A 72,089-nucleotide genomic window follows, 5' to 3' on the forward strand; every position below is an offset into this window, starting at 1 on the left:
ATATAAAAGGGTGGCACATCACTATTAGGAGACTCTCCATTCGATGTTGGTCCAAAAATCATTTCAGGCTGATCATCTTCTACATTTACCATGTCGGACATTGGGTCCAAATTCAACATCTTAGATATTTTTCCTCTATAACTGTTGTTCTTCATTATTTCAGTCAAGGGGATGGATACTTTTAATTTGGAAATCTCATTCTCTAAATTAAAAGCGGGAATCTTTTCTACCTCTTTGACTGGGATCTCTTTCTTTTCTTTTTCTTTTGATGCAACTTGCTGCTGTGATTGTTTTGCTATTTTTTGATTTGCTACTTTCCAGACCAACCACCTCCTTTCCTTTTCTTTGTGTAGCTGATGAATCATTCTTTGTTGTTTCAACCTCCTTTTTCTGAATTTGTTTGGCCGACACATCTCTGTTTCTAAGTGAATATCGTTAATGTTATGTGGACAGAGCGTTCATATACCCCCTTTGATATTCCTTTGATTCTTCTTTTAAAACAGTGTCACTAGCCATAATGAAATATGTGTCTCTGTGTGCAGCTGAACTCACCGCACACTCCTCTTCTTCGGTAATGTAAGTAGGCATATCATCTGGAGTAAAGAGGTGGTTTCCTTCACCTATTACATTCCCGTCCTCATCTGACTCCGGTCCATGCATAAAATTCTGTTGCAAAGGTGTCTGTACTGGCTGTTGTGCTGCCTGCTCTTAGGTTCGCTGATCTCTTTGTCTTATTCTATATTGTGGCTGCTGCTGGCCATGGAAGTTAGGATTCCTAACTTGTGGCTCAGGCTTATCGAGCTTCACCCTTTTAAGCATCTGCTCTACCTTTTTGAGTAATTGATCCATTGAAGAAGATTCTTCCTTAACCGTGACTTTCTTTTCTGCTTTCGCTCTAGCCCTCTTGGATAGCGGATTTGCTTCAACGCTGACCGAAATTTTTTGCATGTCTTCCATTGTGGTTGGTTCTCTCTCTCTTAATTGGTAGGCCATATTAGCGTCAAAACCATCCGAAAATTTCATCATAGCTAGTCCCACAGGTGGCTTTAGATGATCTAGAATCTCATTATAAACTGTATTGAATCTAACACAATAATTTTGGACCGACTCACCAGCGTTTCGTTTGATTTGTTCATATTTAGCCAGAATTTGAAGGGGATTCTTTTTCACTTCCCATCGATTTAAAAATTGTCTTTGTAGTTCGGCCAAGGTAGTGATACTTGCTACTGGCAAACCTCTGAACCATTTCCTCACATCACCTGCAAATGTATGTACAAAGAGTCTCATTGCCACGTTCTCCGCATCGATCCCATGAAGTTCATAGAAGTCTGCCATTTTGTCCACATGTTGCTGGGCAGTAATGCTGTTAGAAGTGCCATCAAAAAACAGGATTTTACTTTGATAATCTGCTGGCATATCATCTAGAACTTGGGGCAGAACAAGGGGTGCAAAATGGGTAGCCATCACTCTCGGTGGATTTGGCCTTGGAGGTGTTGGAGGAGTGTGCACAGTTTGTAAGGGGCTGGCAATTGGAGTTTGGGGCTGTGTTGCAATATAATTATCAATTAACCGATTAGCTCTTTCTGTTTCGAGGTCTACAAGAAATTGAGGATTGGGGATAGTATAGTCAACAACCCTTTCAGATTTAGACTCAAACAATGATATTTCAAACTGCTCGTCAAACTCAAGCTCTTCAAGATACTCGAAAATGTCAGGACATGAATGGGATTTGAACACGGGAGTTATGGTGCTTTCTTGACGAAGGAGTCTCAGAATCAAATTGGGGTTTTCGTAAATATGAGGAGGATTTGGGTCGGGATTGGCTCTGGTATATCGTCTCGAAGCCAACGTTCTATTTAGAAAAATCACAGGACACAACCAACTTACTCATCCTATCGAATCCTAAGCTCATCATCCAGAAGCTTAGAATTATTATGAAACAAGGGGATTTGATTTCAGTTTTTTCCCCAGCAGAGTCGCCACTCTGTTAGCACCTAAATCTACCCTAGGCTAAAGGAAGGCAAAATTCAGGGTAACCACAAACCATGCTCAATCTGGTAGCTAGCCCTACCAGAACAGGAGATGGCTCTCTCCTAGTCATGCTCAGTGAATAGGTAAGCAAAAAATGGTCTGAGATGACTTATAATGAAATATTGATCTTAGGCTAGTAAGTGAATATGGATACAAGAAACAATTTTTATGAATGACCGAGCTTTCGGGATGGTATGGGACCAACGATCAGCAAAGAACAGAGAATTAATACAAAGGCACAAATTACTTTGTGAGGCAGGGCAGCTGGAAAGTGTAGAAATTTAGTTTGGAATAATGCGGGACGGAGAGATTGCTGAGGAGTGTGAAAAGGGCATAGGAACGTGAATCCTTTTCAACAGAAGAAGAACACTGAACATGAAATTTTCCCACAGGCAGAGCAATAAAAGTGAATTCTACCTAATCTCACTCAGAAAATTTCACTGGAAATGAACATGAATTGAATTATGAAACATAACGAAACACATAAGAAAACATAAGAGACACATTTGCTACACTCACAACCACAAGAATCTCATGAAACAGAGCTGTTGTCTTTCATTAATTCTCTGTAAAAAATACACAGTGAAGGAACATAGTTTCTTTCCCACAGTCTCCCAGAAGTTACAAACTAACCAACCCTTTGCAAATAGCTTACATACAATATATAGAATGTGCCATGAAGATATATAATCCCCAAGGGTTGGGGAGTTACTCGAATCATTACAAAATAGAGATGAAGAGCCAACCATCAGCGACAGGTGCAGTGCTACAAACATGGCATTTGGCTTGGGTGACCGTTTTCCTTCCTTCGCCACTTGGATAGAAGTCCATCTGGAAAGAAAATGCTTTAAATGTTGCCTTTGGTGCCGAAAAACATAAGTGTAGATGAGCAGGCCCACTTGGAGAAGTCACGATTCGAAATTTTGCGAAATGGAAGCAAATTTGACAATTTTTCCTCTGTGGGCCGCGCCATTTTCTCTGTGCTGCGCTACTTTGGGGCCTATTTTGTGGCACTTTTAGGTGTCCAAAATGAACCCAAGTGGGCTTGTTGGAAATCCTATCCTGCCTACTTTCTAATCCAACTAGAATTTCTGAATTTGGTGCTCATTTGCCCCTCCAAATCTCGATTCTCCCAAGACTGCTTCCTCTGTGTCAAAAAAGGGGCAGAGAGGCCATTTTTTGGGTTTTCTTGACCTCCTGGAGACTCAGATCTTGCCCAAATTTCTTGTCCAGGCACCAATATTTTTTCCATGCTAAACTCGAAAATGCAAACCATTCCTCATTTGGAGCTCTAGATTTTTAGCGTCGCGCCACAGGGAGAAAAACCTTGTGTTTTTCCCCAAAATTTGTCATGTGACCAAAAATTCCCCAAATTTCTTGAAATTTGGGCTAGAGGTTCTCTATGGGGTGTTATGATGGGCCAAGGAAGCCTCAACCAAGATTCGAAGCCGATCTTGCTCTTTTGCCTCTTTTTCCTTTCTTGTTGCTTTCCTCAATTTCACATTCAAACTCCTTATCCAGGCCCTTGCACTCATATTTTGTGTCCTGTAACAATAAGCCATGTGTCTCAGCAAGGCAAGGTCCTGATCAACCATGTCCAGTAGCCTCTCCAAGTGCATTTTAATGCTCTCGAGATGGGCCTCTCGATCCTCATTGATTCCTTGCTCCAATGATGCGAGCTCAACTCTTCTCCTTTGAGCAGCTTGGTGATGCTCACGAATGTTTTGAAGCTCCATAATCGCCTACCAATCCTATAGCTATTTGTTTCTCTGCTCCAGGTACTTCATGTTCCACTTGGCCCTCTCTAAGTCAACGGATAAGGCCTCAATCACTGATTTCTGCTCCTGGATGATCTTTGTAAGCTCAACATTTGTTAGTTATGTATCTGTCTCATCATCATGGAGGAGAACGAATTCAGTCTCTCGTTCACCTGATGGACCTTCCTCCTGCACTGGCTCCTTACCCTTTCCCTTCTCCTATGATGCTGATGTCGGAAGCGAGGCCCCTTCCACCCCAGGAGGAGATAACACTCGCTTTGCTACTGCAAACAAATGTCTACTACCTCTCTGATAGGTGATGAATACTGGCATAGCAGCAGTCTCGTGGTGCTCATACTGATGTGAAGGACCACCTATCTCATGCTCTGCCTCTGATACTACCTGTGGAGTGCTGAAGAAGTCACGGGAGATGAAGTCCTCCCAAGAAATTCCCTGCCATCCTAACTGATGATCCACCAAAATCTGGATAAGAGCAAAGTGATAAGCACTGTTGAACTGCTGCTGAGGGGTCTTACACTGCATGAAATTTTTCATCCTCTCTATGTTCCTGCAAATGAAAAATGGGAGGTTCATCATCCACACCCTGGTAAAGTGCATGAGCAACCTAATGTTATAGGTATAAAGGCGAGAAAACCTCCCCTCACAACTGAAGTACTTCATGATCAATTTCATGAGTGGAGCATACTCATCTCTCAAAAATATGAATGGGAAAACTCTCGTGACCTGACTCAAACAGTTGGCCTTAATGTAAGGCTTATAATGATGCCTCTCCACCTTCTTCTTCTTATGTCACTGTTCTACAACATTTGGTATGCCTGTTGCCACTGATATGGTTTCGGGTGTCAATGTGAAAGTGACCCCAGCCAAGATAGACTGACCTCCATGTCGGTGAAGTGCAAAAAGACGGGCCAACTCATGATGAACTCTGAAATTTGCCACCCTTTGACAAAATTCAAAACATGCTAGGTGTTGGAAACATGACATAGCAAGAGGGCATGACTGCAACTCAGTGAGGGTGTTTGGCTCATCTCTAACATGTTTGCCACTCCTGTGATGTCTCCTGGGGGCCTGTTCTCCTGAAGTTGTATCACTGTGGGTCTCCACCTCATACTCTAATGAAACCTTGGATGCCATGAATGCTATTTATAAACTGAATTTAGGCTGCCCTTTTGATGATGGTGAAAGCTAGGTTGTTTTGATAATCTTGTATTTAGAGTGTCTTCACAAAAAATTTGGGTGAGTTTGGCAATTTCTGGGCACTTTGTCTCTGTGCGCCGCACTCCGGGTGTGCACCATGCTAGTTGTAATTTAACACTGCAGGTGGGCTCTGTGTGCACCGCGCCTTGTGTGTGTGCCACGCCCCTGCGTTTATGCACCGCGCACCCTGAAACCTCCTCAAACTGCTCCAAATCGCGCGATTTCTCACTCAAACAGTTTGAACTGTTCTCCCAAGCACTTGTTTGCACAATGACTTGGATTCATGATGGAATTTGTGTATATAGGCTTGGAGGTCATGTTTTAAATTTTCTTTTTTAAAAAACCCACTTTCTAATGTCCTGTTTGGCACCCTTTTCACTGATTTTAATATAACCCTGATTTTCAATTTTTCTCTGAATTTTGGGCTGAAACAATGAAATTTTTGACACTTTTTGCAGGGATTGTATGACAGAGCATTTGGCCATGAAAACCATGACTGCACCTGAAGAAATCATCTATAGACCCCTTTTGAAAATTTTGTCACCAATAAAACTATTTGACTTTTCTTCAAAACAAAGTTTTGAAGAACAATCGAAGTTTATCAATATGATGATGAAACTCTGCGGATCATTACTTTGCAAGAGCATCACTCTGGCCTGCATGGCTTTACTGGACATATTTAAAGATCAAATTGATCAACCCCTAGACCTAATGACCAAAAATGACTTTGGTCCATTAAAGGACCAGACCTTGACTGTCATGGACTTTTTGATTATTTGACGCAAAGACCCAAGCCACCAGGAAGCAGACATGATGGGAAATGACTATCATGACCTTCTCCGTCAGATTATGGCATGCCCCTATCAGAATACAACTAAGTGAATGGAGCAGGACACCTAAAAATGAAATGCATAAAGAGTTTTGATCTCTGACGGAGGACTGACCAGACCGAATCTAACAGAATGCTACAACTTTCTCTCGCTCTCTAGCTTCTACTAGAAGGGAGCTACAAACCCCTAGATCTTGTACTAGCCGATCCGTTTACTAGTACGTAGGAATCAGCCTATAGAAGGCTCCAACCTTCAGCCATTTTCAAGATGCTACTAGAAGGGAGCTCCAACCCCCTTACTCTTGTGATAGCTCATCCATTTACTAGTACGTAGGTGTCGGCTTGCAGAAGGCTCCAACCTTCACTCATTTTGCAACTACTATTGAAAGGGAGCTCCAACCCCCTAGCTCTTGTACTATATGATATGTTTACCAGTATGTAGGTGCCGACCTATAGAAGGCTACGGCCTACAGAAGGCTACGACCTTCTCTTTTCCTCTAGGGGCCACGTTTCATAAATTTTGAGACTGGATACTCCTAGAACACAACATCAAAATCTGTAGGCCATGTTTCATCAAATTTTCATGCTAGACCCATCAGTAACATTGAAGCTCAAAATTAAGCACCATTGTAATACAACCAATCATTGAAAATCCATCATCATCACTAAAGAAAATCAGAATCCATCAATTTGAACATTCAGAACACTGTCACCAGAACAAAGAGAAGAACCCAGAACTCTACAAAAACAACCAGATTCAACTGCAACTTCAAATATCATATTTCATAATATATATAGTACTTGGATGTGACTAACTAACATGTATACGCACTTTTACGAAAGTGAACTAGTGTATAAATCTGTAAATACTAACATAAAACTTTACAGCTATTCTATACTTCAATCATACTGAGACCATAATAGTTACAGAATAAGACATGCGCAAGCAATCAGATCTATCCCAATCAACATCAGATCATGCAATGATAAGTCATTTTCATTCTTATGAACCTGATCTAACATTGTATCCAAGGTGCACAAAATATTTCAGATCATCTCATAATCATAGCCCCTACAACATAAGGTATACTTAAGATAGAAGTATTCCTCAGAAACCCTTCCACTTGAACATGTTGCCCTTATGATCTTCTTCTCCTTATATAGTTTTTGGTCATTCTCAATACCTTAGACCATAATAAATTAGGACTCGTGGTATTCTTGGACGGGATCAAATAGTCATTACTTCGCTTAATATTGTGGGTAATACCATGGTATTGACCACTGATATTCTTTTCTCTTGAATTTCCTTGTTTTTCCAACCTGTACGTGCCTTTCCTCTTGTGAGAGTGCATGTATATGTATATGATATTTTTGTTCTATGTACCTATGTGTTATAGACATATTTAGGCACTACAACCCCAATCTTATATGTCGATAAACTAAGGCTCTTTAATCCCTAAAATTGTTGTTTCATACCCTAAAGGATCATGGTCAACTCATTACATCACTCCCAAAAAGTTCCACCTAAAAAATCATCCAGAACTAGTCAAAATAGGACCATATTGACTGCTCCACTTTCAGGGTGTGATGCATACTGACTCCTACACTAGCTAGGTGTGATGCATACTGATGAGGCCTTCTGTAGGGTGCGATGAGCGAGGATGGACAAATGTTTGAGACATTTTGCTAAGTGGATGCTCATGGAATCTTCTAGAAACTTCTCTTATGACACTTGCCTCTCTGAATTTGCGCAGGGATAAGTAAGATATCCAAGAAATCTCCAAGTGGAACCAAAAACAACAAGTGGAATGACACTAATCAAAACCCCAAAGATGACTCACACCCTTGCACACATCTATAAATGGATCCCTCATCTGAGAGATCTAGAGGCTGGAATTTTGTAAATTGCAAGGAAGTGTTGATAGTTTGTGGTTGAGAAAGATCATTGTATTGTTGGTGTGATCTTTCTTTCATGAGGTGAAGAGGGCTTTGATGCTAGGAGGATGATGCTGGATCAGACAGTTGGGTTGTAATTCTTTCTTATATTTAATAAAGTTCTTTGAGTCTTCTCCATACAGCTGTACAATTGTGAATGTTATTATTTGTGAATGCCATTATATGTTCATTGTATTTTTGATTCTGCAATGCTTATGATATAATAGATCAAGATGTTTTGACGGTGTTTAGTTACTTTTTTTCTACATGTATTCTCTAAGCGAGATAAGTAGGAGAGGAGTTGCGAGCTCTATCAAGGGGGAGAGAGATCAAGCAAGGAGTTAAGCGGAAGATCCACGTTGGTTCCTTTGCCTCTCTTTTATCTATCATACATAAAAGAAATCCCAAATTACTTTGATTGTTTGTTTCTAGGATAGCTGCCAATCCTAGAGGGCTAGTTAATCGAAAAGACACTAGTTTTCCCAGGAAAGAAAATGGAGATTCCATTGGGGATGAGCGAATAGATGTTTGTTTGTTATTGTTGTTTTCTTTATAAACTATAGACGGAACCTGAAGTTAGCCAGACGGCCTTCGAACTGCTCTTGTTCTGCAATTGAATAGTAGATGAATGATGTTTCAGTCAATCTCTGGTTTAGTTTATGAATTGAGCATTTGACTTACAAGCATTCTAGATGCCCTTTTGGTAGCTCAGTAAACTCCCAAGATCATTCCTCTATACTTTTCTCTTTACTGTTCATCATAGCTCACCTTAAACCACTGAAATCAGCTGTAAATTTGAGGCAAAACCCACCTCAGTTGCGCTCCCTGGCCCATCACACTATTTGTCACTATCAACCAGTATGCATCGCACCTCACAAGCCTGAAACATGTGATTCATCCCTGTTTCTGTGAAGCCCAGGAGCGATGACTGACTGAGCCTATTTCCCTTCTTGAAATTTGGGGTTTTTGTCCTTGTTTTCAGTTGTATTTAGTTGATTTGATGCTTATGAACAGTGCCTCATTATTGAAGCCTGCTTGCATTACATAGATAAACCTCCATTGATTAGGATTAGTAAAAAAAATTATGTATTTGTCCATCATTTACAATCCTTTTTCGAAAAGTTGCTTAAATTGATCTGTCGTTTTCGTACAAAAAATGTCGTAACAATCATTTTGTGTCAAAAAAGAGAAGTGTCATGGAATCTTCTTTCTCTGAATAGTCGATTGAAATTTTTGTCATGTATTTGATTTGATTTTCTGTTATTCGAAGCGTCGAAAATATTTTCTATTCGAAATTGAAAAGTGTCGTTTAGTCATCCTTTCTATTTTGAAAAAGAAATTGTCGAAATGTCGCGTTGAATGAAATATTTCAGATCTTTGCTATACTTAGTTTTCCTCTCTGGAATTTTTCACATTGAGGGGAACGAAAAACAAATACATGCATTTGCATTTGCATTTAGCTTGTGTTGGAAAAATGATTTAGGAAAGTGCATTTAGTTTGTGCTCTTTGCTCTTTGTTTGAAAGTTTCTTTCCTTAATAGCTAGGATTTTCATTGATCAAAATAAACAATGATTGCTTATCATTGTAGATTGCATTTTTAGGAATTTCAAATCAACATCACATGGTGAACCATTGAAAGGCAAACTTTTAAACAATATCAACTCTAAAATAAATCTCAATGAACCTAACAATGCTTTGGAACCTAATGCAACACATCTAGAGGTCTACACTAGAGACGTGTTTCGGCGTCGTAAAAATCTAGTAACTATCATTTTCATCGAAGGATGGGTGATTCCTCCTCGTTGATACGACAAGTGCTAGCATGAACATAGAATATGATTACATCCTTTATCCATAGGAAGACGTGCCTGCCGCCCTATCGATCGCAATGCACTGAACACAACATTCGTGAAGATTGACTGTCATACATAAGTTCTTGGTAATTTCTATTCAATTTATCACCAAGGTGTATATTGCAGTTTTGCGATTGGTTTGGTAATCCCTTTGTCTAGATTTATAGAGTAGTCACTTTCTTTCCTTTTCGACTCTTTAAAAGAAAAGGTCAATCTGAGCACTCTTCACTTTAGGTTCATTAAAAATCGAAGGGGACTAGAGTCACCTTTAGCTTTTTCACAACTCTTAAAATTTGAAAAAGCAAAGTTGCGTCAAAGCGTCATTAAAATTTATTTAATTCAGAATAACATCCATGTTCCTTTGTTGATCTTAGGTTGAGATAATGGAGTCCACCAATCAGGGAATCCCTTTTGAGGGGAATCCTAGTCTATTTTCTTCTTGGGGAAATATTGGTGCTCCGTATATGGCCACATTTTCCCTTCCGGGAATCACAATTGGCCTGCCAGTCTGGCTTTTCTCAACCTCTGTCGTTCAAAATATCGTAATTCCTCAGCAATCGAATCAGTATTAAGTTGATACTAAATTTGACCCTTCACCTTCTTCTTCATTTTTTTTCTCCCTCCCCTTCTTAAGTAATGCTAGTAACCAAGTGTCTGAGAAGAAGAAGAAAGGGAAGGAGAAGAAGAAGAAGAAGTCAATTTAGCAAGAGGGCAACCATGCAACATCTAGTGAAAATCTGTACACTAAGCTTTCCAAACCCAGATCTCCATGCATAATTTGTAGAGGAGACCATTTTCATCGAGAATGTTCGTGCATTCCTCAGATCTTGTTCACACCAACTGGTGTCATCAACCTCTGGTGATCATGTTGATAGCACACCATCAACTAGTAATAATGGACAGAAAGGAAAGGACAAAATTCCATGGAGGTTATGTGAAGGGGACCATACCCTTTCCCATTGTCTTTTTTGGATGAAGCCAATAGAGTCTTGCATAGCCATCCTGCTTCACCGCAGCAACTTCCATCTAAATACAGGAAACTCTCCCAAAGTCCTTTACTAGTTGAAAATCCAATTGACATAACTCAACCATCAGTTGAAACACCTATCATTGAAAGTGAATCTTCTGAGTCCATACCAGACCAAAGTCAACAGGTCAAGATGATAGTCAACCCAGGTTTACCCTCAGAAGATCATACCCTTCACAAAGAGGGTGAGAATGATACCATTCAAATTCTTTTTATGACTTTAGAGTCCAATGAACTTGGGGGTAATCCACCTATTCCTTCACAATAGGAAGAGAGTCCCCTAGTTCCCACTACTCAAGGGGTTAATTCAACTGTTTATTCGGTACCCCCTCCAAGTAGTCTGGTCACTTCCTTTGATTGGAATCGACTAGCAAGATCAAGTGTTCCTTCTAATGTACCATTCTGGGTCATAGTACAAGTTTACAAAATGATCATGTCTAGCACTATCATAGATGAAGGTGCATCAGTGAGTATCATTTCCTCAACTACTTGGAAAGCACTTGGTTCGCCATCGCTTCTTCCTGTCATACAGAATTTGTCATGCTTCAACAAGGGGACCAGTCGACCGTTAGGGATCCTTCCTAAGTTACCAATAACTTTGGGAAGGAAAACCATTCACATGAACGTGATGGTAGTCCTGGCACCATTAGATTACTATCTACTCCTTATACGTGACTATTTTTACAACATGGAAGCTATTGTTTCAACACTCTTTCGAGTGATGTGTTTCCTGCATGAAGGCAAAATTGTCACTATTGACCAGCTTTCATTCCCCAGTTCAAGTATAGCTCCAAGTCGATCATCATCCCTAAAAGGTCCTTTTGCATCAAGAGTGTCTCTTCAACCTTCATTCCATCCACCTGATTGCCGGGAGTAGTCCAGTGAATCTAACGAACCTTAGGGCGCATGCACCCTTGTCTGCTTTAGTGGACTAACCCAGCTAAAAAGATAGGTTTCCTTGTAGGTTATGTGATTGGTTTGAAACACCACTCACTTTTGTTTGCGCTGCAAACAAAGCCAAGGAAGTGTTTTTTCTACTTTGTGGATGAAACCATCCTACCATATGAATTTCCCTATAAGTTAAGTGATTAGCCTGACACACCATTCACCTTTGTCTATTTGGCGGAAAAAGCCAAGGAAGTGTTTTTCCTAACTGCTGACAAGAACCATCTTGCTTAACCCCAGTGATTTCCACATGGTTACAAGAGACTCTCCTTTTCATCATGTTGGGGGCATGCAAACCTTCTTCAATTTCATTTTTTAGCCTTTTTAGTTCTTTCAGCTTTTTAGCTCTTTTAGTTTTTTAGCTATTTAGCTTCTTAGGTTAGGTGATTGGTCTGACACACCATTCACCTTCATCCGCGCTACGGGACGAAGCAAAGGAAGTGTTTTATCTGTTCCATAGTTGAAACCATCCTACCTAACCTTAGCTTTTTAGTTTTTCTAGCTTTTTAGTTTTGTCAATTCTAGCTTGCATAAAAAGAAAAACTAAAAATTGAGCATATGTTATCACATGGTTTAAGCTTGTTAGAAAATAAACCTACCTTTGAGCATATGTTGTCGCATGGTTCAAGCTCATTAAGAAATAAACCTACCACTGAGCATATGTTATTGCATGGTTCAAGCTCGTTAAAAAGTAAACCTACCACTAAGCATAGTTCCCCATGGTTCAAGCTCGTTAAAAAATGAACCCACCTTCGGTAAATAACCTTTGTGATTGTCATGCTATCAACGTTTTGAGCCTTGGTTGTGTTCTTGCCATCACCTCCATCATTTTGGCTGATCATACGCTTCCACTTGATTGTTTACGCTTTTGAGGAACAGCTGCGACGAGTGGTCCTGTTAGGCAACCTCTTCACATCACCATGTTTTCAGAAGTTCCAAGCTTACCCGGAGCTAGTTGCTACCCTAAACGCCACTCGTTCCTAAAAAACGAGTCTCCTTTAAACTCTTTTGAGACTCGTTAAATATGAAAAGATTGTCGAGCTATTGGCCTTTCCAGCTTGCTAAAGTGATTGGAAGTGCCATCCCTCCTATTTATTTTAATCATTTTCGGACCTGAGGGATTATCTCATGGAAAAGTTCGAGCGCTTGTCTTTTCGGCTTGCTAAAGTGATCGAAAAGTCATCTCTTTTGTATTATTTTATCCTTTTTCAGACTTAAAGGATTATGCTACGAAAAAGAACTGCTGGAGTTTCCTTTTCATCCCTTTTCAAACTCTCTAAACATGAAAAGGACTGAGTGGTCATTGTCGTTAAACTCGTTAAAACCATAGCGACAAACTTGTCCACATAGACAAGAATGAATTTCACTGTCACTAGACTTGCTAAAATATAGTGAAGGGTTTGCTTGAAGGGAAAATTATAGAATAGGCATATGTTATCCTCCTCAATCTTGAAAAAAATAAAGAGGTACTGGTCAGCAATGACTGCGGAAAAAGGGAAGAAAACTTGAAGAATTTTATGGTAGCAGGTTGCTCTTGAACATGACACTTTCACTCTGTCACCTTGATTGAGTCGGGTTGGGTTATTCCGTTCACCGGTAATTTCACCATTGGTATTTCACACCATCCATCTGTTGGGGTTAATGCTACCAATCTATCTTAGTGTCGCGGATATGTTCAGGAGAAGTCATTCAATTCAGAAACCAAAATCCAATTAATGCCTGATCCACTGCAACACCTTCACTGTTAGGCCCCTATACTACTAGTGTAACCCCTTATTGTTATTAGTAAAACCCACTTATTATATTGATGTACCCATGCAGTGCCCATATTGTTACTATTGTGCCATATAGAAGCCCACTATTGTTATTATTGTGCCCTTACATTATTATTGTTATGTCGGCTCTGATTATGTTATGACCCCTTAGACTCCTATATATAGAAAGGAGGTCTTTTCATTTGTATCATCCAAGAATTGTTCATTTATGTAATGTAAAGGAGGTTTCCCCCTCGAAGAGGCTGAATTCTAAGGCGTTGATCTATATTTTCTATCTTTTCTTGAGCTGGTTTCATAACATTTGGTATCAGAGCTTTGGATTCTAGGGTTTCGCTGCTCCAAACAAGTCATCGTGGAATTTTCACTATAACTTTTTTTTCTGTGACGTTTCAGAAGTCACAAAAAAAACCCATTTGAGAAGAAATCGCTCTGAACCTTGGGTCCAAATTTAAGAGCTTTTCACGTGATATTTTTGGAGATATGATCTGAGGAAGTTGGTCTTTTTGCAGACTCCTGAATTACATTCAAAATAGGTGACCTGGGGAAAATCATCATAACTTTCTTTTTGAGCATCGGATTGAAATTTCGTAAGAAGGTACCAAAAGAGGACGGACTTTAGTTTTTTTCTATATATCTTTCAGAGTCAAAGGTCGAAACAGTGACACGTGGCACTTCATACAAGTTCGCTCTACTGAACTAGTCTATAATCAAGTCACTGCGGGAGATTGTGCATAACTCGTTCTTGGAGAATCCAATTTGGATCAGACTGGTGGCATTGGAAAGAGGACATAGAGGGCTACTACAGGTAGCAATTTTAGAACTTAAATATCTGCAAGTACAGAGTTACAGTCATTTCAAGATCGAGGTCCTAAAATCAAGAAAAAGCAAGATGAGGAAGTTTGATGGCAAGGATCTGGTAAATTGGATACTTCAGATGGAGCAATATTTTGATCTACATGGTGTACCACTGTTACAAAAGGTATGTATTTCATATTCATATTTAGAACCGGATCAATTTTTATGGTATAAAGGGCTTTGTTCTCGTAAAAAACTTGTTACGTGGTCAATTCTCACGGAGGAAATGACAGCACATTATGAGGATACAAAGAGGAACACCTTCTTTAGAGCAACACCACAACAATTGGAAAGAGTAAAAGGGATTTGTAACATATTTGAAAGTAGAATTATGGCAACAAGGAAGTCTACCCCTCACAACTTTAAAGATGGACGTGTTGTTTCTCCTAGCCTTCCACAACCTACAAGGGTTACACCACAATAATTGAAAGAAAAAAGAGAAAAAGGGCTTTGTTACAATTGTGACAGCAAATGCACTAAAGGTCATAAGTGTGCTGAGAAGAAATTATTTTACATAGTATATGAAGAGGAGGAAGAAAAGGATCAAGAAACATCAAAAGAAGAATATATACACCAAGACCCCACCCCAAAGAAAGAAGAAATGAATCAGACCATATCTTGTAAGGCATTGGCAAGAATTACCAATCCTCAAACTCTCAAGATAGAAGGACATATCAAGAAGAAAAAGGTGCAAGAAGTGAAAGATCACATTGAGAAAGAAGAAATGAACCCAACCATATCTTGTAATTCATTGGTCGAAATTACCACACCTCAAACTATCAAGATAGAAGGACATATCAAGAAGAAAAAGGTGAAAGAAGTGAAAGATAACATCGAGAAAGAAGAAATGGATCCAACCATATCTTGCGACCATGTCTTGTAAAGGATTGGAAGAAATTACCACTCCTCAAAATCTAGAGATAGAAGGATATATCAAGAAGAAAAAGGTTCAAGCAGAGAAAGATCACATCGAGCATCAACAACAAGTTCTCCAACTTTTAAAGGATAATGCCACTTCAGTGCAAAATCAAATGAAACAACAGGTAGATCAACATCGTAGTGAAAAATGTTTTGATGTAGGTGATTGGGTATTTTTACTACTACATCTCAAGCAAGCTATTTATGAGAAGGAAATGTTGGCAATACTACATGCACTTAAAAAATGGCGACCTTACCGAATGGGAAGAGTCTTCAAGGATGAGGATGTGGGAGCATTATTTTGTGCTATTTCTATTATCCAACTAGATTCGATAAACAAAGCAAGGGATGAATGGAAGAAGGACGAAGAAGTATGGCCATTTATTCAAAAGTTACAAAAGATCCCAATTCAAACAATATTGCCAGAAATTGAAGAAGAAGGAAAAATCATATTGGAACTTGGAGCAGTCATAGAAACAAGAACCCGACAGCAATGAAATCGATCAATTTCGGAGTATCTCATCAAGTGGAAGAACTTACCCACTGAAGATTCCACATGGGAGGACGAGAATTTTATATAGAAGCGTCAAGAACTACTCAAGCGTTGAGGACAACGCTTTTTGAAGGAGAGGGGCATGTTAGGCCCCTATACTACTAGTGTAACCCCTTATTGTTATTAGTACAACCCACTTATTATATTTATGTACCCATGTAGTGCCCATATTGTTACTATTGTGCCATATAGAAGCCCACTATTGTTATTATTGTGCCCTTACATTATTATTGTTATGTCGGCTCTGATTATGTTATGACCCCTTAGACTCCTATATATAGAAAGGAGGTCTTTTCATTTGTATCATCCAAGAATTGTTCATTTATGTAATGTAAAGGAGGTTGCCCCCTCGAAGAGGCTAAATTCTAAGGCGTTGATCTATATTTTCTATCTTTTCTTGAGCTGGTTTCATAACATTCACCCTCCATTTTTTATGACCGCCATTTCTAAACCTTGTGTCGTCAGATCGTTTTCACCTCCAGAAAATCATTTGCTTCGTTTTTTGTCGTAGATGTGGGATACATTAAGGCCCTCCTACAATGGGTCACTTCTTCTCGACATCAGCTCATTATCCAAGAAGTTGACTTAGAAACACCCCTTTCAGTACTTTGAAGCTTGCATGTCTCAATGGCAAGTTTCTCACTTCTGGCGACAGGTTGAAATCAATGGCCTTTAACTGAAATATTTTGCATGGTGTTTGACATTAGATCATATATTCACACCACATGAATTGTACTGTAGTACCTTGAGGGTCATTGTCACTACCATTTATTCCTCTCATGTCTCTTAACAACTCACATTATTGGCTGGTAATCAGGCGATGTCTTTCCATGTTCGACTTCAGAACATCTCTTCACATGGATCAACTTGTACATGGAGTGAAGATTGGACGAGATTGAAGACCCCGGATCTAGTTTCATCCATCTAGGCTGCGATATATTCAGGCATATAAACACATCAAATGTACACAGAAGCTACACAAATGGTAATCCAAGCCAGGGATGATGAATCTACATTTGAAGAATCACCAGTCTGCATATGCAGATGACTATCTCTTCTATGTACATGAAACGAATTTATAAAGTTGAGAATGGGAATGCCCGCCTCAACTAGATCATGAAAATTATATTATGATGATGTATTGTATTGTATCTTATACAGGTCACCTTCCAGTTTCGAAAACGTTGGATCTTCATGATAAAACATTTCATATGATATCAAAGATTTACGACTTCATGCTTTAGGGGGAAATTGCTATAGACATATTTGGACACTGCAACCCCAATCTTATATGTCAATAAACTAGGGATTTTTAATCCCTAAAAGTGTTGTTTCATACCCTAAAGGATCATGGTCAATTGACTACATCATTCCCCAAAAGTTCCACCTGAAAAATCATCCAGCACTGGCCAAAACAGGACCATACTAATTGCTCCATTATCAGGGTGGGATGCATACTTACTCCTACACTAGCCAGGTGTGATGCATACTGATGAGGCCTTCTGTAAGGTGTGATGAGCGAGGATGGACAAATGTCCGAGACAGTTTTCTAAATGGATGCTCATGGAATCTTATATTTCTATATTATTTTATTTACTTTCAATAACTTTATTTAATTTCTACATTTTCCTCTAGAAACGTTGTATAAAAGTATCTCTAAAGCCGACCTTTCATATTTTGTTTTTAAGCACTGTGAGCATCCATACTACGAACGTACTAAAATTTTTTGTGTTGTAATTCAAGAAATATTCACTATTCTTCAAAAAGAGATATTAGCTCGGCTGCCAGTGGAATTTGTGTATAGGTATCGTACCATCTGCAAGCAATGGAAGTACTTTCTTTCATCAAGCTACTTTCTAACAAAGTGGGATGACGCGCCTCTCAATGGGAAGCAACCATGACTACTTTTGTTCGGCAAAAATCCCACAAGGTCATCTGCATCTTTCTGTTTTGCCACCCGCACCTGGATTAAATCCTTCACGTTTTCTTTCCTAGAGGACTGGATACGGAATCCCTATCATCCTATAAGTCTAGACATGTATTGCCGAGGGTCTGTGGGAGGACTCATTTTGGTCCAGGGAGTTGATTGCCACAACAAATGGTCTCTTAGGCTCTGCAATACTTATACACGTGCATTCGTTGATATTCCTATGCTAGAAATAGGGATCGACCACGCTGAGTGCATTGTTCTTGACGAGAATAATAATCAGAAATCTGACTGTGCTTATAAAGTTGTGTCTTTTGGGTACTATCGGCCTGAAGCAAATCTTGTTCTTGAAAGCCAGGAGGTGGCAATTTATGAATCTTCCCAAAAGAAATGGAAGATGGTTTGTTACTTTCCTGAGGATATAATGCTGGGCCCATATTCCCAGCTTGTTTTCCACAACGGATTGTTTTGGACTCCTTCTCAGATGGCAGTGGAGAAAACGAAGGGCATCGTGTGTTTCACCATCCAAGTTGAGCAAAATGGTTCAGAAGCAGCAACCAAGGCCATTCAGTTGAATTTTGTTCCATTCCCTGAAAAAGTGCAGGATCGTAATGACTGTTCTTCGCCATGGATGGTCACTTGCCGTTCACGTCTATTACTAGTGGAAGCCAAATATAGGAGCGTGCGATCACCACAACCAAGAATGCGAAGGTCACAGAAATTCAAGTTGACTATTACTCTGTGGGAATTCATTAATGAAGAGATCAACCTGTCAAACTCACCTTCATGGAAATGGGTGGAGATTGCGCAGATGTCTTCTTTACTTTGCGACGAATGGATGAATTCTCTTTCGCCACTTGAAGAGATGATATTTCCAAGGGAATGCTGCATTGGAGTGGGAGATTACATGTGTTTCATACCAGCAATTTCAGAACATCCAGTGGAAGTGGTTTGCTATAATGTAGTTGATAACAGCTGGAATAGACTTCCCACCTGTGATAACTCTTTTGATGGGGGATTTTACACAACTATAGAATTTTTACCAAGCCCTCATAGGAATGTCGAGTAATACAGTTTGCCGTGGTTTAGTTATAATAGTAGTGTTTGCTAAAGGAATCATTGTTATATAGATTTTAATATTAAGTTAAAATTCTATATTTATTGAGAATTTCTTTTCTAGTTTGAGTTTGATATTAAGTTAAATCTCTTTATTTAATTTTAATTTCTTTTCTAGTTTGAGTCATGGTAGGTAAGTAAAAATTTAATGTATAAATATTATTATGTTAGTGAATTTTAAATCTGGTAGGAATATTATTATACCAGAGAATTTTAAATCTGAAATAAATTATAATAATTTGGATGTTAGTTTGATTTATATTGCATATAATTGAGGGTGTAGGACACCATGAAAAACACACTCATGTAGGATTCATTTACAATTATTTTTTATTTGATTTTGAAAAGAATTCAGATCTATCAATTTTGTCATGAGAATTTAATGATTAAGTTTAATTGACTCTGTACCGAAAAAAATAGAATTCAACTCAATTTTACATACAATGGAATTATTGCTTGACGATTTTTTGAGAATTGATATAGATCCATATATATTCATTAAATACACTTCACCATCAATAATGAATGTCACATTCATCAATTCAAGAAACCCAACACTAAGGAATTAGAGCAACAACTTCAAGAGTTGTAAGCACGAAATGATTTGGATCTCTGTGTATATAGATCACACATTGCTACATCGAGCCTTCACCATTACATAGAAAAACAATCACAGGAGATTTCCATGATGTGGCACAGAAGAAGAATTCTGCAGATAATAGATTTTATATTATTGGAAATAATCGTTGGATGTAGAATCATAGACAAATCAATGCACATACAAATCTAGGGAGGTAATAAATATGTGGTAGGAAGAGACCATTATATCCTCAAATAGATCTACACACACAACTTATTCCATTCATGCATGAAAACATTAGTTGGAAAAACTAGTACAGTTTATTCCTATTGTTGTTTACATTTGTGTTACTCATCTCACACTTAGCCATTTCCTGAGCAACCTAGCCTCAACCAGCTTCCTGGAACTATGCCCTTTTCTTCTCCAAGCCCAAAGCTTTCTCCCTTGCTTGCTAGAAGTGCACAGGGTACAGAGACTCTAGTCTCCCTTCACATCCAAAAATGTGCAGTGGTTTCCCCCAGTGTCCTTCCCTTAGACAAAACTGTGTAGACATGAGGAACAGGCCTCTGCCTCCTGTCAATTCATTATCCCTAGAAATTGCATAGTTTTTCTAGATAGTTCCCTTCATGGCCTTGTATGCTTTCCTGCTAAAAACTACACAATTCTTATTGATAGTCTGCATGCTGCCCGACACTCCACCTAGCCCGAAAACTACACAGTCATTTCCTTCCTTGAATATCTCCCAGAACTATGCAGTTCTTACCTACAGCTCCCGCAACGTCATCTTGACCTCCTACGTAAAAGCACATAGTTTTCACTGCCAGTGCTTCCTACTGCCCGCACAGCCTCCTCAGAAAATCTGCACAATTCTTCCTCCTAGCTGAGCCCTTTCCTCTGGATGCTATTGTTGTCCTGGACTACTCAAATCAGCCTCGTAGTGACCTCTGTGCACTTTCTCCCTAATTTGCCCTGTAGCCTAGCATCTCGACTTGAGCTATGCTTTGCATAGTCTCAGTACCTTGTCCTCCCTCTTGGTCACCTGGACCAATCACGGAAAACAATGCATCATGGTACATTAGGATATTTCTGTATTTTATGTCATCTCGTCATGGGTGATTGCAAAAGGAGGTACATGAATGGAACATGACGCGATGATAGACGAAATGAAGAAGGAGCGCATGATAGAAAACTTTCTTGCGGTTGGACGAACACGCAAAGCATACGAAGTAGCAAGAAAAGGAGATACATACACATGCATGAACCATCAAGCTAATACCAAGACTATCAAATACCCTGAAGATATGATACACCCAGAGAATACTCATCACCCAAAAACATAACAACTCGATACAGACACCACAGTCAACATGTTCATGTGAGAAATTTCATATTGAGTTGTGTCATGAGTCATCTTCGCCACATCATTAGTTTGGGCAACACTTGTTGTAATCAACGTAATGTAATGTGGATGTCCAAGAGAGCCATAGATGAAGTTGAAGAGTCATGTATGTCGAACAGTCATGAGGAAAGTCGAAGAGTCACAAAGGTCAGTTTCACCCTTGGCTATATATACCTACTAATTTGTACATGTAAAGGAATTTTCACCTTGGCTCCTCCCACACAGTCTTGAGAGTGTATAATAATTTCTCTTAGGAGCAAGCAATGCCTCCAACGCTCCACTAATGAGGCTAGTGATGTAAGGTGTGTGGTTGTGTCTTGGAACTTTTGCTTAATTGAGAATCCTGTCAGAGGTCAACACATTTTCATGCATTCATTGTATTCATTTGTAAGACTATTCTTTAAATAATTGCAATGCATATTTTCTTAAATTGTACCAAAATAGTTGAACTAATTCGGTTATTCTAGTGCATATGTTGTTGAAGATGTGGTGTAATGGTTGCTATTGCTATGTGATCAAATACTCGGTTGTGGTGATGATATACCGCGCATCCGTCTTCTTTCTTGCAGGCTGTATCGGTCCTAAGAAATCAATTGCCCATTTTTTGAATGGCTTCAACGACACCTACAGATTCAAAGGCATCTCATCCCTTCGTGATGTCCTTCCGGTTCTCTAACATGCATCGTATGCCCTACAATATGCTTTGGAATCCTTATGCAATTTTGGCAACCACAATCTAACGCATAAAATTTTTTGTTTTGTTTCTTTTCCTGCATAATGGCCTCTTGCAGCTCCTCCATGAGCCTCAACAATCACATTAATTTTCTCAAACTCAGGAACATAGCGTCGTAGTATTTTGTCTGATCCCATATTATACAAATGGCCTATAATAATAGAAAAGTCTACCATGTGCACCACCAATTCCTTCTTTTGTTAACTAGTGTATCCTGCTGGAGTCGTTCTTGTAGTTAGGAATTGGATAATGTCTGCAAAATGATTGTCTGCAATGGGCACCACAAAGTGTCACATGTGAAGTAGCCCCTCCTCTAAATTGGTATGCTCCTCTCTTGTTTTAATGTGCGACAGATGATATGACCCTACATTCAATCACCCTATCTTTACAATTACTTTGAAATCATATTCCTAAAATAGCAGTAGCCATCTACATATTCCCCCCCAACACATGCTTGCTGACTAGGTAATTTAATGCAGAATTGTTTGCATACATCTTAAAGTGTCTTCCTAGTAGGTAATGTCTGAATTTCTGCAGCGCGTACACCATAGACATTCCTTTTTGCTCTGTTGTTGAATAATTCTATTTACCCTTGGACAACTCCCCGCTTGCAAACCCTATAGGGTGGTCCATCTCTCCTTTACCGGCCTATCTCAGTACTATTCCTAGTGCAATACATGATGCATATACATGCACATGAAATTCCTTCTTCCAATCCGGGAAGACTAGTATCAGGGCGACAACCATTTCTTCCTTTCATATATCCAGACCCCACTCACATTCTTCATGCCCACATAATGTAGCATCCTTCTTGAGCATCTTTTCCATCGGCGCAGTAATCTAAGCATAAATTTTGATGAACTTTCGATAGTCTCCAGTATGACCCTATGTTACACACAATTGTTTAATGCTCCTTGGCACTTCCAAATTAAGTATACCCATGATCTTAACAGGGTCCACAATTAAGCCTTGTCTACATACCACATGATCCAGCAGGATTTCGAAAGGGAGGTAAAACAAACATTTCTTCAAGTTAATTGCAATCTGATACCTTCGGCATGCACCCAGCATCAACCACAAACTAGCTTCATGGCGCTTTACTAGTCCAAACACTGTCCAATCATCAAAGTACACTTCAAAAACTTGTGAATGAACTCTTTAAATGCCATGATGACTACGTGCGAGAAAATTTCCAACGCATTCTTAAGTCCAAAAGGCATTACAATACACTGAAAACATCCCCACTCAGTCCTGAAGGTTGTCTTACTCCTGTGTTCTGGCACAATCTTAATCTGATGGTACCCAGAGAACACATCAGTGAATGAATATGCTTCTTTTCCTCCTACATTGTCCAGTACTTTATCTGTGAATGGTGTCAGAAAAGGATCATGAACTTAAGAATCATTAAGCTTCATGAGATCGATGCATATCCTTATTTCATCCTTCTCCCTCTTTTCCTAAACTAACATTTGGCTCACCCAGACGGATTCCACTACCGATTCAATAATACCTGCTGCAAGCATCTTATCCAGCTACAAGAGGATCTTTTCTTTATACTTTTGATTAAGGCAATAGGGTATTTGCTTAATTAGCTTCGCGTCCGGCTTGAAGGTAATTTTCATTACACCCAAGTATCTTATTATTCCATTCAGGTCTGAAAACTTCGTAGGGAACAAATCATAATACTCGTGGAGCAACACAGTGACCTTATCTACTGTGGCATCATCCTAGTAGTCTTGAATCTTTCCAAACTTCGGTTCTACTTCCATGCCAATATTTACTTGTATAGTCCTAAGTGGCGTGATGATATCTAGATTCTCTATTTGTGGTCCCTCCACTTCGCGGTCACCTTCTACCTCTGGGATATTAATGTTCCTTAGATCCTTGTCTTCCTCTTTAGCAGTCACATTGTATCACTCTAGTGCATGGCGTAGCTAGGTGGTCCAATCTGGTTGAATTAAATCCAAGGGATCCTATGGTATTCTGAATATTGCTCTCTTTTCCTCCTGCAATGCCTCATCAATGCATTCAAATCCGTCCTCAAAGTTGAATGTCATGAAGTATCCCTGTCTCAAAATGTCCCATTCTTCAATGTCATGGTAGAGCTCTATTTCCAAGTACCAATTCATTGGTATCACATCCAAAGTATGATAGAATAAATGCACCCACTCCAATTGTGGCTCTGCTCCATAGACAATAGACCACTTTTCCAAATGAGCTCGCGAATCATTCCTTCCATCTTATTCCTCTGTTAGCCGAAATTTTGGGTGACCAAACCTCAATCTCATCATTTTTCTATGCTTGCACCATCCATCAAAATTGTCTTTATGCGTACCCCACCATCTTGTGGGCGTAGCGCACAGCACCAAATCCAAGGCTTCAAAGTGTTGCTTCTCTGGCACTTCCCTTTCAAATGCATCCAAAAATTTATCTATGTCAGTTAAACCATCATAATAAGGCAAACTTGTTACCTCCAACGGCACACATCACAACGATTTATTCGTCATGTTACAACAGAGTGTAGATACTTCATGCAACCTATTCTATCAGTGTTCCAACTCCTCATCTGAATCAAATGTATAGGAACTTTCGCAGTCCTAGGAAATACATCCATCAGCTGTCAGATTCACGCAATATTGATCTCGTGCTGTTATTTTGTAGATCTGATCCAAATCATCATTGCTTTCATAATCGTGGACTGAATCAATATAGCACGGTCCTTTTGCAGGTTCCAAAGGTACTACTATGTGGAGCGATTTCATTTCAAATGACATCATCCACTTCTTTAAATTGATCACCACATTCATGTCAATAGCCAAATCGATCCCAAGGAATGCAAGGTAGGGATTATTGTCATCCACAATCTCTATTACTTCAAAATTGGCCAACACGCTTGCGCCTTCGATATCTACTATTACTCGTTGTAATCTTCCCATGGGTATAATCTTATGTTGATTTGTCATCCCCAATTGAATCAGAGACCACTACAGTGCAGGTCTCCCCATTCTTTCCCATGTTTTTTTAGGCAATATGTTCGCATCCAACCCCAAATCCATAAGAACTTGATCCATTTCATACTCTCCTATCTGCACATTGAGCCTCATCTCACACCGTATTCTTGCCTTATGCTTACCAATCTTTTTGACTATGCGAGGTCCTTGAGGAGAATTTTATTTTCCGGCACATTTATTTATCAACTCTTGTAATCCTTTCACAACCTTTCTATCATGTAGCAGCTTCATGCGAGTTTCCAAAAAGGTATTAAGCATGGAGGGATCCATTTCTTCAGATAGCTTATCTTGACTTCGTGAGGTCGAGGCCTCAACAAACCTTTTCTTTGCTTCCATGAATGTTTCCTTCATGCACTCCAGATCAAATCCAACCACCTTTTCTAGAGATTTGCGGACCTACTAACTTTCTTCAGGCTTCTTTCCTTTATCTCTGCCAGTCATCATTCCACTTCATAGCATGATGTTAACATTAGGATCCTCTTCGCAGGGCTCGACCCTCATCATATGCAGGTTCTAGGTAGGTTGTTGAGGCTACACCCTCTTCTCATGTATCTTAGCTATTAATACATGGAAATCTTCTATCACGTGACCAAAATGAGTATAGTATTGGCATGATAGGTGCATTGATCTCATACAGTCTTGCATGTAGTTTCCTAGCACACTAAAATTGTAACAAATAACCTGCCCCAACCTCAACCAGGTTCTCTTCCTTCTCCTCAGCCTCGTCCGCACCTTGATATACTTTGCACGCTCCCCCAATGCCTTCATCAGGAGGCTGAGATACTATATGCATTCAATATGTAGGCGTTCTTTCCATCATCAGCTCATAGCTATGATAATTACGCTCATCGTGGCCCACCAATTACAGAAGTTGTAGAAGAGTTGTTTTGGTACCTGTACCAATTTCTATAGCAAGTGGCAGTTGTCTCTTACATCTTTTTCGACTACCTGACATATAGCGCACCATAGCATGGGCCCGACACTTGGCCCTACTTGAGCTTCCAACCTCAGAGGCATTGACCCTCCTCCCACAACATAATTCGCGATTATAGGGAAGTGATATTTATCATGCCCCTGGCTCTTGCATTTCAAGCACCAAACTTGTTCGCACACCTCTGGCCAAGCAACTCTATCATTCTTGAGACTTTGAAACTATATGCAAATATTCTGCAACTCCACTTGAATCTACTAAACTCCCAAAGGAGCATCTTGAATTAGTGTCTCATGCAATGTCATCGCAATTTCGAGGGCTTCCACCTGGGTCCCAATCTTTTGTTGTGATAAGGAGACCCTTAGGTGAGGTAAGAGCAAAGCTACAAACCATTCGTGGTGTTGCCAATCCATAAGATTCATGTTAGCTTTGCGGATCTGGCATTTTAAACTTTGATGCAGATCCTAAGGTGATTCACTAGGCCTCACCATGATTTCCTTGAGTCCAATGATTGGTTGTGATTCAAACTTGGGCCTACTAAATTCCTTATTCATTGCAGTCTGAATGTGTACTAATGGAGCTGTTGGGTTATCGATAGAGTACTCAATGTACCACGTTAGCACATGATCCTGTAGAGTTGTAACTAATTTTTCTTTCTTCACGTAATCATCTGTAATATTTTGGGCTGTCCATACATCCTTAGCAACAAATCAAAATTGGTCTATGTTCTCATTTTCCAAGCCCTTGAAAACTGGAAATTTCATTATATTCGACATATCGAATGGTGATAGAGGTGGTGGTGGTGTGGACGAAGGTGTATGTTATCGAAGTGAAGGCAGAGGTGGTGTTGATGGATGAGGTATTCGTAGAAACCCTTGCCTTATCAACTGGACAACGCTTTTTGTTGAAACCTGTGCTTCTCCCTCATCGTCACTCAGAGGAGGCTCAATCAGTGGGCTATGTTCAAGGCCTGTTCTCCCTCTATCCCTCATGAATTTTCCACCTCGCAAAGCTCCAAACATCAAGGTAATGTCATAACCCACTTTTTTCACAAGAACATCTTAATCTAAGTATTCAAAGATCTTAAATACTTACCTTGCGGTCCCTTGAAGAAGTTTCGCTCTGCTTCACTGTAGTTGACCGAGGTATCGACCGCGAATTCTGTCACAAATCCTCCTATGACATGATCAAGCTAGTGATCAATAGCACATGTGATCTTATCTTCAGAGGCTTCCAATCTCTGCACTAACTCTGAGGTCCACACTATTGTCTCATCAAGCCTCCACCTTCCTTGGTCGTCTTCCAATTTTGCGATCCACTTGTAGAGTTTGATCGAGAAGGAACATAACAAAATTTCATGTATCTCTATGTAGAGATATCTATCCAACCAATGTTCTTTTGTCAATTGCAGATTTATATTTTCTTACACCGCGAATTCATGGATATTTCTCTCCAACCACTCCTCAATTTCATTCTTAGTTGGATTCCAGTGATGTGACATCACACATCTCTTTATGCAGATCCTGGTCCCGGAAACAAAACCATTTGTTGGCTTAGTGGGTCTTGACCCAGGTTCAGAGTTAGTTTGCCAAACAAATCCCTGCACTACTGGCCCTTTCAGCATCAATCTGCAAAGCACGGGCTAAAGTCTCACCCAAAGCAGTATGGGGGAATGCTCAAACCAAGTTTCCACACCCAAAGATTAGTGTAATGTTGTTTTATGTGCTAAACCTACCCTCACGCAAATCGATAAGCCTTTAAGTCTTATCAATATAACTTCCTATAACAAACCTCTAGACCTTTGCGAAGGTCTTTGACTATCTTTCACGAAACCTAAATAGGTGAGTCAACCACTTATGCACCTATGCGATTACTCCTAAGTTCGTATTTACCCAGATCGGCTTAAGTGTTTTATAACTTTAACATGCAACAAGATATTCTTTACGTAAACAATTACTATTAATTGCATTCGTATAACAATATAAATAATGTAAAATCGCGCATCAATACAGTGTTAATTCATAAACCCATCATTCATCATAACATAATAACACATTCATTCATAATAGAAGTAAATAGATAAAGATGGAAATTTCTTGAATAATCTCTTTATTAGTACTTTAGTTCTTCTTATAAACTCAAGGCTTCCCTGCACACTTAATTACAGGGGTCCATGCACTTAGCTACGGACACTACTCTAGGCCTCTACGCACATAGTTGTAGAGCATCTCTTTTACTTTAAGACTTCTTTTCTTTTCCTTCTATTGACCCATTACATTCATCTTCATCATCATCTCATATTATGCCTTAGACTCTCTAAGACTCTCCTACTTATACAATCCCATGGTCTGCATACCTTGGGTAGATCTACTAAAGTCAACACAATTTACATAAAATAAAGGTAAAACCCTTTATAACACTTTACTATCTACACGCTCCGTGACCACAATTTGTGGAGACTTTACACTTTGCAAAACAAAAACTTGGGATTTTTTCCCCAAAATATGGGCTTTTGTCCCCAAATTGACCCTAGGGGACCCTATTCATCATTTCTACCGCCTGGGTCCACATTCCTCTATTGGGTCAATATAAGGTTACCATGCCCCTTCCCCTTGCTCACACGTTGGGCCATGGAATGGAATGAGGGCTAGATGTTGATGCAGCTGAAAAGAAATATAAAAGCATATATGATGACATTCAACAAGAAAATGTACCGCAAAGTGCAAAAGATGTCTTGGACAAATACATTTAAAACGTGGGAAAAATTCAATGCATGTGCTCTACCCCATCATCATGGACACCACCCTCGTTCCTGTAGGCTCTATGAACCTTCTTCATCATATAGTATTAGGAACCAATGATTGTCCCAAACTATAGTGGGTAATGAACCACCCTACCTTAAACTGGGGACTTCACTACTATATCTTATACATCATGCTATAACTGCTTGAAACCCAAGCAGTTAATCAAATAAAATCATCAAATGACAAAAGGCATACAATTAAGTGTGGAAAAAGCAAGGTCAAGGAACCTCATGTACCACGATTACTCCCTCCTATACATTATAAAGGTGAAAATCTAATATCACTCCCAAGGAGTTGAGGAGAAGGATGAAGAGACTAAGCGATGGAAAAATATCAAGACCACATGAAAACTCCGTTAGATGCATGATCATCTTAATGGTAAGTACGGTAAGTAAAGAAAACCTTTCGAAGTACATCTCTTAGTTGAGTTTGCAGGACTGCTTGTCATTGTCATATCATCCTGTCTTTAGTAACATGCATGTGTGCAAACACAAAATTCATTTCATGCATTTCCTGTACATGTCTTGCTTCCTTTTCACTTGTTTGGCCAACTGTCATCTTTGGCATGCTGATTGCTATGTCATGATTACGACCTTGTTCTAGCGATATCAAAGGCTTTTCTTTGTGTGCATGAGTTGTTCCAACTATGTAAACAATCATCATACTCACATGAAAAGTTGTAGACATTGTCGTGAAAATTTTTTCACGATCGTTCAATGATCCATCTTAAGTGTCTCACTTGTCTCTCTCACATTTACATGGTTGCAATGAGCACATGTTGTCTTATCGTTGATTCAGGCTAAGTGTTTGTTCATAAGGTCATATATACACGAGTTCTCTTTCTCACACACTTAACCATTTATCCTAATTTTTTTTCGACTAGACAAAATTCCATCAACCACACCTCCATTGAGCTACACTACGCAGTCTCAGCCTTCGGTGAGCCTACATTGTTGCCTAGAACTGCCTCCTTGGAAAAAATATGCAATTCTTCCTCCCAGTTGAGCACTCTCTTCCAGATGGTACCGTTGTCTTGGACTGCTCAAATCATCCTCCTAGTGACCTTTGTGTAGTTTCTCCCTATTCTACCCCACAGCCTAGCATCCCGACTTGAGCTATGCTTTGTGCAGTCTCAGTACCTTGTCCTCCCTCCTGGTCACCTGGACCGATCACAAAAAGAATGCATCATGGTACATTAGGATATTTTTGGATTTTATGTCATCTCATATGAGTGATTGCAAAAGCAGGTGCATGAATGAAACATGTCATGATGACAAACAAAATGAAGAATGACCACATGATAGAAGACTTGCTCGTGGTTGGATGAACACACAAATCATACCAAGTAGCAAGCAAAGGAGATACATACACATGCATGAACCATCAAGCGAATACCAAGACAATCAGATACCCTAAAAACTTCATCATGTAGAGGTGAAGATATGATACACCAAGAGCATACTCATCACCCAACAACATAACAAATCAACACAAACACCACAATCAGCTTGTTCATGTGAGCAATGTCATATCAAGTTGTGTCGCGAGTCATCTTTGCCACATCACTAGTTTGGGAAAAATTTGTTGTAATCAATGTAATGTAATGTGTAAGTACAAGAGAGGCACCAATGAATTTGAAGAGTCATGACAAACAGTCATGAGGGAATTCAAAGAGTCATAAAGGTCATTTTCACCCTTGGCTATATATACCCCTCATTTGTACATGTAAAGGAATTTTCACCTTGGCTCCTCCCACATAGTCTTGAGAGTCTATAATCATTTATTTGAGGAGAAATTAGTGGCTCCAATGCTCCACTTCTAGGGCCAGTGCGTGTGTAGTTGTGTCTTGGAACTTTCGCTTAATTGAGAATCCTGTCAGAGTCTAGCACAGTTTCATGCATGCTTTGTATTCATTTGTAAGACTATTCTTTAAGCGCGTGTAATGCATGTTTTCTTAAATTCTACCAAAATAGTTGAACTAATTAGGTTGTTCCAGTGCATATGTTGTTGAACATGTGGTGTAATGGTTTCTATTGCTATTTGGTCAAATACTTGGCCACCGTGATGATATACCATGCACCCGTCTTCTTTCCTGGAGGCTGAATCGGCCCTACAAAATCAATTGCCCATTTTTTGAATGGCTACAATGATATCTTCGGATTCAAATGCATCTCATCCCTCCGTGATGGCCTACTGATTCTCTCACATGCATTTCATGCCGTACGATATGCTTTGGAATCCTTATGAAATTTTGGCCACCACAACCTAGCACGTAAAATTTTATGCGTTGTTTCTTTTCCTACATAATGGCCTCTCGCAGCTCTTCTATGAGCTTCAACAAATACACTGCTTTTCTCAAACTTATGCACATAGCGTTGCAGTATTTTTTCCAATCCCATATTATACAAATTCCATACAATAACAGAAAAGTCTGCCATGAGCACCACCTATTGCATCTTTTGTTAACTAGTGTATCCCTCTGGAGCCATTCATGTAGTTAGGATGTGGATAATGTCTGCAAAATGATTGTCTGTTGAATGCACCACAAAGTTTCACACGTCAAGTAGCCCCTCCTCTAAATTGGTAGTCTCCTCTCTTGTTTCAATGCATGACAGATGATATGGCCGTCCATTCAATCGCCCTAGCTTCACAATTACTTTGAAATCATATTCCTAAAGTAGCAGAAGCCATCTACATATCCCCCCCCCCCAACACAGGATTGTTGACTAGGTAATTTAATGTAGAATGGTTTGTATACATCTTAAAGTGTCTGCCTAGCAGGTAATGTCTAAACTTCTTGAGCATGTACACCATAGCCAAACCTTCACGCTTTGTCATTGAATAATTATTTTTAGCCTTGGACAACTCCCTGCTTGCAAACCCTATAGGGTGTTCCAACTCTCCTTCACCGACCTATCTCAGTACTACTCCCAGTGCAACACATGATGCATCTACATGCACATGAAATTCCTTCTTCTAATCTGGGAATACAAGGATCAGCGCGGTGACCATTTTTTCCTTTAATATATCCAGAATCCACTGACATTATTCATCCCCACATAATGTAGCATCCTTATTTAGCAGATTTTCCATCCGCACAGTAATCTGAGCATAACTTTTGATGAACTTTTGATATTATCCAGTAAGACCCAACGTTGCATGCAACTGTTTAATGCTCCTCGGCACTTCCAAATTAATTATAACTACGATCTCAAAAGGGTCCACAACTAAGCCTTGTCTGAATACCACATGACCCAACAGGATTTTGAAAGGGATGAAAAACAAACATTTCTTCAAATTTAGTGCAATCTGATACCTTCAACATATACCCAACATCAAGTGCAAGCTAGCTACATGGCACTTACCAGTCCAAACACAGTCCAATCATCAAAGTACACCTCCAAAAACTTGTGAATGAACTCTTTAAATGTCACGATGACTACGCACAAGGAAATTTCCGACACATTCTTAAGTCCAAAAGGAATTAAAATATACTGAAAAAATCCCCACTTGGTCACGAAGGTTGTCTTACTCTTGTCTTCTGGTGCGATCTTAATCTGATGGTACCCAAAGAACCCATCAATGAATGAATATGCTTCATGTCCTCCTACATTGTCCAATACTTCTTCTGTGAATGGTGTCGGAAAAGATCATGAACAAAAGCATCGTTAAGCTTCTTGAGATTGACGCATATCCTTATTTCTTCCTTTTTCTTCTTTTCCTGAACTATCATTGGGCTCACCAGATTAGATTCCTCTACCAGTTTAATAATACTTGTTGCAATCATCTTATCCAGCTCCAAGAGGACCTTTTCTTTATACTTACGATTAAGGCGATAGGGCCTTTCCTTAATCCGCTTCGTGTCCGACTTCAAGGTAATTTTCATTACACCCAAGTCTCTTATTATTCCATTTAGGTCTGAACACTTCGTAGGGAACAAATCCTAGTAATCGCGGAGCAACTTAGTGACCTTATCTACTGTGGCATCATCCTAGTAGTCCCCAATCATCGCAAACTTTGGTTCTGCTTCCATGCCATTATTCACTTGTATAGTGTTAAGTGGTGCGATGATATCTAGATTCTCTATTTGTGGTCCCTCCACTTCACAATGCCCTTCTGCCTCTGGGATATTTATGTTCCTTGGATCCTTGTCTTCCTCTTTAGTAGTCACATTGTAGCACTCTAACGCATGGCACAGCTAGGTGGTCCAATTTGGTTGAATCAAATCTAAGGGATCCTGTGGTATTCTGAAGATTTCTGCCTTACCCTCTTGCAATGCCTCATCAATGCATTCAAATCCATGCTCAAAGCTAAATGACATCAGGAATCCCTATCTAAAAATTTCCCATTCTTCAGTGTCATGGTGTTGGGCATGGAATCCCCCCAAGACATGTTTTGGGGCTTGATGTACAAGTTTTGACCAAATCCTTTGTAAAAGCTTTGTGAACTGTGGGTGTAGAACACGAAGTCATAATAGAGTCATAGGTTTGTCCGCCCTCACATTTGTAATGTAATGTTTGCTTGATAGAACTACCCATGGTCCACGGACCATGGGATTGTATAAATAGAGTGAGGCTCTAAGTGTAGAAGATAGTATAGATAGCTAATAGACAAGAAGCATGATGAGTCGAAGAGATTGAGTTGAAGTGTAAAGTGTGTCTTTAGGTCATAGAGTAGGAGAAGGCACTACAGTTGAGTGCATAGAGGCCTAGTAGTCTGTAGCTGAGTGCACAGACCCCTACAGCTAAGTGCGTAGGGTACGTCGAGTTTGTAACTGTTGGAAGAATCAATAAAGAGAAGTTTACCATATTTCTGTGTATCGTTTCTTGTTTAATGTATTATTGGGTATAATTTGCAAGTGTATTGTTTATTTTCTATGCGAACTTATATGTGTGTCCTGTATCAATAAATATAACACAAGAATACTATTTATGTGAAGGTAACTAACTAGTGAAGGAAAATAGGTAAGATGTCAATTGCAACTTAGGGAAATAGTGCAGAGAGATGCAGCAGCAACGCGGAAGCCACACAATCGCTAGTTAGGGCTGCGCGAAGGAAAGTATATCGAGGCGCGAAGTCTAGGGAAGTGTGCGAAGCAACCTGCGCGTAGGGATGAGCAGTTGGACCGAAACATGCCCTCAGACATCTCAAGGTGTGGAATCCTAGTTCCATCACCCCCCCATACTACTTCAAGTGAGACCTCAGTTCACGATCCATGGACTGTTGCCAAAAGGGCCAGTAGTATAGGGATTTGTTTAGCTAATTAAATCTAAACCTGGGTTAAGCCCCAACAAGTCAACACATGGTTCCATTGTCGGGACCGAAATCTACATAGAGAGCTCTGATGTCATATCACTGGAATCTAGCAAAGAAAGGAATTGAAGATTGGTTGGATAGAAAGATTCATGAGTTCGTGATGTAGTAAAATAGGAATCCGCAACTATCAAAGGAAGAGTGCTTAAACTGCTACTTATACACATAGATCCATGAAATTTTCTTCACATCTTTCCCTACTAAGTTGCACAAGTGGATCGCAAAGCTAGCAGATAGCCAAGGAAGGTGTAAGATTGACAGACCTATTGCGTGGACTCCAGAATTGGTGCACAGATTGGAAGCATCAGAGGATAAGATCACGCGCTTTGTGGATCACTAGCTTGATCGAATTATAGGAGGATTCATGATCCAGGTGGATATTGGTGGCCACCTGCCAAGTCCACCTGGACCCCCACCATTGTTTCTCTCAGCATTCTTAGCTTCCTTAATTGTTGCACAACTTACTATTTTTAGAAGTTTTTCGGGTCCTGAACTTCTGGAGCCGTTTTGAGGCCCTAAACGACGTTTTTTGGGAAATCTGGGGGCAACATTGATACCACTGATCCGGATTTAAACAGGAACACAACAAATTACAGAGATAACCATATACACAAAGATGCAGCGGAAATAATACTTCATTTCATTAATGGGAAATACTGAAATATGGTTACAACCAGAAATGGAAATAAACTAGCTAGGGCGATGGTAGCTTATCTCTGAGAAGAGATGTGGTGGCTACATGCCTCTGAACTGTGTTACAATGAGGCTTGAAGGCCTATTTATTGTTGAGAAACAGTGGAAAACCCTTAACATTTCAAAACCTAACCCTAGGAGATGAAACGCCAAACTGTGGGCCCCGTTTGGGTAAATTGGTACATCAACTTCCCGGGGTCGTAACTTTGGCATACAATCTCTGTTTGACGCGTACAATAGCTCGTTAGAAAGATCTATCCGAGCACTACCACTTTGGGAAGGGCAACATCTGTCCATGGACCCATGTTGCCCCCAGATTTCACAAAAAACGTCGTTTAGGGCCTCAAAATGGCTCCAGAAGTTCAGGACCCGAAAAACTGCTAAAAATAGTAAGTTGTGCTACAATTAAGGAAACTGAGAATGCTGAGAGAAACAATGGTGGGGGTCCAGGTGGACTTGGCAGGTGGCCACCAATATCCAACTGGATCATTCCTCCCCCCTTAGGAAGCAATGGTCCCCATTGCGTTGAGCTCCTCCATGAGATGAGGAAACTTTTGTTGAACTTGTTCCCTGGTGAGCCACTTGCCCTGCTGAAGGAGTTGGCCTGCTTTAACAACTCGATATAGTTGGATATTCTGTTGGCGAGTGTTATTGATCTGTGTGTCCATGATCCGGTCAGTTGCAGCTTGTTCCATGCAATCTGGATTTAATTCTGTGGGTTTGAGCTGTTCTACAATGTCGGATGTGTCTAGCAATGGTGGAAAGTATGGCCGAAGGCGGTCCACATTGAACACTGGGTGCAGGCCAAGGAATGGGAGAATGCTGAGCTCAAATGCACTGTCTCCCATAGCCTTAGTAATGGTGTAAGGACCATATCGGAGTGGTCTGAATTTCCGATAGGCTCCAGTAAGGCATTCCTTTTGCAAATGCAACCAGACTTTGTCACCCACCTGAAACTTGTGTGGCACCTGATGTTGATCATGTCACTGCTTGTACTTGGCATTTGATTTCTCAAGAATGTCATGGACCTATTGGAGAATATGTTGGATGCGCTCAATGAAGCTGGTGGCCTTATCTGTTTCGGACTGGACATGAGCTGAATTTATGTGAGTAGCTGCAAGTGGCATGGCCACATCAATGGGGCATAGTGGCTGGAATCCCAAACCCACCTGAAAAGGGCTATGGCCAGTGGAGCTGTGAAGAGCTCGATTATAGTTGTGCTAAACATAGGGGAGGCTCTCGTCCCATGTGCGTGGATGCTTTGAGTTATACATGCGCAGAATGTGCATAATCATCCTATTGACAACCTCTGTCTGGCCATCAATTTGAGGATGGAAGGCTGTGGACTTCGTGAGTTTGGTGTCCAGCATTGACCAGAGACTGGACCAAAATGTCCTAAGAAACCGACTGTCCCGATCTGAGATGATAGATTGTGGGATCCCAAAGTGCACCCGCACTCGTTCAAAGAAGAGTTTAGCAGTGGCTTCTGCTGTGATATTCTTCTTGCAGGCCACCATAATGGCCATCTTCGAGAACCTGTTGACAACCACAAAAACAGAGTCATTTCCATGCTTAGTGGAAGGAAGGCCTGACATGTAATCCATGGAGATGGATTCCCAAGGTCGACTAGCGGTAGGCAACGGGGTATAGAGGCCGTGCTTCTTAATGGTTGGTTTGGCAATGGCACAGGTAGTACATGATCTGATGTACTTCCCAACATCCTGTCGAAGATTCGGCCAATAGAAATAATTTTGCAGTACTGCCACTGTTTTCTCGACCCCGAAATGCCCAACAGCCCGACTATAGTGTGCTTCCCAAATCATCTTGGCATGCTCGCTTGAAGGAACACAAAGGTGACCCAGGTGGCATAGCAGGGCATCCTGGAGGGGAAAATCTGGAACATGCCGACCCTCCAAGAGTGTCTGGTATGTGTGGCCGAATTCTGGGTCGCTTTTGTAGAGAAGTGGCCAATCAGAAGTCTCGTGCCCACAAGAGTTGAGCACGGTGGTTAACGCCATGATCGGTGGTCGACTGAGGCAATCTGCAACATTATTGGTGCTGCCCTTCTTATACTTGATATTCAAGTGGAACTGTTGCAGGTATGTAGACCACTTCTGATGGCGATCATTCTGCAATTTCCCTTGGGTCTGTATGAACTGCAGGGGTCGGTGGTCTGTGTGGATGACCGTCTCCTTCCCCAAAATGTAATGCTTCCATTGTCGGCAGGCCTGTACAATGGAATACATCTCTTTATCATAAGTGGGGTACTTCCGGACTGTGTCTGAAAGTGTTTCATTGTGATATGCCACTGGATGTCCATGTTGAGTAAGGACTACCCCAATAGCATAGTCAGAGGCATCTGTCTCGACCTCAAATGGTTGTTGTAAATCTAGTAACGTGAGCACTGGTGCCGTGCAGAGGCGATCCTTCAACTCCATGAATGCCTTCTGTTGAGATTCAGACCAAAAGAATTTTTCTTTTGCCCCTCCCTTGGTGACTTGACTCAAGGGCCAAGTAATATGAGAAAACCCCAACACGAACCTGCGGTAGAAGTTGGCAAGACCTAGAAAGCTGCGGAGCTCTGTTAGAGTGGTTGGAGAGGGCCAATCCTGAATGACTTGGATCTTGGCTGGATCGACATGCACCCCCTGTTCATCAATGATGTATCCTAGATACTAAACCTGGGTCATGCCAAAAGTGCATTTCTCCAAATTGGCACATAGCTTGTGTTGCCGCAGTGTTTGGAGAACCTGTCGGATGTGGTGGAGGTGCTCTTCCCAACTCTGGCTGAAGATCAGAATGTCATCCAAGTATACTACTACAAAGGAGTTGGTGAATGGCCGCAAGATGTCATCCATTAGCCTCATGAAGGTTGCAGGAGCATTCGTCAATCCGAAAGGCATAACCAACCATTCGAAAAGACCCTCCTTGGATTTGAAGGCAGTCTTCCACACATCAGAGGGTTCGATTGGTACCTAGTGATATCCTGACTTCAGGTCGATCTTGCTGAAATATTTTGCCCCCTTTAGTTGGTCCAGGAGGTCATCAATCCGCGGGATCAGGTACCTATTACGGACAGTGATCTTGTTCAGCGCCCGATAGTTAATACAGAGTCTCCACGTCCCATCCTTCTTTTGTACCAACACGATCGGGCTCCCACAAGGCGATGAACTTAGACGGATGTGACCTTTTTGCAGGAGCTCCTGAATCTGCCTCTTCATTTCATTGTTCTCCAGAATGGAGCACCGATAAATTGGTCCATTGGGTAGCGACGCACCTGGGGTCAGATCGATGGAGTGCTTGACCTGACAGTGCAGAGGAACCCTTGCAGGGGAGGTGAAGATGTCCTCGTACTCCTCCACAACCTTGTCCATCTGAAGTTGTCGTGCAGAGGGACCCCGTCTGGAGGTCGCGGCCACCGTCTTCTTCTTTCCTTGAGGGCATATCATCAGGAAAACAAATTTCCTGGTTTTGGAAATGATCTTACTACATTGTTTTGCAGTAATCAAAGAGATGGCGGTAGGTGGCGCTACCTCTGATATCCTGTACAACTTATTTCCCAATGTAATAATAACAGCACGGGGCCTTGATTCATACACAGCATGTCGCTTCCACAAGTATGGCTGTCCTAATAATACATCACAAACTTGAAGGGGAGCAATGTCACACAATACCTCATCCGTGAAGGGCTTGATGTTGTATGGAAGGCGACACTGCTGGCTCACGCGAAGATCTCGTCCTTGGTGAAGCCACCCAATGGTGTATGGTTGTGGATGTGCTGTGGTCGGTAAGCCCAACCGCTTCACGACCTCTGCCGAAATGAGGTTCTTTTGACTCCCGCTATCAACAATGAACTGTATCGGGGAGCCCTTTACCCACATCTGGGAGTGGAAGAGACGCTCCTCCTCCTCTGGATCTTTGGGTTCATTTTTCTGGATCTTGGCGGTAGCAACAGTGGCGTTGGGATCCGCATCAATGATCTGCTTTCCTTTTTCATTCCCCTTATCGGGTTCTGACTCAGAGTCGGAACATGCATCTGATTCTGAAACCTTTAGCTCAGCCACCAGTGACTGCTTGGCCCAACACTCACTTGTGTTGTGAGTGGAGCTCTTATGGAACTCACACCATTTTCTAGTGTCCTTTTTCGGCTTCGCGGTGTTGTTCTTTGCTTGCAGCTTCGGCGAGTTGTCTTGGGCTGTCCCACCTTGGCTTTGTCCTTTGTTCTGTGGTTTAGGGGCACCTTTCCCCTACTTTGGATTCACAGATCCAAAGTCTCGCTTCTTTTGTTTAAACTTCTGCTCGACCTTGACGGCATATCGGTATGCTGCGCCGAGCGAGGAGATGTTTAGGAATTTTATTTCTTCCTGGATGTACTTGTGCAGGCAGCCATGGTATTTGAGTATCAAATGTTGCTCCGAATCCTTGATAGCCAACTTTGTGTGAAGGGTATGGAAAATATTGGTGAACTCCGGCACGTCTTGGTCCCTTCCCTGCCGCAGCGTGGTCCACTATATGTATTCATCCTCATAGCTTCCGACAGGGTAGTACTGCTCCTTGATGGCATCCCGGAATGAATTCCAGGTGGGTGCGGCTGAAAATAGTGAGCCAGTACTTTCATCCTTCTGCTCGCAGTAGGTTTCCCTCCAGTCCTTGACGTGGGGGGCTGCTTTGAGAAGAGCGAAAACAATCTTTTCCCGACTCAAAAATTCATGAACAGAAAAATAACCCTCTAGCAGATTGAACCATTTATCTACGGCATTTGCGTCTATCTGACCCTCGAATATGGGGATTTCAAAATTGACTTGTACCTTAAAGGGTGTGGCGTTTCCAGAGTAGCTACTGGAAGCCGATGCGTCGCTTCTGGGTAGCCGCTGAAGGATCTGGGCAAAGTTGTCCATCATCGCGTTCCGTTGTCGCTCGAGGGCTTCTTCGAGCAAGATTTTGATGGGATCTCCTACCCCCTCATCTTTCTTCTCATCCGCCATGGGAGGCCGTCGGGATTTACGAGGCTGGACTTGCAAAGGTTCAACCAATTCAAGCCCTAACTCCTTATATCCCGACCTTGTTGGGGACATGAAAAGAAAAATAGAGAAAAAGCAGACCGCTCTAATACCACTGATCCGGATTTAAACAGGAATGAAAAAAATTACAGAGATAACCATATACACAAAGATGCAGCAGAAATAATACTTCATTTCATTGATGGGAAATACTGAAATATGCTTACAACCAGAAATGGAAATAAACTAGCTAGGGCGATGGTAGCTTATCTCTGAGAAGAGATGTGGTGGCTACATGCCTATGAACTGTGTTACAATGAGGTTCGAAGGCCTATTTATTGTTGAGAAACAGTGGAAAACCCTTAACATTTCAAAACCTAACCCTAGGAGATGAAACGCCAAACTGTGGGCCCCGTTTGGGCAAATTGGTACATCAACTTCCCGGGGTCGTAACTTTGGCATACAATCTCCGTTTGATGCGTACAATAGCTCGTTAGAAAGATCTATCCGAGCACTACCACTTTGGGAAGGGAAACATTGGTCCATGGACCCATTTTGCCCCCAGATTTCCCAAAAAACATCGTTTAGGGCCTCAAAACGGCTCCAGAAGTTCAGGACCCGAAAAACTACTAAAAATAGTAAGTTGTGCTACAATTAAGGAAACTGAGAATGCTGAGAGAAACAATGGTGGGGGTCCAGGTGGACTTGGCAAGTGGCCACCAATATCCACCTGGATCAATTCATCACTGAGTTTGCGGTAGATACTTCAATCAGCTATAGTGAACTAGAACGATGCTTCCTCAAAGGGTTGCAAGGTAAGTACGTTAAATATTTCAACCCTTGGATTAAATGCTACTATGTGAAAAATGGGTTATGAAAATAAATTGATGTTTGGGGCTATGTGAAGTGGGAGAATCTATAGAAACAAAGGTAGTACAGAACTAGAAACTAGCCCCTTGATTTCACCTCTACAAGGGGGAGAGGAGGAGCTCGCCAAGGTATCACCAAGAAGTGTGATCAATTTGATAAGGCAAAGAATTCTATGCATGCCACCCTCACCCACACTGCCAGTTTCACCATCCTCAGCCCCATCCTTGCCCGTACAACCTCCACCACCATTGCGAATCAATATGGTGAGAATGATAAAACTGCTAGTGTTCAAGGGAGTAGGGAATGAAGATCCATACCAGTTTTGGTTCGTGATAAAAGCTGTATGGGAAGTGCAAGGAGTCATAGATGAAAATATAAAGAAACAAATGTTGGTTAGCGCTCTGTAGGAGACCGTGCTGACTTGGTACATTAAGAATTCCAATGACAATCTGAATGCGGGGATCATAGATATTCAAACTGCAATAAAAAAAGAGTTTAGAAAACTGAAGTCAGAGGTGCAGTCGATCATTGGGTTCAAGGAAATCACAATGCTACAAGGTGAGACCCCTTGGGAGTTGGATCAGAGACTGATGTGCACAATTCACGAAGCCAACATGACGTTAACGGATGGACAACATCGCCAATGGTTTGTAGGATCGTTAACACCACATCTAAGGAAAGTGATGTCACAACACAGCCTAATAACTTAGGGTGAGGCCTTGGAAGTCACGATGAGATTGCATGAGACTCCGATACAGGATCCCAACCTGGGAATTCAACAGATTCATGCGGAGTTGAAAAACTTGTGCCTTGAGATTCAGAGTTTGAAACAAGATAGGACAGCTAGCCCAGAAGTGCACGATGAGGTATGGTGCATAAAGTGCAAGGGTCAGGGACATGGCAAGGAACACTGCTCAGTGTTCGCAAACTACCTTGTTGGAGGAGGAACAATGCCATTAAGACCGGAGTAACAAGAAGGACCAAGCGCGAAACCTGTATTATGGTGTGTGATTTGTCAGATGGGAGGAAAGCATGCTACAGATAACTATCATTTATTACAAACGTACACACAAAATTCACAGAAGTTGTTCTGTAACTTCTATAGATTAGTGGGACATGATGAGCACACCTGTAGAAGTTATGATCTGATGATGCATCGGACTCCTACCTATAGAGTTCAGGTCGAAACATGGGCCCTTGAAAAGAACACAGGGATGGCATGAACTGGATTTCAGTGGCACGGACGAGGCCGTGGTGGAGGAGGACTAGGAAGAGGTCGTAGACAGCTAATATATTACAATTGCCAAGGGCTGGGAAATTATGCCCATGATTGTACGAATCCAACACAACCATCATGCTTATATTGTACATTGTTTGATCATGAGATGGAGGATTGTCCCACACTGGTAGCAAGGGTGTGCGATAAAGGAGCATTCCATCCTTCCCCAACTCAGAACCTACAAATTATGAGGTCTGAGCCACGCGAGGAAGACCCTAATGTGAATATTGTGCTTCGAAGTGGAATTACAACAGGGGATGAAAAATCCAAGCAGGTCGAAGAATGTACTTCGGTTCACAAGGTTCCAATGAAGGAACCAGAGTTTGATTTGGAGCACGCTAAGAAAACCTTCATGGAAGCCAAGAAGAGCTTCACCGATGCCCCCAATTCATGAAGTAAAGAGAGACTGGAGCCATAAATGGACCCATCGATGCTCACAACATTCTTGGAAGCATGCATGAAGCTACTACACGATAGAAAGGCTATAAAGGGACTGTCGGAACTCATAAATATATGCACTGGGACTATGCCAAGAGAATCATGCATAGTCTGGAAGCTCGTAAAGCACATGACATGAACGAGAAGGGAAATGAGATTGACCACATAGATTAGAAAATATGAGATGGACCAAGTGATTCTGGATCTAGGGTTGGACACGAACGTCCTGCCAAAGCAGACCTTGGAGAGAATTGGAAGGCCTACGCTGCAATGGTATCCTATCCAATTGCGAATGGCGAACCAACAAAAGATCCTACCTATGGTGAGATTGTAGTGAATCACAGTAGATATCGAACGAGCAAGCGCACTAGCAGATTTCAAAGTGATAGAGATTGTTGATGACAAAAATCCCTACCCCGCACTATGAGGAATAGACTGGGCCACTGACATGAATGTGGTGATAAATTTGAAGAAGTGTAAGATGATTTTTTGAGAAGAAGTCTCTGCGCATAGTTGTACCTTTGGACCTTGCAGAAGGATAACGCTACACATAGCCAGCGCAACTATGACAACAACAACGATTTGGATTTCATCTACAAGATAACCGTGTGAGAACAAGACTGGGTGATTCGATCCTCGGATGGACACATCTCATGGGAGCCCGAAATCTCCTGCACATCGGGTTCTAATTAGGAGATAGAACAATGGCAGAACCGGTTACATAAGGTAACCAAACTGAACTATAACATGACGATGAGATTGTTGCACTGCGTATTGAAGAAGGTAAGGGATCTGCCTACGTATGATGGGTTAAGTGAGGCGGATGACTTCCTGAGCAGATTTGAAAGAGAAGTACTATAAGAGAAACGTTTCAAAGCATTGAAATGGGTACTGCACACTACGCCCACATGGTGGTGGGGTATGCACCAAACAAGTTTTAAGAACTAGTGCAACTGTAGGTGGATGATGCACATGTGGTTTGGTAAGCATCATATGTGATTAACAGACAAGATTGCCGGACAAAACGGTTCACATGCCCACCTATCCAGATGGACACAGGAATATGGTATGAAACCTACGCAGATGCACACAGTCTTCGTGTTAGGAGACAGTCTCAGTAAGCATGTGCAGGCGAGGCAATGGTGTGTACAAACCATCCTATTGGAACCACAGATTATGGAAAGACCAAATGAGTAGAAGGCTATCCACGCAGAAGCATTTAACGAAGTATGTGAAGCGCTGAAAAAGGTCCACAATGCGAAAAGAACTAATTGGGACCTACGCATACCAGAGGTTCTATGTGCTTATAGGACTGCATGAAAGAAACTGATGGTGTAGGCACCTCCAAGGATGGAGTATGAAGTGAACACTGTAATCCCCATAGATCTTGAAATTCCTAGTCCATGCATGGAAGCACTGGCCGATACGACTATTCACGGAGCCTTGAAAGAAGGGATCGCACAGTCGAATGAAGCAAAACAGTTGGGACTTGAGGAAGAAATCCAACAAGGTAATTTTAGGCTCCAAGAGCTTGAGGAAGAAAGGATGCGATTAAGGAAAAAAAGCACTCTGGTGGAAGTGGAAGTCAAGAAGCTGGAGAACGAGATAAAGGAAGATTTTCTTGATAAGAAGACCAGGGTGATAAAACAGGGTGCACACAATCATGCTAACAAGTTTGGGGACTATCATCATGAATCGATTAGTCTAATGCCTTGGCTTGGACCACATATTACTAAATGAATAAACAATGATGATGCGCTGCAGATGATAAAGCATATGATTCCGCAGGTAACATTTAAAGGTGGGTATTTTCCAAGAAAAGCGATGGATGACCAGATGAAACCCTATACAGGTGGCATGACCACCTGACTAGCCATTTGAAGTATAGTCTTAGTGCTCCTGACAGTTGAAAGGAGGTGTGGGACTAGAAACTACTCTGCGAGCAAAGAGTCACAAGCTTCGCGACCGCGTAAGGGGGGTTGCACTGCCACATGTGTTGGCCAGGAAGTGACCGTTGGACTCACTATTCACAATGTGATGCTCAACATCAGACCAAATAGAGCGGGCGACAGGAATTTAAGATGAGATTTATGGGCAACATATGGGAAAATCTGCCACCAAGAGAGAATTAATGAACCAAACTTGGGGGGAATGGTCGAATTCAAATTCAAAAGGTGCTATAAATTACAAAGGGCTGCCGAAAAAAAAAACACTTGGTAATTTGTGAATTGAGCAGTTGTATACCTCGCATAGCCTGAGCAAAGCCTTGTTTCACCTGTGTAGAGCATTTATTGAGCCCCTAATTATGTGAGTGATAGATTTCTGGTCGGACATGATGGAAACATCTGAGGAAGTTATGGAAATTGTAGAAATGATCGCCGAAGAGGCCGCACAAGACTTGACTGTCGGGGATTCCCTTGAAGGCATCAGGATTGTGGAAAAAATACCTAAATCATTGCGCATACTAAGACCAAAGAAAGGCAAAAAGGTGATGGTTCCCGTACATGTGTCCTCGTGAAACCTGCTGCGCACCACGCTGACAATGGAGGAGAAGCAAAAATTCGTTAACATAGAAACTCACAAGGAGGAAAAAGACTTGGAGGATCTTATCATCGAAAAATACGAGGACAAAGGAATGGAGGAGGAAACTGAGCCGATGCACCCTCCAACAAAGATGCCAACCTATATCCTCCGATGGAATGGGAAGGCTAAAGTGCCCAAGGATCTTGACGAAAGCGAGAGCTCTTTCTAGATCCCACTCCTCTGGGATGACATCATTTTTGAGGTCACACACGTGGGACAGGTGCCTAGCTTGAATTTTGAAGATTGGGATCTCATTGAGCATGGGAAGATCCCTCACCTAGAGACTGCGTAGCTCATTAAGCTGAAGTAGAACACCATCGTGGGGGTTACCAAATTAGAGCCGTGAAAGTGTTTGCACGGATTGGAAAAGGCAAGGCTACTAAACCTGCTCTAGGTGCGGCATTTCCACCGTGCCCCAATAACAAATTTAGTCATCAGCCACCTGCTATGTCTAGTGCATGGTGGGTGTTTATGGCTAGAGGAGCCCATACCCATCACAGAACATTTGATTCACCACATTTCCCAGCTTCCATGCAAAGGACAGGACCCCAGAGATATCTTGGAGGGAAAAAGTAGTGACTTGGCCATTTCGAAGGCCATGAAGAAGAATTATAAACTGGAGAAGAAGAAAAGGGGCTACGCCATATCCAGCATCAACAAAAAGGTAGTAAGAGTGGCAACCCAAATACTAGCAAGTAAGGTTATGCGCTAGTGCTGCGCAGACGAGGCCCCTGTGTCGATGGTAGCACTTGCTTAGCAGTGTGGGGAGGGGGTCCAATTTAACTAATCCGAGTTCCTCTGCAAGGAATTCTTGGAGAATTGTTGTGAGGTCCAAGAACAAGGAAAAACGTTCCACTATGCATGGCTTCTACTATCCATAGTGCTCATGGTAGGGGAATTGCCGGAGGACAGTTAGTTCCCCAAAATTGGCAGGTATCTACCAGAGGCCACGAAGTACGATTCACTCTGGGCCATAAAGGATGCAAACCAAATCCGCAACAACAATATATTCTGGGTGTTCATGGAAATTAACCTTAGGATGGGGATTAACCGCAGGCCATATTAATCACCCACTGTCTATAACAACTAGCAAAGTTTTGCAGAGTTTAAAGTGAACCTCCATAGCATATACATCAGAGTGCATAAGGACTCGGCCAAGAAATGGAGAGAGCTACCCTTTGTAGCCATGGATGATGTAATATTTGATGTACTAGAGACATGGTCACTAGATTGGTGCGCTCTAGACATCGTGGCAATGGACAAGTCTACGGCGCAAAGGAAGAAGGAGCAGGCCAAACTATGAATGGTGTAGTTGGAAGAGAAGAGAAGGAAGGAGATAGTGACAACAGAAGTACATGAGGTGCAGGATGCTACACAGATAGAAGCTAGATAGAAAAATTTTGTAGCAGCAACAATAACAACAGTGCAGGAGGCAGCCGAGAGGGTGCGTGAGGGCCAAACGTCATCTTCACATGGGCAGGAAGTAGAGGAATAGGAGGAAGGCATCGACAAACAAACCTTTTCAACACAGCTGAAGTGCCAACGCCCAAGCGCGCAGACAGGGTCGTGCAAGAAGGTCAAGGCATCAAATTTGTCTATTGACCTAATCACCCTTACCGAAGGTGACCTGAACGACATCAACAAGACAGTGCGGGATGTCACCTCCGAGGGCCTCCAGAATTTTTTGCAAGAGAACTAGATTGAGTTGGGGGCCCTTAGAGCACAGCTGCAGGAGTTGTGGGTGTGCACTCCTGAGGCTGGTACCCTTTTGACAAACCTTGCGATAGGGACAACTGCAGGAGAGCACATGTTGCATGCTCGGACCACAAATACAATAGTACTGTCGGAAGGGGCACTGGTGACAACAAATGAGGCCAATAGGCCTATGATTAGTGCACTAAAGGGTCTCAGAATCGACATGGTTTCACTCCCATGGGAGACGTTATACATCCTGCTAGATGGGATTACTACAAAACTGCAAGCTAGGGAGAGCCGCGTGGTGCAAGTACTAAGCGAACAAAAGACCAACATGGAGCAGTTGAGCTTGCAACACGACAAAGTGGTGTCACAATGTCTGGTACAGGTACTAGATGAAGCTTGGCAAAGCATCCCTGAGCTAGCCATACCAGCAGACACACCAGCAAAGGTGCACATCCACAGGCTAGCAGCAGGGTTACGCAAGGCGCGAGATGAAATGACTAAGGTTCAATTGGAGCTTAACCTTCAGATTGCAAAGCTATTGTTGAAGGCATAGCCATCCACCCCTCTGAAAGTAAGAGAACAGTGCACCAACGCTATTACAAAAGGACTAGATGAGATCGGCAGTGCAATAAGGGACTGCACCAAAATGTTGGAGAAGTCATTTGAGGTCCTCACAAATCTGCAGGAGGACCCCAACATCTAGCACTTAGAAATAGAGGCACATGAACTCCAGTAGCAGTACGACAACATCAAAGGAACCATGCAGACGGTTTCCCTTACCTAGAGGCTCACGTGGATGCAACAAGCCAAAGCACTAAAAGAACAGGTGGAAATGGCACAGCACAAAGAAGTAATCTTGAAGGCGCATATTTAGCCTTGGATTGATGAGGCCTTCACCATCACATCAACAATTCAAGCCAAGCTCATACAAATGCAAGGGACACATGCACACATGCAAGGAAGTAGTTCCGACACTACAGTCTCGGAACAACGTGTATAGGAAATCCAGCAAGCAGTCGATCAGCGCACTGCCGACCTTACAGTAGTTCGAGAAGAATTGGAGGGATTCCACCCCGACAGAGTGACTCGAGGGTGAGCCACGATGTTTTTGTTGGGGGCCTGTTGGGTATGGAATCCATCCTAGACATGTTTTGGGGCTTAAAGCCCAGGTTTTGACCAAATCCTTTGTAAAAGATCTGCGAATTGTGGGTGCAAAGCGCAAAGTCATAATAGAGTCACAGGGTTGTCCGCCCTCATCTTTGTAATGTAATGTTAGCTTGATAGACCTACCCATGATCCGCGGACCGTGGGGTTTTATAAATAGAGTGAGGCTAATAAACAAGAAGCATTATAATTCTAAGAGATTGAGTCAAAGTGTAAAGTGTGTCTTTGGGTCGTAGAGTAGGAGAAGGCTCTGTAGCTGAGTGCACAAAGGCCTAGTAGTCTGCAGCTGAGTGCGCGGACCCCGACAGCTGAGTGCGTAGGGTAGGTCGAGTCTATAACCATTGGAAGAATCAATAAAGAGAAGTTTACCATATTTCTATGTATCTTTTCCTATTTAATGTATTATTGGGTACAATTTTCAAGTCTATTGTTTATTTTCTACATGAATATGTGTGTGTTGTATCAATAAATATAATGCAAGACTACTATTTATGTGAAGGTAACTAAGTAGTGAAGGAAAATAGGTAAGATCTTAGGTACAACATAGGGAAATAGTGTAGAGCACTGCTCTAGCAGCGCAGAAGCCCCGCAGCCCCTGGTTAGGGCTGTGCGAAGGAATGTATATCAGGGCACAAAGGCCAGGGAAGTGTACGAAGCAACCTACATGGAGGGACAAGCAGTTGGACTGAAACATACCCTCAAACATCTTAAGGGTGTGGAAACCTGGTTTGAGCACCCCCCCATACTACTTCGGGTGAGACCTTAGTCCACACTCCGTGGACTGTTGCCGAAAGATCATGTAGTACAGGGATGTGTTGGGGGCTTTTTCGGCATGGAATTCCCCTAAGACATGTTTTCAGGCTTAAAGCCCAAGTTTTGACCAAATCCTTTGTAAAAGCTCCGCGAATTGTGGGTGCAAAGCACGAAGTCATAATAGAGTCACAGGGTTGGCTGCCCTCATATTTCTAATGTAATGTCAGCTTGATAGAGTCAACCCCTCTAGCCCTAGAGTAGGTCTAGTTATAGAAAAGACAATACCAAAGCAAATTTCTTTAGAAAGTTGATGCCATGAAAGCTTACCTTCAAACCTTTTTTTGATGAAGTTCCTTTTGTGTTGCTCCAAATTTCCTTCCTCTAATCATTACGTATTTCGACATACAATATAAGAAATAAGTTATTTATTTGTATTAATGTAAATCAAAGTAGAACTTAAAATGAAGCCTTGACATCGTAAGTGACCTAGAAGGGTCCTGTCAGCATGTCTCCGCAAGCATTCACTCGTATACTGTCTCCCAAAACATGAATAACTCTCTCTTCTACCCAAAAGGCTAATGCTATAATACTCTTACAACCAAGTTAACTCCACTCAAAACCTTCCCAAGATAAGTTACATAAGAGGCTACTTCCACACACTAGCAAAAAACTCTCTACTCTTACTATTACATTCTTGAACTTTGAAGCTAGCTAATCTCAGTCATGGAGGAAGTATTTATAGGATGAGGAGCTTCCATAAAATATGGGTGAAAGAGATTATCCATTGGAGAGTTTGCACAAAAGGTGGAACAACCATCCCAAAGGAGAGATGCGAGCTCATCTGATCCAACAACCAACCCTAAGACTGCCCACAAAGCTGTTACACTACAAAGCTTGGATGAGTTGTTTAAAAAACTTGCCAAAAGTAGCTCGGCATGAGTGCAAAATAGAGACAGAGAGAAGACTTTGCTAGGGCTAGTGCAATCTTTGCCATCTTCATGGGTCAAACAAATGTTGTCCCACGCCGACCCAAAAACATAAGTAAACAAGGGTTTTCTCCAGGAGAAGTAAGCTGATACATTCTTCCTCAGATTACAAGGAATACATTGACACATAATTTGCAATATGACACAAGGGAGATGTCAATAAAATGGACCAGTAGTGTCCGAAATCAAGGAAGGTGGGGTTGATGACAAATTACTATGTAACAGATGCCCCCTAAAGCATGAAGGCCAAAAGAGTGGGAAGGGTGAAATGATTTACAAATCCATAACTGAAATAGAACACCATCGCGGAGAACCTACAATGCACGCACAGCTGATATGTCTGATACATGAGTACATAGTGAAAGGACATACATGTACATATGGCATGGGCGCAACCATCAATAAGATAAACATAAATTACCTATGGTATGGATGCAGCCATCCAATCAAAAGGACCATATGAAAGACTCAGTTATGGTCGCAACCATCCAATCAAAAGAGTCATTTATACAATCATGAACTAATCCATGTAACCTAGACTTGTGTAATCTGAGCCCAGGGTCTTGAAACCCTAACCTGATCAAGGTACAACTCTAATATGTGAATAGATGTGATGAAGTCAAGCATACTAGAAAATCACTTGATTATCGTTCAGTGATGAAAACCGTTAACAAGCGTGAGAGAGACCACCATTAATGTCAATGGTTCTCAAGGTACTGCTAGTACAATCCATGAAGTGTGAAGTATGATCTGAATTCGAACACTTGTGAAATCACCCTATCGAAGGCTAATGATGAAAGCATGTTGTCAAATGTGAAGAACTTGCCACTAAGGCATGCAAGCTCCAAGGTACCAGAAAGGAGTCTCTAGATCAACTTACTAGATAATGAGCTGAAGTCGACAGGAAGCAATCGGTCGAAGGAAGGTCATAATGATTCCCACATCATCGACACGAGAGAAAGGAACAAGAAGAATGTGGATGAAACAAAGAATCTGAGGAAGGTGTGTAAGGATACAAACTGCAGAAGGATTAAACTCTTGAACATATCGGCGACATGACTCCGGAGTTTGGCAACATTTTGGTAACAAAGGATCAAAGGTCATGAATATGCAGCAGGGATCAGATGGAATGAGGTAAAATGGATAACCCAAAACTCGGAAGGTTGTTAGGCCTATATACTACTAGTGTAACCCCTTGTTGTTATTAGTACAACCCCCTTATTATATTGTTGCTCCCATGTGGTCCCCATATTTTTATTATTGTGCCCCATAAAAGCCCACTATTATTATTATTGTGCCCTTACATTATTATTGTTATGTCGGCTCTGATTATATTATGACCCTTTAGAATCCTATATATAGAAAGGAGGTCTTCTCATTTTTATCATACAAGAATTATTTATTTGTGTAACGTAAAGGAGGTTTACCCTTTGAAGAGGTTTATTTATAAGGCGTTGATCTATCTTTTCTATCCTTTTGTGAGCCGGTTTCATAACATTTGGTATTAGAGCTTTAGATCCCAGGGTTTCGTTGCTCCAAACATGTAATAGTGGAATTTTCTCTATAACGTTTTCTATACAAAGTTTCAGAAGCTAAAAAAAAACCCATGGGAGATGAAATCATGCTGAATCCATGGTCCAAATTTTAGATCTTATCTCGCTATAGTTTCAGAGATATGATCTGAGGAAGTTAGGGTTTTTACAAGCTCTAGAATTTCAACTAAAAAAGGTCATTATGGGATTTTCACTATAATGCTTTTGCTACAAAGTTTCAGAAGATAAAACAAAAACCCATTTGAGAAGCAATCGTTCTAAATCATGGCTCCTAATTTCAGATCCTATCTCGCTATATTTTCGGATATATAGTCTAAAGAAGTTACGGTTTTTGGAGACACCTAAATCACATTACAAACAAGTCACCTTGAGAAAATCATCATAGCTGTCTCTTTGAGCATCAGATTGAAATTTCATAAGAAGTTACTAAAAGAGGATGGACTATAGTTTCCTTTATATATTTTTTAGAACCAGAGGTCAAAACAGTCACACGTGGAACTTCATACAAGTTCACTCTTTGGAAAGGGTATATAATCAAGTTATCTTGGGAGATTGTGCATAACTCTTTCTTGGAGAATCCAATTTTGATCAGACTGGTGGCATTGGAAAGAGGACAAAGAGGGCTACTACAATTCACAATTTTAGAACTCGAAGAGCTGAAATTACAAAGTTATAGTCATTTCAAGTTCGAGCTCCTAAAATCAAGAAAAGGCAATATGAGGAATTTTGATGGCAAGGATCCGGTAAGTTGGACACTACAGATGGAGCAATATTTTGATCTACATGAGGTGCAACTATTACAAAAGGTATGTACTGCATATTCATATTTATAACCAGATCAATTTTTATGGTATAAAGTGCTTTGTTCTCATAAGCCACTTGTTATGTGGTCAATTTTCATGGAGGAAATGATAGCACATTATGAGGATACAAAGAGAAACACCTTCTTTAGCCAATTGATAAATATCAAACAAAAGTGTTCAATGGTAGAGCCGATTCAGGAGTTTCAAAAATTGAATATAAGGGTAAATGATATTCCAGAGAAGTAAAGGATTGATGTCTTCATAGGCACTTTAAAGGATAACATTCAACATGAGGTTCGTCTTTGGGAACCTGATTCATTGGAGAAGGCATTCAAGTGGGCAAGAAAAATTGAAAGTGAAATTATGGAAACAAGGAATCCCACCACTCACGACTATAATTATGGAAGTGTTTCTTCTCCTAGCTTTCCACAACCTACAAGGTTTACACCACAACAATTGGAAGAAAAAAAGGAAAAAGGGCTTTGTTACAATTGTGATAGAAAATGCACTAAAGGTCATAAGTGTGCTGAGAAGAAATTATTTTACATAGAGTATGAAGAGGAGGGAGAAAAGGATCAAGAAACGTCAAAAGAAGAGGATATACACTAGGACCCAACCCTAGAGAAAGAAGAAATGAATCTAACCATATCTTGTAAATCATTGGCAAGAATTACCACTCCTCAAACTCTCAAGATAGAAGGACATATCAAGAAGAAAAAGGTTCAAGAAGTGAAAGATCACATCGAGAAAGAAGAAATGAATCCAACCATATCTTGTAATGCATTGGCCAGAATTACCACTCCTCAAACTATCAAGATAGAAGGACATATCAAGAAGAAAAATGTTCAAGAAGTGAAATATCACATCAAGCATCAAGAAATGAATCCAACCATATATTGTAAAGCATTAGAAGAAATTACCACCCAAACTCTCAAGATAGAAGGACATATCAAGAAGAAAAAGGTTCAAGCAGTGAAATATCACATCGAGCATCAACAACAAGTTCTCCAACTTTTAAAGGATAACACCACTTTGGTGCAGAATCAAGTGAAACAACAGGTCGATCAACATTGTAGTGAAATTTTTTTTGATGTAGGTGATTGGGTATTTTTACGGCTACATCTCAAGCAAGCTATTTATGAGAAGGAAATGTTGGAAATACTACATGCACTTAAGAAATGGCGACCTTACCCAATGGGAATAGAATTCAAGGTAAAAATGGATCATGATAGTCTTAAATACTTTTTAAAGCAAATATTATCTTTAGAAGAACAGAAAAATGGGTCACAAATATGTTGGGTTATGACCTTGACAATAGCTATTGAAAAGGGAAGCAAAATTTTGTTGCAGATGCACTCTCAAGAAAGGATGAGGATGTGGAAGCATTGTTTTAGTGATATTTCTATTATCGAATGAGATTGGATAAACGAAGCAAGGAGGAATATTGGAAGAATGACAAAGAAGTGTGGCCACTCATTCAAAAGTTGTAGAAGATCCTAGTTCAAACAATATTTCCAAAACTTGACGAGGAAGGAAAAATCATATTGGAACCTTGAGAAGTCGCATAAAAAAGAACTCGACATCTACAAAATCGATCAATTTCAGAGTATCTCATCAAGTGGAAGAACTTGCCCGCTGAAAATTCCACATGGAAGGACAGGAATTTTATACAGAATAATCAAGAACTACTCAAGCATTGAGGACAACACTTTGTGAAGGAGAGGGGCATGTTAGTTCCCTATACTACTAGTGTAACCCCTTATTGTTATTAGTACAATGCCCATATTATATTGGTGTGCCCATGTAGTCCCCATATTGTTATTATTGTGCCCCATAGAAGCCTACTATTTTTATTATTGTGCCCTAACATTATTATTGTTATGACAACGCTAATTATATTATGACCCCTTAGACTCCTATATATAGAAAGGAGGTCTTCTCATTTGTATCTGTTGGAAATAATACTGAGAGGGGGGGTGAATCAGTATTAGCAAGTCACTAACTTTTTCATTTCCTTAATCAGATTCATATACGCTACTTCAGTTAAGGGAACTCACGTGTACACGCAATTGTGATTAATGCAACTAGTGTATATCCAGTAAACTTAAGATTCAATTAATTCATCATATGTTGATCTTTAGTCAGTTCACCAGAACTTCATTAACAATATAAATAGTAACCAGGTGTAGTAAAAATAGAACAAATCATCACGCATAAGAAACACACATGAACACCATGATATAAGGTGGAAACCCAATGTGGGACAAAAACCACCTGCTGCGGTTTTCTTTAAGATAAGAAAAACCTGTTTAGAATCTTGTACTGGCTGTTAGCCTCCTATACCAATAGGTTTCATTTTTCATGATTGGCAGGGGAAATTCCAAATATGTTCTACTTTGATGATGCAAAGATCCCATATTTCTGTGGAAGAACATGCCTGTACATAGTTTCGATGGTGTCGTACTTCTGGATGGGTGATCCAACAATCTAATCTGGATCATGCCATGTTTAAATTGATGTTGTAGAATAGAGAAAGAGAATCTATCCAGACTGTCTAATCTTGGCAGATTAGTAGTTAGGTAGAGAATAAAGGTTCCCAACTGCTTAATCTGGGGCCTTGGAAGTGATAAGGGTAGTTTTAGATAGAAACTCAAAAGGAAAAGAAAAAGAAAAAGAAAGAGAACAATTGAGGGTTTGCAAGCCTAAGTGCACCCTCCTTGAAGTAATAAAAAATGCTAGGCACTAAAACGGGTAGGTAGAAAGGGGTTGCAGAAGCTTGCTTTCCTTTATATTGCCGGCCTTGACAGAGAAAGCATATATTGGCAAGAGCAGGTTCACCTATTCAGCATTTTGGTAACAACACAGTGAAGCATGTCTAACTCCCCAATCATTCCCCACAAAACTTCTTTCTAACATTTCCTAAATGTCCAATGGGATTTCCTCATTGAGCCCTAGCATCACCTTTTGATTATAGCAACATCAAGCCAAGGTGTTGATTCCTTTTACACAAGAAAGCCACATTTCCTGTGCAAAATCCTTGATCATTTTCATCTGTCTCTGCACCTAAGTTTACTCATTAAACTTAGTATTCAATTCCTCTCTCTCATCTCAAATCCATATTAACCCCTAATTTTACTATTTAGCTCCCCAATTTTCCCCTTTTCCCTATTATTATACCATTTTTGTGCAAAAATCCCATAAAATATATATATTCCCCCCCCCCCCCCCAGGCAATATAGCCTTAAAACTCTAAAAGGTGAAGGCATGATAAAGTCGGGCGCTAATACAAATGTGTGTTCATATTTTACTTTTGGGGGATTAAATCAACATCTGGTTGATTTAATAGCCCTAGTGCACCTTATAAATCTGTATATTGTTTACCGCTGATCCCTAAAAACCTCATAAAAACCCACAAAATTTAGTTTGTCCAAAGTTTATCCCGACACAATTTACCAGAAATAATAATTGTTTATTGGACGGGCCCTACCGTATCGCTCTGTCATCTTCACCTCCCGTCGTCTGTTCGATCCGGGCCCTCCCATCCGACAGTCCTCGACGATTTCAGACCGCCCCTGATCGCTCTCCTTTAGCGCCCGATATGGTCAGAATGCTAATGTCTGTCCATGGACGCGTGTCAGCTTTTGATTGTATCGGATGGCTTATGACACAAACCAAGCCCGTACCAAAAGCGGTCCAACAAAACCACTTACTGCCATTGTCTTTTCGCCTTACGTCATCCTCGCATCATCGCCACGTCATTGCCGCATCAACGTCGTGTCAGCTCCCGTTTCGCCATGGTTCCGACAGCTCCGCCACGTCACTCGTCCAGGTCAGCCCACTCACCGGTTGACACATCATCCCGCCGTACTCGACCCCACCAATGACGTCATGCTGACGTCATCCGTCAAAAAGGCGCCAAAAAACTAATTTTTCCATATTTCACCCAAAAATCATGTTTTTTCTTATTTTTCATAAGTCGAGCACTGTGTCGCTTGCATGCGTTTTACGACGTTTTTCCGCCAACCTCCAGAAATTCATCCTTGAGCTGCTGCCGCCCCGAATTCCACACGGTCAGCTCCCCCCGTCGCGCGACAACCAGGTATTTACCCGTTTCTTCTACAAACTGGTTTTTTCAGTCTTCCTCTGTTAAAAACACAAAATAACCAGTTTCCGGCATTCTGAACTCCTGTACCTTCAAAACCAAACTAGTATCCATTAGAGGGCCCAAATTCATCCAATTCCCTCACTCGCTGCATTGTGCCCAACTCAGACCCTTTGCAAAGTTTTTCTATGTCGCAGGGCACACCACAACAAGATAATTCATCCCGTTTCGCCCCTTTGGCACTATTTCACCTCAATTTTGCCAAAGCTACCCTGTTTCTCTCTGTAAATCTCTTTCTCTATCAAAATTCACCACTCAGCACCGCATTCATCCACAATTCAAGTATAATCTAGTTCAAAGGACAAGTGAAGCATGGAGACCCCTGTGGCATTGAATATTACTCCTCTGAATGCCCCACAGAGGAACCTGGAATGGTTGGCCCTTGCTGACCGGGATTATCAAATCAAAGAAACAGTTGAGATAAGTACCAAATATCACATACACATTGTTTCTGAGCTGAAGGAGAAATACATGAGTGGTGCTGATGACATAGGTATCTGGGAGTCTAACTTGCCCATTTATTACCTACCCCAAGTCAATGTGTTCCCAGACCTCATCCATCAGTGTTGTGAACACTATGAACCCTCACAAAAAACAGTTTTGGGTTCATCTGGGAATATTTTATTTCACATCACCCCTCAATCCATAAATCAGATGCTGAGCTTTAAGCCAACTAAACCTCTGGTGCCTCTTTTTATGAATTTTCTGCTCAAAAAAGCTGCCAAGTTGCCCAGCTCAGAGGTCACAAAGACTGGCCAATTGTTCATGAAGCCAGAATATCAGCCCCGGCAACCTCCTCCTTATCTACATGTCTGGTTCAATGAAATAGGGAGACTACTAGTGGATTTGATATCCTGCATTCTAGGATTCAATACTAGTGAGTTCATGGATGAAACAACCTTGGTAATGTTATCCATGTTCACTCCAGGGCAGCCTCCTGCTTCCCAGTATAATTATGCCACATTTATTGCTGACAAGATTCATGAGTAATTCATGAATTTGGAGAGGGAAAGGGTATTCTAGTACACCTCCTATATATATCACTTGATATTATATTATCAACCTGATAGTTTCCCTGTTTCCTTGAAAAAGCTGGATGCAAAAGGAAACAGGAGGTCAGTGGTATTTTGGTCATCAATCTGTCACCATATCTCTTGCTCCCCATATAACTATTATGAGTTCATTGATCTGTTCATCTATCCGGCCTTGTCTCTGCTATAGAGTTCTCCTCTTCCTAGACTCACCGATGAAATGCAGAAGATCCTCCAGCTTTCAAAGAATTATAGCATTGGAGATTTGTACTTCTACCAAGACCACACAGTAATTAGAATATATGGCTGTGAGCTAGCCCCTTACAGACTGCCAAAGTATGTTCCCATGAGACTTTTTGCATTAGAGTATTTCCAGCAATTTGGAAATGCAGACATGATTCATTTTCATGGCATAAATAAAAAAGCACAGCTGAAAATCAAACACCAACTGGGTCCATTCATTTTCAACAAAAGAGAAGAAGCCTGGGAAGAAGCAGATAAAATTCTAAAGAGCTTCCAGCTGCAAACAAGCTTCCTTTGGTCACCCTATGACCCCAATCATTTTATAAGTCTTAGAAGAGTCAGATACAGACTTGCCAGCTATGACCATGTCAGAATCCCACACATTGAAAAATATGCAAATCAGTTAGAGTGGAAAGAGGGCACCCTAGTGGAGGCAAGTTCTAAGGAAGAAATGGCACAAAAAACAATGAAGCAGTTAGAAAAAGCAGTTGACTTAGAATTTTTTGGATAGGTTTGCACCCCAGTACTCAAGCATCTTGGAGTAGCTGCTTCCTCTTCTACTACTCCCCAGCAATCTGTCCAAGCCACTACTCAAGCAGCAACTACAACTAAAGGAAAAGAGATGCAACAAGAGGAGCCACTTCATAACGTAGAGCAGCAAGCAGAACAGCAAGAAGAGATGGTTGAGGCACCTGCAAATACAGAGAAGCAAACTCAGGAACAAGTCCTTCCTAGGCAGGAGGTAACAGTGGAAACCTCGGTGCTACAAACTCCAGCTAATGAAGAGAGAACCAGGAAGACAGATATGCAGGAGGAAACTCCTCTCACTACCTCAACAAATCAGCAAGGGGAGAAAAGACAAAGACTCAACCCTTTTTCGGAGGAGGAAATGCCTACTAGACCAGCCGTGGCTATGGGCCCTCCTAGCACAGAGGCATCGGCCAGTTCCTTTCAGCAGGAACAAGAGATACAGCATGGAGGAGAAGTTAGTTCATCAGGACAACAGACAAGATCCGAGCCTAGCATCAAGAAGCAGTTTATGGAGATAAAAGCAAGAAATGAGCCAATCAGATTCCAACTCTATAACCAGCTGCTCAAGATGGCGCCAACGAATCAACAAAGGCTCATGGCAGCCTATGATATTTCAGAAGGAAAAATGACTCTAAGTCATTTTAGGCCCACCATGTTGCAGCCCCAGTCAGCTGCTGACTATATCAGGACCAACCTAGAGGTATTTGCCAAGGACATCCATCCCATGGATCAGATAGAGTTGCACAAACAAACATGGGAAATGTTTTATTCCACATTGGCTGATAAGACTCTATTGGCGCATACGTTGCAAAACTCCCTGCATAACACTACTGCTCAATTGGAGCTAGAGAAAGCTTCCTCTCAAGGCAAGGACAACAGAATCAAGTCCTTGGAAGAAATTATCATAGAACTAGGGCGTGATCCAAATGACCCTAAGGGAGTGCAAGCATTAATGAAGAAGAAAGATGAGGACATAGCAGCTTTGAAGACGCTGGTTAAACTACCACCAACCCTTCACCCTCAGATTGAAGGTGTTGCCCAGCAAAGAAAAGATCAGGATGTGATGGCCATGCTGTTGGCCTTGCATAAAAGGTTGGTAGAGATAGAGGGTTCCTTGGAGGCAGCCCTAAAGCAGAAGGAAGGAGAACAGGTGTCCCAGCCACCTCAGCCAGTTATAAATATTGAGGATGCTCCTCAAGTAATAATTCCTCCCCCGGAAAAGACATCAGAAGCGGGCCCTTAAGCACCAGCACCAGATGTGGCAACACAAGTGACAGCACCAGAGCAGGCACCCAACCTCAGTATGTAGAACATGATGAAGGAAATGGAGGCGCTAGAAGCACAGATGGTTGAGTTAAAGGATGCAAAGGAAAAATTAGCCAAACTGGAAGAGAAATATGACAAATCAAAACAGCATGTGGCTGAGAGGACAAGAGAAATAAGAACCCTAGAAAAGAAGATAAAGGAGCTGGAAAATGAATTGACCATGAACAAGACTATAGCTGATGTGAAGAAAATTCTATGGGCTAAAATTGGCCAATCCATTACAGACCAATGGCAGTCCATTAAAACAGTTCATGAGCAAATGGGTCTACTGAGCAGAGCTCAAGCTGAAAATCAAAGAGCCAGGGCATCTCTAGGGAGTATGCCTGAAATAGCCAACAGAATGATAAATGTCCTTAACAATTGAACTGGCCTTCAGCTGGTATGGATGGGCATTAGAGACAGGACTGATACTATTTTGCTGATAAAAAGGTTGCTTACCCTGAGGAATTATGTCCAGACATTGGAGAGAAAGTGTCAATAAATACAAGAAGAAGTGGATGGGTTTATTGCAAAATCACAGTTTTACATAACAGGGGCCTCCCCAGTTTAGTGACCAGTGTAGGAAGATTGTTATCACATGAACATTATGCCAAAAGGGTCAATAACTTTGCAACAAATCAAATAACAGCATTTGCAAGCGCTCTTGAGGAAGCAGGGCCCCCATCTGGGCAGGATCTTTATGATAAGCTGGAAAATCTATTCTTTATTGAGCATGAGATCAAGCACCTTTTTGCAGTCCCTCCCAATTATTACAAATACACTGAAGCTGATGAAACTCTAATTAAAATACAGAGGCACCAATTGCCCACTGAAGAATGGTGGAGGAGTATGATAGAAACTTTACTTTGATGAATTAATTTTGGCCTAAAGTCTTTGATCAACCACGAGTCAGCATTTTCAAATGAATCATATATTAAATCTACCTGGAGCTATAGTGGGAGACAGCTAGATGAAAAGGACAGTGTCTGGGTACAGCTGGATAATGCAATTGATGTGTCTAGTATAGCAACATCATGACAGGGCAGCATAAACGCAAGAATTCTCAAAATCAATGCAAAGGTGCTCAGCCATCCCAAGATGCTCCAAAAGTCAAAGATCTCTGATAGGAATGAACAGCTATAATCAATCTGCTTTAATAGAAATAACTATTGTATCCACTATTTTTGAGAGTTGGTAGAGAAAGTTATGAGTCAATGACTCATTTTTGAGATATTTTGTAAGATAATTTTGTATATATGCGCCCCACTTAGCTTATTTGTGGGTTGTTGTTTATTTGTTCTGAAGAACTCGGCTGTATATTCTGAGAAGTATAATACAAGAAGTTGCTGGTTTTCTCATTTTGGCTATGCTTGGATGCGTTGTGATGGGATTGTTGGCTGTTGCAGAACTCTCGTGTTATCTCATGATGCAATAAGTGTTTTCCTAACTGTGTCTGTGTTTTATCTGTTTACATAACTCATCTATGCTATATGTTTGATAATCTTAGTAGGAAGGAAAATGAATAGTTCAGGATTTGTCTATTAAGACACCCTAAACTCAATCTTTCCTGCTAACTATGTTTTCTTCAGGATTAGCTGTAAATGTGGAATTCTTAAATGCTCCTGTTTACTCTAATTTTATGGTGAACTCTATTCGGGAATTCTCTTTTGCTCTTGAATAGGATTCAGCCCTTTATTTTCTGTATCACCGAGAAAGAAATCTTTGTTGCCTTTCATGGTGTGATCCTATACTGTTTCTTCTTAAATCAAAAGTTTGTATCATGAATACCTATCTGGCTCTGCAGTAACACTCTCTTTATCACAGGTACTAAGTAATAATCAGTCATGGACTCCAATTGCCCAATGGACCGAGCCCTCATTGAACATTGCAAACCCTTCTTCAGACAATAGCTGACAACCAAAATTCAAACAAAATTTTATACTTCATAGCTAGCCTAAAATCCCGAAAAAACAAAGCTAAATCAAAAAGAGAGAGCCCTCTCTGATTGCAGGTAGGCTAGAACCTGTACTCCAAAGTTGGTTTGTGGTTACCTCGGCCGTATTCCCTTAGGAGTTAAAGGGAACAACCTGAGTGATAACACTGGCATAGACTCATACCAGTACGCAAGCACCAACCTACAGAAGGCTACAACCTTCTCTCGTTCTCTAGCTTCTACTAGAAGGGAGCTACAACCCCCTAGCTCTTGTACTAGTGAATAAACTTAATAGTATGTAGGCACCGGCCTACAGAAGGCTACGACCTTCTCTTTTTTTCCATGGACCACGTTTCATAAATTTTCAGACTGGATCCTTAATAACATCAAAGCAAAAAATCAATCACCACTACAATACAACCATCAACTACACCTGCATCATCAATCGCTAAATCATCCAACACTGAATCACTGAAACCCTATCAACAAAACACAGTCACTAGAACATAGAGCAGAACACAGAACTCTGCAACAACTACCAAATCCAACTGCAACTTCAAATATCATACTTCATATTGTATACGCTACTCTCATGAGCCTAACCAGCGTGTATATGCACTTTTACCAAAGCGAACCTACGTACAAATCTAAAAATATTTACTCATAACTTTTCAGCTATTCCAGACATCAGTCATACCCAAATCATAACATTTATACAATAAAGCATGCATCAATAATTCATATCTAGTCTATCCATGATCAAACAACATAATGATAATACATTCCAAGCCGTATGATCCCGATCCATGATCCATCATCAACTGCATAGGTGCATCCTTGGTTCAGATCAAGCAAAGCATCACAAACCCATAACCAGCATACTATATCTCACACTTCATCAGGTATTCAATATTTTCACACTTTCCCTTTTGCCTAATGAGCTTCTTCTCCTTATATAGGTTTAGGCCTCTATAAATACCATGGTCAAAAACCACGTAGGATCGATACCTTGGACCCAATACCCGGTGTCAATACCTTGGATCAAATACCATGGACCAATACCAAAATACCATGGTCCAAATACCACAGACCAAAACTTAGTTTTCCAACATGTACGCGTCTTTCCTTCTGTGAAAGTGTGTGTGTACATTATACGCGCATTTGTATATAGTGAACCTGCGTGTATACGTGACTTGGTATATAGTGAACCTGCATATACGCTTTCGTATATGCAACTTTGTATATTGTGAACCTGCGTGTATATGCGACTTGGTAAGTAGTGAACCTGTGTATACCTTTTTTTCTTCATTCTTGTTGTTTACCTACTACACTGTGATCTTTCATTTGAGAGAGTTTCCATCAAGGACAACACTTGTGTCATACCTGTATCATAATGCCAACAATCTCCCCCTTTGGACTTGATGGAAACAACCACACCAAGTCACTCTCCTCCTTTGACATCAAGGGAAAAGGGTGGACCAAGATATTCTCTCCCTTGATATACATTCTGCTATCCATACTCCCCCTGAGTACATGCTGAAATCTTTGATTGAGCTCCCCCTTTGTACATGCTAAGATGTATCAATCCATTCATGATCTCCCTGAGCACATGCTAAGACTGCAAAAATATTTTTCAAAAGAATAACATGACTCTACAATTCAACTAAGTGAGTATTACCTTCCTATCACCAATGACTCATACACACATCAATCTCCCAACCAAGTGGGGATATACCAAATGTTTATACATGACTGAAATAGACATTATTACATCATCATTCCCATGTAAAGTAGGGTTACAAATTAGGTCTTTTCATGACCTTTACATCAAATGATATACATGACTTTTATAACAATGACCAACAATCTAAACAAGACCATTATAGTCATCAGCAACTATCATACACCATATACAATCTGCACCATAAGCATCTGTCAGCAACATTAGCATCCTGTAACCTACAATACCATTCTCTTGACCAACCAACAATAAGTAGAAAGATGTATCATTTAGCCACATAAGAATCATCACCAAAGACTTCTAACCATAATTCCAACAATGCATTATTTGAAGCATATGCTCTCCCTAAACCCTGTTCCATTTGTTCACTGTCAGAACTGATCATGCATATATTAGCAAGAAGTATGAAGCCATCATCAATCAGATATACATCAAGTTAGGATCAAAAACACTTCTAAACAACATCTTATGAATACCAAGCCATTTCCACACATCATCAGTAGATTGTAACCATCATCAAATAGAGTAAATAATTGATTAAACCATATCAGCTCCTTTTTCTTGAGTTTGTCCTACTGCTTTTCCTCAAACCAACATATACGCGATTGTACAGCTTCAAACTCATGTATACATACGACCTGTCTTTATGAAACTTGCGTATGAGATTTAGAATACTGAGGTTCCACAACTTCATCTCCCTTTCAGTCTATCATGTCTGTATACTCTACTATGCCACATCTTTCTGACTTTACTTCCTTTTTCTTCCATATCTTTGACTGTGATGATGTTTTCTCCTTTTCGTATGGTGCCCAAATCTTCTCCTACATTCCTTTGTTATATGTCCAAGCTTGTTACACGCATAACATCTCATATGTTTCATGTTCCTTCTATAGCAGTCAATGGCTTTGTGACCAAACATATTGTGAGCAAAACAATATCCCTTAAAGTACCTAGAATGTGATGATCTTTCTGTGTGATGGTCTTGAACCATTCTACTTTTACATCTAGTTGCAATATGCCCAAGATTATGACATATAAAACATGCAACATTATTCATTGGAGGAAATAACCATTTATCACTTCCACAATTAAGAGTAAAGGATTTTCATTGAAGACTTTCTTTCTTTGGTTGTTGATAGGGTTGACCTCTCATCTCCTTGTTGAGCATTTTAGATTTCACATTAGAGTTCCCTACCTCACCTTGTGAGCTAGATTCACCTTCAACATATTCAAAAAATGAAGACCAGTTTTGATAGCAGGCGACCTTCAACTACTAAGAATATCATCCAACATCTTAGTACTATCTTGAAATTGTAATAGTTTATCTTTTTCTTCTAATTTACCTTTCAAGATATTTAACTCAATCAGATGTTGTTCTTCCTTTTCCAGATATTGATTCTTCAAGATTTCTTTAGAATTTATTCCTTCTTCCACTTGTTGCCTTAGTTTGAGAATTTCATTTTCTTGTTCTTCATTCTGCTCCTGCAACATTTGACGTACTCCGAAGGCACACTCCAGCTGAGCTTTTAAACTGAAACTTCTTCTTTGAGGGCACTCTCCCTTTTGTTAAATAGATCTCGTTGATCTATGATTTTATCTGATGCTTCATTTTCTTGTTCATCTTCAATATGAGGTGATTCAAAATCTGAATACTTGCTTCCACCTAATGGCAGGTTGTCACTGTTTCTTTGAGATATTTTCTTCTTCTAATGTGCTTTCTTTCCCATTGTTCTATGAATCTCCTTCAAGAAATCAAGCTTCTTCCAAATGACCTGCTCCGATTCCAATTGTTGGAAATAATACTGGGGGGGTGAATCAGTATTAGCAAATCACTAAATTTTTCATTTCTATAATTAGATTCATATATGCTACTTCAATTAAGGGAACTTGTGTGTACACGCAATTGTGATTAATGCAACTAGCGTATATCTAGTAAACTTATGATTTAGTTAATTCATCATATCTTTATCTTTAATCAGTGCATCAGAAATTGATTAACCATATAAAAGTTAACCAGGTGCAATAAAAATAGAACAGATCATCACACATAAGAAACACACATGAACACCATGATATAAGGTGGAAACCTAATGCGGGATAAAAACCACATGCTGTGGTTTTCTTTAAGATAAGAAAAACCTATTTACAATCTTGTACTGGTGCAAACTCATAGCAGTACGTAGGCACACACCTGCAGAAGGCTACAACCTTCTCTCATTCTCCAGCTTCTCCTAGAAGGGAGCTACGACCTCCTAGCTCTTGTACTAGCCAATAAATTTACTAGTACATAGTCACCGGCCTACCGAAGGCTATGACCTTCTCTTTTCTTCTAGGGACCACATTTCATAAATTTTCAGATAGGATCCTTCAATAACATCAAAGCACAAATCAATCCCCACTACAATACAACCATCAACTACACTTGCATCATCAATCTCTAAATCACCCAACACTGAATCATTGAAACCCTGTCAATAAAACATAGTCACCAGAACACAGAGAAGAACATAGAACTTTGCGACAACTATCAAATCTAACCGCAACTTCAAATATTATACTTCACACTATATACGCTACTCTCATGAGTCTAACCAGTGTGTATACATGCTTTTACCAAAGCGACCCCGCGTACAGATCTACAAATATTTACTCAGAACTTTGCAGCTATTCTAGACATCGATCATACCCAGATCATAACATTTATACAATAAAACATGCATCAATAGTTCAGATCTATTCTATCCATGATCAAACCACATAATGATAATACATTCCAAGCCTTATGATCTCGATCCATCATCCATCATTGACCGCATAGGTGCATCCTTGGTTTACATCAAGCAAAGAATCACAAACCCATAACTAGCATACTAGATCTCACACTTCATCAGGTATTCAATCCTTGCACACTTGCCCTTTCTCCTAATGATCTTCTTCTCCTTATACAGGTTTAGGCCTCTCTTAATATTGTGGTCCAAAACCACGTAGGATCGATACCTTGGACCCAATACCTGGGGTCAATACCTCGGATCAAATACCATGGACCAATACCAAAATACCATGGTCCAAATACCACGAACCAAAACTTAATTTTCCAACATGTACACACCTTTCCTTCTATGAAAGTGCATGTGTACGTTATACGTGCCTTTGTATATAGTGAACCTACATCTATACCTTTCTTTCTTCATTTTTGTTGTTTACCTACTATACTGTGATTTTTCCTCTAAGGGAGTTGCCATCAAGGACAACACTTGTGTCATACCTATATCATAATGCCAATAGTATCATCTAAGAATTGTCCATTTGTGTAATGTAAATGAGGTTTCCCCCTCGAAGAGAATCATTTCTAAGGAATTGATCTATCTTTTCTATTTTTTTGTGAGTTGGCTTCATAACAAAGGCCAACGATAAAGTCAGGATATCCCAACCTAACACGAAGCAGAAAGAGTGTCGATGTTCAAGAGAGACAAGTTGCCATAATAATCAACAGAATACTTCCAAATTTTCCCCCACAATTTCTGGTGACTACCCCAATTATTTTTGAAACACAAGCTTAAAGGGGATAACATATGCTTGTAATGTAAGTTTGTCCTTCGGACAAATCTGACCTAGTCAATTTGTAATGAGCCCTATGAAGGAGAAGCTCGGTCTCATCCTGATTACAAGTCCAACGCGGTCAAGGTTTAATGAGTCTGACATAGGTAAAACTCATAGTCCTTTTCATATTTAGAGAGTTTGAAAAAGACACGGAAAGTAAAACTCCAAACATCTCTTTTTGTAAATTTGTCCCTCGAATCCGAAAAGGTAGAAAATGATAACCAAGGGAACCTATTGACCATGATAGATCAACATATACCTTTTTTGTAAGTAATCTATTCTAGTTGGTAAAAGGGGTAAACTTATATTGGGTAGATGATGCTTCGCAGCCTTTAACAAGTTCAAATCTATAAGAGTTGGATGATCTTTTCATGTTTCGCAAGTCAGAAAAGAGCTTAAAGATGACTCCAAAAGGGACTTTTTCGTGTTTTCACCGAGTTCGAAAAAGTACAAAACACAACTTGTAAATCATCTCCAGAGTACTTTGGAACCTGTTGCTGCACAAAAGCAAGTGTAAGATCTGTTTTCAATGTAAATATGCATGAAATACTCAAAAATAGACCAAAAACCCTAATTTACAAACCCTAATTTTGCAAAAAAGCTTATAAAAAGGGCCATGAGGTAAAAATCAATTTACTTTTTACTTTTTAACCTTGGAGTGAAAAAATTTACCTTTGTGCATTAGAGATTTCAACGATCAATTAGAAGAGTTTTAGAGGCCTGCTGGGAAATTCATCCAGTCCAAGTAGGCACTACACTTTTCCCTACATTTTTAGATAGAAAGTAGCTTGTTTTTGGTAGTTTTAGCTATCATTTAGGAAGATTTTGGAATGAGGATGTTAGTGCGGTCGTCTCGGGTTGCCAGCTCAGGACTGCGATGAACAAGAATTCTCGGCTTTAGTTGATTATTACTACCTGAAGTAAAGTTCTCCATGAATCTCTTCTTAGCTTCCGTAAATGTTTCCCTTGTGCACTCCAAGTCAAACTCAGGTTCCTTCTTAGTAGCCTTGAGAACCCAAGTATCTTCTTCGGGTTACTTTCCCTTATCCCCTGTGGTCATGCTGCTTCTGAGCACCATGTTCACATTTCGGTCTTCTTCGCGAGGTTCAGACCTCATCATTTGAATATTCTACATCGGAGCAGGCTGGAGTACCCCTTTCTCGTGCATTTGTGCGATAAACATCCGATAATCTACCACTTCATGATCAAACTGGTAACAATGCGGACAACATGTTTTGGTCGGGTTCATACAGTCACGCGCATAGTGGCCAAGTCCTCCGCAATTATAGCAAATTAACTCTTTGTGCCCTCGTCCAGGTCCAATTCCTCCTCGCCCTCATCTGCATCCTTGGAATCCACCGCGCACTATTTTTGTGGCTGGATCCTGACCTCGCGCCTTGATCTACATCCTGTAGGCAGGTCTTCGATCCTTCAACAACCCATAACTCTGATAATTTCACTCATTGTGGCCCACTAATCTACAAAAATTACAAAATAGTTGTTGCGGAGTTTGTTTATATTTCTGCAACAGGTGACAGTTATCTGTTGTGTGTAATCCAGATCTTGGGGGAGGCCCCCAAGATCTAAAAGATTGAAATGGATCTTCGGAGGAGAGACCCCCAAGATCTGAAAACTTGAATTGCTAGAAGAAAAATAGGAGAATGCCCAATAAACGAAACCACAAAGAAATTTTTTATTAAGACCCACTGATCTAGATTTAAATATGAATGCAACAAAATACAGAGGTAACCATAAAGACAGATATGCAGTGGAAACAATACTTCATTTCATGACTGTAAAATACTGAAATATGCTTGCAAACATAAGTGGAAATAAACCAGCTAGGGAAATGGTAGCTTATCTCTGAGAAGAGATGTGGCGGCTACATGCCTCTGAACTGTAAAGCCTACATTGTGGCGGACAATTTGTCTTCTTACAAAATGTGACTTGTTACTTATAGTTCTTTTCAGTTACAATAGCATGGGTCAATTCCATGGGTGAATGAATACCATGGGTGGATTTTACAATACCACGAGCAGATGCCATTTACAATACCATGGGTAAATTCCATGGGTGAATGAATACCATGGGTGGATTTTACAATACCATGGGCAGATGCCATTTACAATACCATGGGTAAATTCCATGGGTCAATGAATAATATGGGTGGATGAGTACCATGGATTGATGCCATTTTCCATTTGGATCATTCCTCCCTCCTTAAGAAGCAATGGTCCCCATTGCGTAAAGTTCCCTCCTACGAAGCCTTTGTTGAATATGAAGAGCCACTGAAGATAAGGGTTTTATGTGGTTAACCCAAAACCCTGATAAACGAAGATCCGAGGATAGAGATACCCTGTAATGCTTGTGACCAACTGTGATTCTAACAGTGTGCGACCTAGCAAATGGACTTCGATGACAAGGATTTTATGCGGTTGACCCATAACCATGATGTTGGTTGCTAATGAAGTAGCAGGTGCCTACATAGCCTGGGGTGGGAAGGCACGTCTCCAAGTAACCCAAGCCGAATGCTGCTATGTTGAAACTCATGAATGTGAAGCAGGTGCCTACTAAAGTTGGGTGGGAGGGCACGTCTCCAATGAGAACCCACTCCAAATGCTGCTCCAGAATTAAAATGGGCATAACTCAGTCAATATAACTCATAATAATTATTATAACCTATTTTTGGAAGCAGAAAGATCATTTTTCATCTTCCCATAAGTCAGAAATCCTTATCTGGACACTCTAAGATCTCAGATTCGTGCTGCAACAGTTCCGTCGTCATAAAAATTCTTATAAAATAGCTGATTTTAAATCAGCGATATCTCCCACATCCGAATTCCGATTTGACCCATTTTTCTTTTGAAATTGGGTGATTTTTCGAGAGGAATCTAGATCTGGATTTTTTTTTTTGTAAATTTTGTACCAAATGTTTCAGATCTGATCTGCAAAGTCGCCGCCCATGGAATCATAACCTGCTTTGATACCACTGATCCAGATCTTGAGGGGAGGCCCCCAAGATGTAAAAGATTGAAATGGGTCTTGGGGAAAGACCCCAAGATCTGAAAAAAATTGAAATTCAAGAAGAAAAAAAGAGAGGATGCCCAATAAACAAAACCACAAAGAAATTTTTTGTTAAAACCCACTGATCTGGATTTAAATATGAATGCAACAAAATACAGAGGTAACCATAAAGACAGATATGTAATGGAAACAATACTTCACTTCATGACTATAAAATACTGAAATATGCTTGCAAGCATAAGTGGAAATAAACCAACTAGGGCAACGGTAGCTTATCTTTGAGAAGAGATGTGGCGGCTACATGCCTCTGAACTATAAAGGCTACATTGTGGCGGACAATCTATCCTCTTACAAAATGTGACTTGTTACTTATAGTTCTTTTCAGTTACAATACCACAGGTCAATTCCATGGGTGAATGAATACCATGGGTGGATTTTACAATACCACGGGCAGATGCCATTTACAATACCATGGGTAAATTCCATGGGTGAATGAGTACCATGGGTGGATTTTACAATACCACGGGTAGATGCCATTTACAATACCATGGGTAAATTCCATGGGTCAATGAATAATATGGGTGGATGAGTACCATGGATTGATGCCATTTTCCATTTGGATCAGTGTGCTTCCCCACCACGAGACATATTGCACACCATAGCACGAGTGCCACACTTGGTCCTACTTGAGCCTCTGGTCTCAACAACATGGGTCCCCCTCCTACCAAATAGTTTTTGAATACTGGACAGTGATCCTTATCATGGCCCTGGCCTTTACATTTTATGCACCATACTTCTTCACGTGCTTGAGGCCGAGGTGCCCTATCCTACTTCAAAATTTCCATCTCCAAGCATACGTTTTGTAGCTACACATGGATTTGTTGGACTCCCAACCCCAGATCCTGGATTGGTATTTCATGCAACCTCATCGCTATTTCCAAAGCTTCTACTTGGGTAGAGAGCTTCTCCTGTGACAACGCCATCCTTAGGTGTGGTGTCGAGGATGCCACAAAACATGCTCGGTGTTGCGCATCTGTCAGTGTCATATTAGCCTCGCGAATCATACTTTTTAGCCTATGATCCAGATCCCAAGGAGTTTCCCCTAGAAGCATCACGATCTCCTTAAATCTGATGATCGACTGCATCTCTGACCTCAGCCTGCTAAACTCTTTGTTCAATGCAATCTAGATCTCTGCTATTCCTGCATTTGGATTATCATTCGAGTGCTTGATATACCTTATCAGTGTGTGATCCTGCAGTGCGCTTACCAGTGTGGCCTTCTTAATGTTGTCATATGCAACCCCATGTGCTTCCCATACTGCTCTTACTATGAACCAAAACTAATATGGGTCTTTGTTCCCTACTCCTCTGAATACAGGCAACTTGATCGTGCTTGCCATGCTGAACGATGGGTTTGGTGGAGGTTGTGTGGGCAAAGATGGAGGTGAAGCAGGTGACGTGAGTAGTGGCGTAAGTGGGGATGGTAACTGCGGAATGCATTGCCTTATCAAGCTGACCACACTCGAAGAGGTGAAATTAAAGGACTATTTCCTAACCAGTCGATACCCTTGTAGACCTTTCTTCTCCACTTCTTTCCACTCATTAATGTATTCTCATCAACCGTTTTTCACATAACATCATCTTAATCCAAGAATTCAAGGATTTGATGTAATTATCTCGCGGTCCCTAGAGAAAACATCTTTATGCTTTGTTGTAGCTTACAGTCGTGTCTATCACAAATTCAATGATAAGCTCTCCTATTATCCGATCGAGCCAGTGGTCTATGGCCCACGTGATCTTATCTTCTAAGGCCTCTAGCTTCCGCACTAGCTCCGGAGTCCACACTGTGGGTTTATCAAGCTTACAGCTTCCCTGGCTGTCGACTAACTTCGTGATCCAATCATACATTTATGAAGAGAAGGATGCAAAGAAGATTTCGTGGATTTCCATATATACGTAATGATCCAACCACCTTTTCTTAGATATCTGTGGGGTTTTGTTTTCCTGTATCACAAACTCGTGAAGCTTCTGATCCAACTAGTTTTCAATTTCATTCTTCATAGGATTCTAGTGTTCCAACATCAAACATCTCTTAGGCAGATCCTGGTTCCAACAATGTAACCATTTGTTGGCTTGATGGGGCCTGACCCAAGTTTAGAAGTGATTTAGCCAAACAAATCTCGAAACTACTGGCCCTTTCGGCAATAGTCCACAGGGCACAGACTGAAGTCTCACCCGAGGTAGTATAAGAGGGTGCCAGAGCCAGTTTCCGCACCCTAGGGATGTCTTGATGAGATCTGGTAGGGTCGCTAGTTGCTCTTGTGCACTAGTACAGCTCCACACAGTTGTCTAAACTTTAGGTAGCTTTATATAGAACACGAAGGGTCACTACCTAGATCCTCTAACTTTACTGGGTTATTATTATAGATCTGACTTAATTTTGTGGGTCTAGTAATCTTTATCAATTATTTAGTGCGCACAACCATAACCAAGTAAAGAAATGCATCAACATATACCAGAAGCATAAACAACATATCCATAAAAAAGGGCACAATATTCCAGAACCAACTTAGCTTTTATTAACCTCCTAGTCCAATACAATCCAAATACACCCTGCACACTTAGCTACAATGGTCTGCACACATAGCTGTGGACTTTATCAAGCCTCTGCGTGCACAGCTACAGAGCCTCTTCTACTACTACAACCCATGACTCAGACTTACAGACCCAGAGTAACTATCACATCCATACACTTTAGATCCAATAAGGCTACTCCAAAAAACTGACTTCTACACTTAGAGCCTTGCTCTATTTATACATTCCCCTGGTCCGTGGACCATGGGTAGGCCGACTCACTTTCTATTGTCTTAGATTATTTTGGTCGGACAACCCTTTGACTTGACCTATTACAACTCATGCTCCTTGCACTTCGCGGAGCCTTTACAATAATATTACCCAAAATTCTAGGCTTTAAGCCCTAAAATCGCTACACAGGATCTACTGCCCAACAAAAATAGATCATACTAGGGGCTATACAGACTAGGTTGCAAGAGTTGCAGACCCACGCATCGCAAGCTGGTACGATGTCTACCAGCTTGGTTATTGGCACGTCAAAGGCTACTGATATGCTGTGCACGAAGACTTCTAGTGTCATAGTGTTGCTAGATGAAGCACTGACAACAAAA

This window comes from Pinus tabuliformis, chromosome 1_1 (assembly GCF_031772625.1).
Source record: "Pinus tabuliformis cultivar Carrire ecotype Pingquan chromosome 1_1, CPIR1, whole genome shotgun sequence".
In the NCBI taxonomy this organism is placed as follows: domain Eukaryota; kingdom Viridiplantae; phylum Streptophyta; class Pinopsida; order Pinales; family Pinaceae; genus Pinus; species Pinus tabuliformis.